Source organism: Triticum urartu, chromosome 7A (assembly GCF_056163025.1).
Source record: "Triticum urartu cultivar PI428250 chromosome 7A, HENAU_Tu73, whole genome shotgun sequence".
In the NCBI taxonomy this organism is placed as follows: Eukaryota; Viridiplantae; Streptophyta; class Magnoliopsida; order Poales; family Poaceae; genus Triticum; species Triticum urartu.
The window spans coordinates 185,577,098-185,649,186 of record NC_141879.1 but is presented as its reverse complement, the minus strand read 5'-3'; the positions used below and the strand labels follow the sequence as shown (position 1 = coordinate 185,649,186).

The following is a 72,089-nucleotide window of genomic DNA, read 5'->3' as shown; positions in this document are numbered from 1 at the left end:
AAGCGGCAGCCTACGATCTCTCGTTCCAGTGCTGAGGCTGAGTATCGTGCGGTCGCCAATGTCGTCGCCGAGTGTTCGTGGCTTCGCCAGCTGCTTTAGGAGCTCTCTTGCCCTGTTGACCGTGCCACAGTGGTCTACTGCGATAACGTCTCGGCGGTCTACCTCTCCGCTAACCCGGTGCATCATCGATGGACCAAGCACATTGAGTAGGATATTCATTTTGTTCGGGAACAGGTGGCCCTTGGTCATATTCGTGTTTTACACGTCCCTACTTCCCAACAATTTGCCGATATCATGACCAAGGGCTTGCCTACAGCGTCATTTGAGGAGTTCCGGACCAGTCTTTGCGTCAGCCGCAGTGCCGCTTCGACTGCGGGGGGGTGTTGAGTATATGTGTTATGTGCATATTGTGTATTGGGCCCGCCCCCTAGTTTCTTGTATAGTGGAGGTCCGTGGCCCACCTTTGTACATCATATATACGTGCCTATGCACGAAGATCAATACGTCGTGCAATTCACATATTCTACACGAAAGAGGCACACCCGTGTCTCTCGCGAAATCAAACCCGTGCCTCTCGTGGAAGCAAAACCGTGACCCTCGTGAAAGGAAAAAAACAGAAAACATGTTTTTTTTCGTTTCCGAGAGGCACGGCCGTGACTCTCGTGAAAGCACAACCGTGCCTCTCACGGAAGCAAAACCGTGACTCTCACGAAAGAAAGGAAAACAGAAAACGTGTATTTTTCCCCTTTCTAAGAGGCACGACCGTGACTCTCGCGAAAGCACAACCGTGCCTCTCGCGGAAGCAAAACCGTGACTCTCGCGAAAGAAAAAAACAGAAAATGCGTTTTGTTTTTCCCTTTCTGAGAGGCACGGCCGTGACTCTCGCGAAAGCACAACTGTGCCTCTCGCGGAAGCAAAACGGTGACTCTCGCAAAAGAAAAAAAAACAGAAAATGTGTTTTTTAGTTTCCGAAAGGCACGGTCGTGACTCTCGCTAAAGCACAAGCGTGCCTCTCGTGGAAATAAACTGTGACTTTCGTGAAAGAAAACGCGTTTTTTTCGCGCAATTTTTTTTTATTTTCAATGTTTTTTATCGAAAAGCTAAGGAAGACAGGAGGAAAACCAAAACGTCAAAAAAACCGGAAAAACCGTTTAAAAAGCCGAAAACGCGTGCGGAAAAATAAAAAAACAAAATCCAGAGGGAGCGTCCAGAGCGCGACACGTGGCGAATGGCTGAGAGCGCGCCAAGTGGCGCTGATCGTTGCGGGGCTCCCGAAGGAGCGCTCATTAACTAGTTGCTCCCCGATAATCCCTATTTGGGAACATTCTCAAGGTTTAAAATAGACTGGGGTTAAAGAGTTCGATGTGCTGATTTTCGGTATTAAGAATTCAGGGTTCGGATGAGCTTCCATCTACAAGTTTAAGGTTTATTTTAGCTTTTTTGCCTTTTTTAGATCTACAGGTAGAGCTGCCTTGCTTCCATTTCCTCCAGCTGCTTTTCTCTACAACGTCTTCACAAGTGGAGTAACTGAAAAAAAAACTACCACATTAAGGTTCACGTCTCACTGAACTATCACTTTCAAAAAAGTGACCAGAAACTATCAAATTTTTAAATTTTGTGACTAAAAACTATCACTTTCAGAAAATGACCAATTTAGATGATTTAAACATGTTTATGACATATGGGACACACTGGTCAGTGCTGATGTAGCGGCAAAGTCAACTCCGTTTATTTTGACTTCTATTACTGATGGGGCCCACGCGTCATTCTTTCGACAAGAGGAGCGATGTCATCGCCGCCTCCATCGTCGAGCTCGAGCTCATCTAGGGGTCCGGGGAAAGGCAGCATCAGCGTGGGGTCGCCGGCAACTGGTGGTGTCGTTCGAGCATGCATGTCAGGTGCGGCCATGGGCGCCGCCACGGGAGCGAGCGCCACCGCGGCCATTGGCGCGGTGCTCCCCTAGACCACGAGCTGGAGTAGCATCCCATGGTCGGTGTAACGCCCACAATGCGGCTATATCTCCCACGTGTCGAAGCACGACCTAGAGGAATAACCGCATTGTAAGCAATGTCGCAAGAGGGGTAATCTTAACACATCCCATGTAATGAAAAAAGAAAAGAGGTACATAGTTGGCTTACAACCGCCACTTCACACAATATCATAAATATAACATTACAATCATCCAGATACAATCACGGTCCAACTATGGAACCAAAATAAAGACAACCCCAAATGCATAATGTCCCCGATTGTCCCAACTGGGCTCCACTACTGATCGTCTGGAAAGGAAACGTAGTATCGTCCTGAGTCCTCATCGAACTCCCATTTGAGCTCAGTCGCATCTCCTGGAACGGTATCATCGGTCCCTGCATCTGGTTTTGGAAGTAATCTGTGAGTCACGGGGACTCAGAAATCTCACACCCTCGCGATCAAGACTATTTAAGCTTATAGGTAGGGTAAAAGGTATGAGGTGGAGCTGCAGCAAGCACTAGCATATATGGTGGCTAACATACGCAAATGAGAGCGAGAAGAGAAAGGCAAGGCACGGTCGAGAATCTATGATCAAGAAGTGATCCTAGAACAACCTACGTTCAAGCATAACACGAGACCGTGTTCTCTTCCCGGACTCCGCCGAAAAGATACCATCACGGCTACACACGCTGTTGATTCATTTTAATTAAGTTAAGTTTCAAGTTTTCTACAACCGGACATTAACAAATTCGCATCTGCGCATAACCGCAGGCACGGCTTTCGAAAGTTCAAATCCCTGCAGGGGTGACCCAACTTAGCCCATCACAAGCTCTCACGGTCAAAGAAGGATATTCCTTCTCTCAGGACGGCCCGATCAGACTCGGAATCCCGGTTTCAAGACATCTTGACAATGGAAAAACTAAACCAGCAAAACCGCCCGAATGTGCCGACAAATCCTGATAGGAGCTGCACATATCTCGTTCTCAAGGCACACTCGGATGAGACATCCTACGAGTAAAACCAACCCTCAAGTTGCCCCGAGGTGGCCCCGCAGTCTACTCGGTTCGGACCAACACTCAGAGGAGCACTGGCCCAGGGGGGTTTAAAATAAAGATGACCCTTGAGTCTGCGGAACCCAAGGGAAAAAGAGGCTAGGTGGCGAATGGTAAAACCAAGGTTGGGCTTTGCTGGAGGAGTTTTATTCAAGGCGAACTGTCAAGGGGTTCTCATTATAACCCAACCGTGTAAGGAACGCAAAAATCAAGGAACATAACACCGGTATGACGGAAACTAGGGCAGCAACAGTGGAACAAAACACCAGGCATAAGGCCGAGCCTTCCACCATTTACCAAGTGTATAGATGCATTAAAGTAGACAAGATATAATAATGATATCCCAAAAATAAACATGTTCCAACAAGGAACAAACTCCAATCTTCACCTGCAACTAGCAACGCTATAAGAGGGGCTGAGCAAAGCGGTAACATAGCCAAACAACGGTTTGCTAGGACAAGGTGGGTTAGAGGTTTGACATGGAAATATGGGAGGCATGATAAGGCATGTGGTAGGTATCATAGCATAGGCATAGTAAAAGAGCGAGCATCTAGCAAGCAAAGATAGAAGTGATTTCGAGGATATGGTCATCTTGCCTGCAAAGTTCTCCGAGTTGACGTTAGCTTGATCCTCGTAAGTGTACTCAACTGGTTCCTCGATCACATACTCGTCTCTCGGATCTACCCAAAGCAAGAACACAAGCAAAGGAAGACACAATCAACCACGGTGCAATGCGCAAGCAACATGATGCAAAACATGGCATGATATGCGGGATGTAATATGCAATGCATATGCATGTTTCGAAAAGGAAAGATTGAACCAGGCCTCAACTTGGAAAACCAAGAGTGCGCTGGAAAGATGAGTTGATTTTGGTCGAAATCGATATAAAGATCACCGGAATCGGATGCACGGTTTGCAAATGACAAGCAAAACGATAATGGCACCAAGCTGCGATTAACAGCACGAGGTAATCTAAATGCATCAAGAACAACAAGCTACTGCACTCTAACATAACAACAAAGCACGTGGCAGTGATCCACTCAAGATGCTTGACAAAAGATGAACACTGAGCTATGGCTAAATCACTCGATAGCAGGTTCAGACAAGCATGGCAAAAGTGCAAAAGATATCAGGTTACAGACTTAGTGAAAATAACATGCCGGGAATTTAACATCAGGAAGCAATGTTTAGAGCAAGATATCAACATGCTACATGAACATATCATGGCAAAGCAAAGCATGACATGAAGCTACTCAAAGCATACAACAAAAGTCCCTTACAGACCATAAGCCAAAAGGGATCAGAAAATACAATGGCAACCATGTGAACATAGCAAGTTTCGTTAACAGATTCAGACTTAGCAGAAAACTGGAACATGGCAAAACAGATTCACGTAGGCATGTTTACGAGCTCGATGCACTCACCACAAGGCATTGCATGACAAACTAAGCATACACCCAGCAAGTAGACATGAAGGATAAGCTAACCATGGCAAGAACATTCTCATAGCATGCATGGATAAACTATAACAACCTCGGCAAAATTGCTTAACATGTAAATAATCTACCAGGAACATTTTATAGCAAAAGTAGAGAATGATTGAGTCATGCTAGGGTGCTCCATAATTGGAAACAAAGACATGGATGGATAGAGCATAATAATATCTCAAAATCATCCTTACTGAACATGGTCAAAAGAGGCATGGATCACTCTGTAGCAACAAGAATACATGGCATAAAAATATTATCAGGGAAAAGACTTGGAAGATTTCAAAGTCCCTGAAATCAGCAACATCACGAGAGCTACTTTGCATGCTTGTGCTAGTCACCACAAAGATCAGAAAAATACATGGCATACACCCCTGTAAAGATGGCATGGCATACTTCAAAACTCATGTAGGGCTCAAGATCATAGGAGGCACACATTAAACATGGCAAAAATGACAAATGTCCAATATCTGATAAGAATCTGAAACTAACATTGCATAGCACTCTTGCAACAGCATTTAGGGCATCAAGATGAACTCGAATGAACACGGTGCAATGGAATGAAATGAAGTACACATCAAGGCGAACAATTTGATTTGCTACACGCCCAAAACGGAGCCATGGATGCAAAGTTATGGTATGATGAAATATGCTAAAAATATGAAAACTTAGGGCAAAAGTCAACCCTAATCTCAGATCCAGATCGGGGCACGCGAACCGAGGACAACTGGAGCTCTCACCGGAGTGGACCTGGGAAGTCGCCGTCGAGGACGGGGAGCGGCGAGGCGGCGCCGGTCGTCGACGGGGTGGCGAGCGGGCGGCGGGGCCGACGCAGGGCGGTGCGGGCGTAGCAAGGCGGCGGCCGAGGAGGCGGCGGTCGCCGGCGAGGGTGGCAGGCGGCGGCTGAAGGCGGCGGGGTCGATGCGCGGGCGAGCAAAGGCGGTGGCGGGCGCACGGGCCAGGGAGGGCCCGACGTGGGCTCGGCGGGCCAGCGATGTGGGGCGCGAGCGGCGGCAAATGGGGAGGTGCCATGTGGCGGCGGCGGTGGCGCGGGTTTGACACGTCCGGCCGGCTGATTTTCGTCCGACGGCACGAGGAGGGGGAGAGGTTAGGGTTTCATCCGGAATTTGGAATGGGGAGGACATATTTATAGGTAGAGGGAGCTAGGAGGCTCCAAATTGAGCACGGTTTTCGGCCACGCGATCGTGATCGAACGACCGAGATGATGGAGGGGGTTTAGGTGGGTTTTGGGCCACTTTGGAGAGGTGTTGGGATGCAACACACACGAGGCCTTCACGGTTCCTCGGTTAACCGTTGGAGTATCAAACGAAGTCCAAATGGCACGAAACTTGACAGGCGATCTACTGGTAGTATACCAAGGCCGCTTGGCAAGTCTCGGTGCAATCCGAGAATGTTTAGCACCCGCACACGAAAAGAGATAAAAGGGGACACATGAGGACATAGGAGCGCCGGAATGCAAAACGGAGAACGGGGAAAATGCTCGGATGCATGAGACGAACACGTATGCAAATGCGATGCACATGATGACATGATATGCGATGCATGACAAAGACAAAAGCAAAACGGAGACAAAACCCAACAACGAGGAATCTCATAACTTAGTGCCGAAAATGGCAAGAGTTGGAATACAAATATGGCAGGTTACATACGGGGCGTTACAACACTCCACCACTACGAAAGGATCTCGTCCCGAGATCTAGGACTGGAAAACCTCCAGGTATTCGGAACGGAGGTGGTCCTCGCGTTCCCTGGTGGCTTCACGGTCGGAATGATGTGACCACTTCACTTTCAGGAATTTGATAGACTTGTTGCGAGTCTTGCGCTCAGTTTGTTCAAGAATAGCAACGGGGTGCTCATGATAAGACAGGTCTTCTTGGAGGTCAAACTCTTCGAAGTTGATAGTGCGGTCAGGAGTCTTGAAACACTTGTGAAGCTGAGACACATGAAACACGTCATGCATGTTTGCACAGTTGGATGGAAGCTCAAGTTGATAGGCGAGATCGCCTCTTTTGCCAATGATCTTGAAAGGACCCACGTATCTAGGGGCAAGCTTCCGTTTGATACTGAAGCGACGAGTACCTTTCATTGGAGAGATGCAGAGGTAGACATGTTCTCCGATCTCGAAAGCCAAGTCACGATGCTTGCTATCATAGTAACTCTTCTAGCGCGATTGCGCGGCTTTGAGATTTTCACGAATGACTTTGCACATTTCTTCAGCCTCTATGATCAAGTCATTGCCAAGAAGTTGGCGTTCACCAGTCTCTGACCAGTTAAGAGGAGTACGGCACTTCCTGCCATAGAGAAACTCGAATGGGGCCTTGCCCGAACTCGCTTGGAAGCTGTTGTTGTAGGAGAACTCGGCATATGGAAGACAATCTTCCCACTTCATACCGAAAGAAATGACACATGCCCTGAGCATATCTTCAAGAATTTGATTGACTCGCTCGACTTGGCCACTAGTTTGAGGATGAAAAGCTGTGCTGAAGCGAATGTTGGTGCCCATGGCCTTCTGAAAAGAATCCCAGAACTTAGAGGTGAAGATGCTTCCACGATCTGAAGATATCAACTGCGGAATGCCGTGCAGAGAGACAATCCAGGAGGTATATAGCTCTCCAACTGAGCTGCTGTGATAGATTCTTTGATAGGAAGAAAATGAGCCACTTTGGTGAGCTTGTCGATGACAACGAAGATAGCATCATTGCCACGCTTGGACTTTGGAAATCCCGTCACGAAGTCCATCTCAATATGGTCAAACTTCCATTCTAGAATGGCAAGAGGTTGGAGGAGACCAGCTGGTCGTTGGTGTTCTGCTTTCACTCTTCTGCAGACATCACATTCATTCACGAACTGAGCAATCTCGCGCTTCATTCGAGTCCACCAATACGACTGCTTGAGGTCATGGTACATCTTTGTACTTCCAGGGTGAATAGAGAGGAGTGAATTGTGAGCCTCGTTCATACTGACTTTACGAAGGTCACCTTTAGGAACAACAATGCGATCCTCGAAGAATAGAGTATCCTTGTCATCAAGGCGATAGCACTTGTACTTGGATTGACTCTTGGCAATCCCAATCTTCGCATTCTTCACCATAGCATCAAGAAGTTGAGCCACGCGAATCTGATCTTCCAAAGTAGGAGAGACTTGGAGGTTGGCAAGGAATCCTTAAGGAACAACTTGGAGATTAAGCTTGCGGAAAGCTTCACAATGCTCTGGTTGGTAGGGCTCGATAATCAAACTGTTGCAGTAAGCCTTCTTGCTCAATGCGTCAGCAATGACATTGGCCTTGCCTGGAGTATATTCAATACTCAGATTATACTCTTGAATCATTTCGACCCAACGAGTCTGCCTGAGGTTGAGGTTGGGCCGAGTGAAGATGTACTTGAGACTCTTATGATCAGTGAAGATGTCCACTTTCCTTCCCAACAAGAGATGTCTCCATGTTAAAAGAGCATGGACAACTGCCGCCAACTCGAGGTCATGAGTGGGATATGTTGGAGATATGCCCTAGAGGCAATCATGTATGATGATATTTCCTATGTGTTTATGAATAAAGATAGTCCTTGGACATTATCAATGATATGTATCAGCAAGTACGTGACTTGTTTGTGGGACTATGCATTGTATGATGACTGTCCTAAAAGGTCCCTAGTCGAAAGGGCTATGTGGACGCGCAGCCAACTAGACTAGCATATGACACGGTCGATGGCTTGGTCTCACTAGCCATGGAGCATCGGATGCTAACCGGATAATATGGACTTGGAAGGATCTGGTCGGATTCGACGTAGTCGGATCCGAGTCGAGATAAGGTCCGAGTCGGACAGGCCCAACTATGAGACGCAACGATATGTCATCTGTGAGTCTCTAGTACAACATATGTTCTATGTCCTAAGACCTGAGCTGACGCATGTACTCGGGATGGTGACAGACTTGCTTTGGGCCGACCAAACGCTACTCCGTAACTGGGTAGTTATAAAGGTAGGTTTCGGGTTTGTCCAGAACCATGCTGCGAGACGTGGTCGAGCAAGATGGGATTTGCCCCTCCGATCAGGAGAGATGTACTCTAGGCCCCTCGTGTGATCCGACTAGGATAAGCATGGCCATGCGACAAGGATTATGAGATAATCTGGTTTGTGGTTGGCATCACTGGAACGAGGAAGAGGTTGGGCTAGCACAAGGATGACAGACTCGCCTTGAGCTCGACAACATATATCGTGTGGCAAAAGGAATGGAAGTATGATGTACAGGTTCGCTAACCAGCTTCATAGTCTGCTTGGTGTTCGGCATGCCTTGCTAGAGGCCGCTACCAACCGTGCAGTTCGGAGGTGATTCGATCTGCGACCAAGCCGACTTGAACCTAAGGGGTCGCGCGCTTAACGGAAGGAACCTACGAGGTCGGATCCGAGGACACTGGTCGGATGTGATCCGAACTGTATTCGGATTGTGGCCGAGTAGACTTATGGGCTTTAGGGTCCGTGCGAAGCCCAAGTGTTGAGCCAGCGACGGACGCCTATATGTAGTGGAGGTGCCGCACACTCACGCAACTAATCGCTTCGGCGTTGTCACTAGGGTTTGCATGTGTTGCGAATAGACACCTCCACTCGTCGCCAGTTGTGTGATCGGACCTAGCAGTCCACCGCACGACGTTCCTCCTGCACGCGCGGATACCGTTAGAGGCGGTGCACTTGCGCCACTCCGGCGAACCTGTACGTGGGAACCAATCACCGGTTGTACGAGGGAGATCGGACGAGGAGGAGACGATCCATGCGGGCGCGCTGCCTCAACTTCCGCTGCACGACACTGCGCGTCTAGTGGTAACGAACTGTGATCCATCTCCCGTAGCATGTTCTTGGTTGTTCTGCGTGTAGGAAATTTTAATTTGCAGTCGACACACCCTACCGTAGATCCCAACAGTGGTATCAGAGCCTCTGCTATAGGATTTCGATTCGGATCGTATGCATATTAGATATGTGGAGGCAATGGATGAGATCTGTTGTCATTGATAACATTGGCTGTGTGCACGGTTGATGAGATCAACTGCACATGGGGATCAATGTGGCTATGTTTTTTGTTGATTGGGATCGATGAGGTCGTGACAAGATCTACCCCTACCGGTCGGTTATCCGCCATCGGGGTTAACAGTGAAACGTAAATCCGAATCGAATTCACGATGATCGATGAGATCGGTCAGATCAGAGAATTCGGCGTGATCGGAGTTCAGATGTGATCTGTAATTTCCGAAAACATCGGGCGCTGCCCGCACCCGCGAGGGGCGCTGCCCCTTCGAACCCCACCTGCTAACCGGCTAGCGGGACCGCCGTGTGCGTAGCGCCTTGTATTTCGTACACGATCACTCAAACCGGTAGAATACGATTCTATGCATAACTTTATTTTGCAGGGTTTGATGTGAATAGTATGGCTCATGTGTATGTGATGCATGTGTGTAAATTATACATGGCCTGCGTGTCATGTTTGGCAGCCGGCAGGAGCCAAAGTGTTGTCATTATAATTGTATAACGACCTGCGTGTCGACTTGTGACTCTATGTAAAATTCATTACTAGATGTAGTAGTTGGATAATAGAGATCAGGTTGGTGGCATGGCGTCCCGGCGTGACAAACAAGATGGAGTTCCTAGATGGTCATCGGAGTCAGAGCCAACCTGGAAGAACATCCATGAAGGAGCCATACTATTTCACAATATGTGTTTATTTGTGATTGTTATGCTTCCTTGTTTTCTATGCATGTTAGAATGGTAGAAATATCCCTCATGGATATCAAGCGAATTGCCATCCCCGATGTTGCACCTTCGCACGTCAAGTATGTCTAGTAGTGGGCTCATAAAATTGGGGTGCTGCTAGGTGTCCTTGAACTGAAGGGTTCATGTCGGACACAGACATGCACTGCATTAGGTTGACTTGACAAGGCTATCAAAACGGTTTTGGGCCTTGTGGCAAAAGCGGTCGGGAGCCGGGGTATGAGATACCTACCCGACCGACAGGAGTCGTATAGAGATACGATTAGCAAGGAGTTGCTTACCGGATAGGCATGTTGTCTAGCAGTGATGCTAAAGCTCACTAGTCGCATGTGCTAGTAGGATCCTGAATCACTGAGAGTTTGCGGAGGGATGCTGACTTCAGTGGGAGTATTTCTGTTTAAGGCTAGAATTACTCTACATAAACACATTGCTTAGTGATTGCATATTTTTCTGTTGTAGATCAATGGCACCACCTGCTCAACCCAATTTTGCATTGAAATCAATTCTGGAAAAGGATAAACTGAATGGAACAAACTTTACTACCTGGTATAGAAATTTGAGAATTGTTCTCAAGCATGATAAAAAGGAACAAGTTCTAGAGGATCCGCTTCTAGAGGAACCTACCGATAATGCTAGTACCACAACCAAGAATGCCTACCAGAAACTCGTTGATGAATCAAACGAGATTAGCTGCCTCATGCTGGCTTGTATGGAGCCCGATTTGCAGCAGCATTTCAAAGACGTTGGGGCTTTCGATATGATCGAGAGTCTCAAGAGCATGTTTCAGGTGCAGGCTAGGACCGAAAGGTTCAACGTCTGGCGATCCTTGATGGATTGTAAGCTGAAGGAAGGTGATCCACTGAGCCCGCATGTGATCAAGATGATCAGATAAGTGCAAGCTTTGGATCGGTTAGGCTTCCCACTCTTGGATGAGCTGGCTACTGATGCAGTTCTGGGTTCTCTTCCGCCCAGCTATGGGATGTTCATCTCGAACTATCATATGCATGGCATGGATAAGAAGCTCACTGAATTGCCTGGGATGCTCAAAGTGGCAGAGCAGGATATTAAGAATGGCACGCATCAAGTGTTGATGGTGCAGAAATCGGCTAAGTTCAAGAAGAGTTGGTCTAAGAAGAAGGCTAAGGCAAAGGGCACGGAGATGGTAACCTCCGCCGCTGCGCCGAAGTCTGGACCGGACTCAAAGACCATTTGCTATCATTGCAAGGAAACTGGTCACTGGAAGAGGAACTGTAGCAAGTGGCTTGCAGAGCATGGCAAGAAGGCCGGGAATGCTGCTTCAGGCAAAGGTACACTTGTTGCATATGTTATAGACATTTACCTTGCTGACATACCTAGTAGCTCTTGGGTATTTGATACCGGATCGGTTGTTCATATTTGCAACTCGATGCAGGGGCTGGTAAGAACTAGGCGTGTGGCACAAGGGGAGATTGACATCAGGGTCGGCAACAAAGCAAGAGTTGATGCGTTAGAGGTCGGCACGATGCAGCTCCAGCTTCCTTCTGGATTTATTTTGGAATTGAATAATTTTCATTACATTCCTGCACTTAGTCGGAACATTATTTCTGCCTCATGCTTGATGAGTCAGGGTTATGAATTCAATTTAAAGGACAATGTTTGTTCGATTTATTTGAATGGTATGTTCCACGGCTATGCACCCATTGTTGATGGGTTATTTATATTGAATCTAGAACAGGAACCGGTCTATAACGTGAATGTCAAGAGGCATAAGCCCAATGAGATAAATCCGACATACTTCTGGCATTGCCGGCTTGGACACATTAGTCTGAAACGCATGAAGAAGCTCCATGATGACGGACTCCTAACTTCGACCGACTTTGGGTCGTTCGAGACATGCGAATCATGCTTGCTCGGCAAGATGACTAAGTCTCCTTTCACAAAGAGTTGCGAGAGGGCATCCGAGCTGTTGGAACTGATACAAAGTGATGTGTGTGGACCAATGAGCACAACTGCCAGAGGTGGCTATCAGTACTTCATGACTTTTACCGACGACTTGAGTAGATATGGATATATCTATTTGATGAGGCACAAGTCAGAGACTTTTGAAAAGTTCAAAGAGTTTCAAAACAAGGTGGAGAATCATCTTGGCACGACTATAAAACTTCTACGATCTGATCGTGGAGGTGAGTACATGAGCCAGGAGTTTGATGATCATCTGAAAAGCAGAGGTATAGTACCTCAGCTCACACCTCCGGGCACGCCACAGAGAAATGGTGTATCAGAACGGAGGAATCGCACCTTGTTGGACATGGTTCCATCTATGATGAGCAAGTCGGATTTACCCTTGTCATTCTGGGGATACGCTCTAGAAACTGCAGCTTTCACACTTAACGGGGTACCATCAAAATCTGTAGACAAGACACCACATGAGATGTGGACCGAGAAGAGTCCCAGTTTGTCTTTTCTAAAGATTTGGGGTTGTGAAGCATTTGTCAAGAAACTTATGTCAGAAAAGCTTACACCCAAGTCAGATAAATGCATATTCATGGGATATCCGAGGGAAACCTTGGGATATAACTTCTACAACCGGGAAGAGAACAAAGTGTTTGTTGCTCGGAACGGGGTTTTCCTTGAAAAAGAGTTTCTCAGTCGGAAGGCCAGTGGGAGGACGGTCCGACTCGAAGAAATTCGAGGACCACTCGGGGACGGCTCGGCTAGTGATGAGATCATACCGGAGTCAGTCAGGGAACCCGTAGTGGAAGCGGCACCAGAACCACGGAGGTCGGAAAGATTGCGCAGAGTGTGCGATGTATTGTTGCTAGAAAGCGACGAGTCGGCTACATATGCGGAAGCGATGGTGAGCCCAGATTCCGAGGCATGGCTGGAGGCCATGAGATCCGAGTTGAAGTCCATGGATAAGAATCAAGTTTGGGACTTGGTTGATCCGCCGCCTGGCGTAACGGCCATTGGTTGCAAATGGGTCTTTAAGAAGAAAACCGATGTGGATGGAAATGTTCAGATCCACAAAGCTCGGCTTGTCGCTAAGGGTTATGGACAAGTTCAAGGAATTGACTACGACGAGACTTACTCGCCGGTAGCGATGCTGAAGTCGGTGAGGATCATACTAGCTATAGATGCATATTTCGATTACAAGATATGGCAGATGGATGTCAAGACGGCTTTCCTTCATGGAAATTTAACCGAGGACGTGTATATGATACAGCCCGAGGGTTTTGTCAATCCGACTAGCACTAGTAAGGTATGGAAGCTCAAGAGATCCATTTATGGGTTGAGGCAAGCATCTCAGAGCTGGAACATTCGTTTTGATGAGGTCGTCACTGGTTTCGGCTTCATCAAAAGCGAAGAGGACTCTTGTTTATACAAGAAGTTAAGTGGGAGCTCGATAGTGTTCTTGATCTTGTATGTGGATGACATACTACTGATCGGAAATGATATTTCGATGCTGAACTCGGTCAAGGAGTCATTGAATGGCAAGTTTTCGATGAAGGACCTTGGTGAGGCAATGTACATTTTAGGCATTAAGATCTATAGATATAGATCAAGGAGGCTGCTCGGCTTAAGCCAGAGCACGTACATAGATAAAGTGTTGAAGCGGTTCAACATGAGTGAGGCAAAGAAAGGGTTCTTGCCACTCTCACATGGTATAAGGCTAAGCGAGACTCAGAGTCCTTCGACATCTGATGAGCGAAGCAGGATGAGTAGGATTCCATATGCCTCGGCAATCGGATCCATCATGTATGCCATGATATGTACGCGGCCCGATGTTGCTTTTGCAATAAGCCTAACAAGTAGATGCCAGGCCAACCCAGGTGAGAGTCACTGGGCAGTGGTAAAGACTATTTTGAAGTACCTGAAAAGGACTAAAGAGATGTTCCTAGTTTATGGATGTGAGGAAGAGCTCGTCGTAAGGGGTTACGCCGATGCTAGTTTCCAAACCAACAGAGATGATTGTCGATCACAGTCCGGATTCGTGTACGTCATGAATGGAGGAGCAGTGAGCTGGATGAGTTCCAAGCAAGATACGGTGGCCGATTCTACTACAGAAGCCGAATACATTGCGGCTTGTGAAGCTCCAAAGGAAGGTGTTTGGATATGGAACTTTCTGGATGGTCTTGGTATTTTCACAGCCTCGGTAAAACCGTTGGACCTTTATTGTGATAATTCTGGTGCCATCGCACAAGCCAAGGAGCCGAGGAATCACCACAAGGTCAGACACATAGATCGGAAATATCACCTGATACGAACGATCGTAAAGAGTGGTGATGTAGAGTTATGCAAAATTCACACAGATGCAAATGTTGCGGATCCGTTGACTAAGCCGCTTCCACAACCCAAGCATGAGGGGCACGTTAGAGCTATGGGCATTCGATGTCTATTTGATTGACTCTAGTGCAAGTGGGAGACTGTTGGAGCTATGCCCTAGAGGCAATCATGTATGATGATATTTCCTATGTGTTTATGAATAAAGATAGTCCTTGGACATTATCAATGATGTGTATCAGCAAGTACGTAACTTGTTTGTGGGACTATGCATTGTATGATGACTGTCCTAAAAGGTTCCTAATCGAAAGGGCTGTGTGGACGCGCAGCCAACTAGACTAGCATATGACACGGTCGATGGCTTGGTCTCACTAGCCATGGAGCATTGGATGCTAACTGGATAATATGGACTTGGAAGGATCTGGTCGGATTCGACGTAGTCGGATCCGAGTCGAGATAAGGTCTGAGTCAGACAGACCCAACTATGAGATGCATCGATATGTCATATGTGAGTCTCTAGTACAACATATATTCTATGTCCTAAGACCTGAGCTGGCGCATGTACTCGGGATGGTGACAGACTTGCTTTGGGCTGACCAAACGCTACTCCGTAACTGGGTAGTTATAAAGGTAGGTTTCGGGTTTGTCCAGAACCATGCTGCGAGACGTGGTCGAGCAAGATGGGATTTGCCCCTCCGATCAGGAGAGATATACTCTGGGCCCCTCATGTGATCCGACCAGGGTAAGCATGGCCATGCGACAAGGATTATGAGATAATCCGGTTTGTGGTCGGCATCACTGGAACTAGAAAGAGGTTGGGCTAGCACAAGGATGACAGACTCGCCTTGAGATCGACAACATATATCGTGTGGCAAAAGGAATGGAAGTATGATGTACAGGTTCGCTAACCAGCTTCATAGTCTGCTTGGTGTTCGGCATGCCTTGCTAGAGGCCGCTACCAACCGTGCAGTTCAGAGGTGATCCGATCTGCGACCAAGCCGACTTGAACCTAAGGGGTCGCGCGCTTAAGGGAAGGAACCTACGAGGTCGGATCCGAGGACACTGGTCGGATGTGATCTGAACTGTATTCGGATTGTGGCCGAGTAGACTTATGGGCTTTAGGGTCCGTGCGAAGCCCAAGTGTTGATCCCACGACGGACGCCTATATGTAGTGGAGGTGTCGCACACTCACGCAACTGATCGCTTCGGCGTTGTCACTAGGGTTTGCATGTGTTGCGAATAGACACCTCCACTCGTCGCCAGTTGTGTGATCGGACCTAGTAGTCCACCGCACGACGTTCCTCCTGCACACGCGGATACCGTTAGAGGCGGTGCACTTGCGCTGCTCCGGTGAACCTGTACGTGGGAACCAATCACCGGTTGTACGAGGGAGATCGAACGAGGAGGAGACGGTCCACGCGGGAGCGCTGCCTCAACTTCTGCTGCACGGCACTGCGCGTCTAGTGGTAACGAACTATGATCCATCTCCCGTAGCATGTTCTTGGTTGTTCTGCGCGTAGGAAATTTTAATTTGCAGTCGCCGCACCCTACCGTAGATCCCAACAGGGTAGTTCTTTTCGTTGGGCTTCAACTGGCGAGAGGTATAGGCCACAACTTTCTTCTCTTGCATCAACACTGCACCGAGACCTTGAAGGGAAGCATCACAGAAAACCTCAAATGGTTTGGATTCATCAGGAGGAGTCAGCACTGGAGCAGTGACTAACTTCTCTTTGAGGGTGTTGAAAGCGATGTCACATTCAGGCGACCAGACATACTTCACATGCTTCTAGAGAAGGTTGGAAAGAGGCTTCGCGATCTTAGAGAAGTTCTCAACGAACCTTCGACAATAGCTTGTGAGCCCAAGGAAGCTGCGGAGTTGCTTCACATTCTGAGGCGGTTCCCAATTCACAATTGCAGACACCTTCTTAGGATTAACAACTATGCCCTTGGCGGAGATGATATGCCCAAGGTAGAGAACCTCATCAAGCCAAAACTCGCACTTTGAAAACTTCGCATAGAACTGATGTTCTCTGAGTTTATCCAGCACCAATCTCAAGTGCTTGGCATGATCCTCTTTGTTCTTGGAAAAGACCAAAATGTCATCGAGATAGACCAAAACGAAGTCATTTGTGTATGGGTTGAAGATGAAGTTCATCATGCGGGAGAATGTTGGAGGAGCATTGACAAGGCTGAAAGGCATGACAGTGTATTCATATGAACCATAGCTTGTTCTGAATGCTATCTTGGGGATATCTTCTTCACGAATGCGAATCTGATGATAGCCCATACGGCGGTCCAGCTTGGAGAATACTTGAGCACCTTTGAGTTGTTCGAAAAGCTCATTGATGTTGGGAAGTGGGTACTTGTTCTTTATGGTCTTCTTGTTCAATGGACGGTAGTCGACACAAAGTCGGTCCGTTCCATCCTTCTTCTTGACAAAAAGAACACCACAACCCCATGGAGAAGAACTTGGTCGGATGAGACCCATACGCTCTTGAATATCGAGTTGTTTCTTCAGCTCCTTCAACTCTTCCGGTCCAAGCCTGTAAGGACGTTTGCAAACAGGTTCCGTGCCAGCCTCAAGGTCGATGACGAATTCAACTGGCCGGTGAGGAGGCATTCCTAGAAGCTCTTCTAGAAAGACGTATTGATATTCACAAATGACTGGAATATGAGAGATGGCATCCAGCTCGCCCTTCTCATTGAGAGAAAACAGTCGAATGGTATCATCACGAGCGGCAAAGACGATTACATCCTCAGATGAATGTGTTAATTGAATCTGGCTGGCAGCACAATCGAGCTGAGCCTTGTGCTTAGAAAGCCAGTCCATTCCGAGAATAAGATCAATATCCGAGTTACCAAGGACCACTGGAGAGGACAGAAACTTATAGTCGCCCAACGTGATAGAGACATCGGGAGCAACCAAACTAGAAGTCATAAGCTTTCCGGGAGAAACAACTTGCATGACTTTGGGCAAAACCTCTGTGTCAACATTGTGCTTCGATGCAAAAAGGAATGACAAGAAAGAATGCGATGCACCAGTATCAAAAAGAATTCTTGCAGGAATATCGTTAACAGGAAGGTTACCCATGATCACATCTGACGAGTCCTCTGCCTGAGTTGCGTTCATCATGTTGACCTTTGCAAACTTGGGATTATGCTTGACCACTGCGGTGCTAGTAGATCTCACAGGAGGAGGAGGAAGACACATCTGATTGAAGCATTTGTTTGCATAGTGACCCTTTTGCTGACACTTGTTGCACGTGACCTCTGAAAGCAGCCGGTGATACGGAGCACTTGATCTTGGAGCATGAGACGAAGTCTTGTTCTGAAAACCTAGGTTGGGTGGGTGGGAAGATCCATTGCCACCTTTGCTCTTCTGCTGATAAGGCTGACGGAACGGAGGAGGAGGAGGCAACCAATACTTTTGCTGCTTAGTTACCACTTGAGTTGAGGAAGAAGGAGTTGCATCCCTGACTCATTTCTTGGAAGCATCGCACTTGAGCTGAGCAGTCTCTTGTTTCAGTGCCATATTGTAAAACTCACCGTATTTCTTCAGCTCAAAAAGCACGAGAGCTAGTTGGAGATCTTCTCTGAGGCCTCCTCTGAACTGATAAATCATGCTCTTCTCGTCAGGGACGTCTTGCTTAGCGAAACGAGTGAGCTTCTGGAACATGATGTTATACTGGTAAACAGACAAGCTGCCTTGCTTCAAGTTGCGGAACTCCTCACGCTTGCTCTAAAAAACACTCTGAGGAATGTGGTGAGCTTTGAAGTCTTGGCGGAATTCATCCCATGTAATCACACGACCTCCTCTAGAATCTTTGTATTGCTGATACCACTCTGCAGCTTGGTCTTTGAGTTGGAACGAAGCAAACTTGGCAAAGTCCTCAGGCCTGACGTTGCTGCACTCGAAATGTTTGCAGATATCCACGAGCCAATCATCAGCGTCTGTTGCCTCGACACAGTTACTGAAGGTCTTTGGCTGGTTTGCGAGGAACTGGTTGAGTGTAGCAAACTGATTCTGATTGTTGCCATGGCCTTGATTTCCTTGGTTTCGCTCTTGCAAGAGTTGCATAAGCATCTGCGTGTTGGCATTGGTAGCGGCCATCACAGCTTGCCATGTCTCCGGAGGTGGAGGTGGTGGTGGCGGTTTAGGATTCTGACGCGTTGGAGGAGCCATCCTGAAGAGGGTGACATCCGTTAGCATCTTGACAGACATATATTCAAGCTGAATCAAATGGATCGAAATTGCAACATATAGTCTCAACGTTCGAACAAAAATGAACGAATGCAATCCAAATTAAATGGTCACACTTCCATAAATTGAGAAGCCACTTAGATAGAGGTAGATGAATAAAACAACAAGGTACGGACATGAACAAATACTTGGTGAGGATTACCCAATCACAAACCAAATATCTGCGGAAGAAATACTAGAGCTACATGAATTCCCACCTATGAAACTCCCGAAATTTTCCTACTTATGCAATCAGGTGTTGGGGATACAGGGGAAGCAAAATATCTCACCCAAAGCTAGCAAATCCTACATCCAGTTGTATCCATCCTTCAACACATAACCAAGAAACCATCGGAAATCATTTACCTCAACCTTCGAAAAGCATCTGTTATACAAGTTATGGCAATACTCCCGAACTCCCGCCCCAGTACTGGGTGGCGTCGAGGTTATCTCACCAACAACTGCATAAAAGAGATTTTCGATGTCGGCGAAACTCAGGTATTCTAGAACTGCAACGATAAAATTGTGATGACAACACCTCGGAGCTCAACTCCCCGGGACATTGCCTCAACCCTAAATGTCAGGAGGCACCAAGAACAATGTTCTCGTCACAAAACCATCGGAACGATTCCAAGATACCCGCGTGATCCTAAAAAGAAATTTAGTGAAATTTGAGAAGAGAAGAGTCAAAACTCTATGTCAGGATGCCTCACCAGAGTGACAAAGGTACTGAGGAGTAAAAAGAATCCTACTCTCCGATATATATAAATCCTAAAAGACTCAAAACATTTTTCTAGACTCAACAACGCCAACGATTCGATCAAGCAGGGGGCTCCTAAGTCGGGGAAGGCTCTGATTACCAACTTGTAATGCCCACGATGCGGCTATATCTCCCACGTGTCGAAGCACGACTTAGAGGCATAACCGCATTGTAAGCAATGTCGCAAGAGGGGTAATCTTAACACATCCCATGTAATGAAAAAGAAAAGAGGTACATAGTTGGCTTACAATCGCCACTTCACACAATAGCATAAATATAACATTACAATCATCCAGATACAATCAAGGTCCGACTACGGAACCAAAATAAAGACAACCCCAAATGCATAATGTCCCCGATCGCCCCAACTGGGCTCCACTACTGATCGTCTGGAAAGGAAACGTAGTATCGTCCTGAGTCCTCATTGAACTCCCACTTGAGCTCAGTCGCATCTCCTGGAACGGTACAATCGGTCCCTGCATCTAGTTTTGGAAGTAATTTGTGAGTCACGTGGACTCAGAAATCTCACACCCTCGCGATCAAAACTATTTAAGCTTATAGGTAGGGTAAAAGGTATGAGGTGGAGCTGCAGCAAGCACTAGCATATATGGTGGCTAACATACGCAAATGAGAGCGAGAAGAGAAAGGCAAGGCACGGTCGAGAATCTATGATCAAGAAGTGATCCTAGAACAACCTACGTTCAAGCATAACACGAGACCGTGTTCTCTTCCCGGACTCCGCCGAAAAGAGACCATCACGGCTACACACGCTGTTGATTCATTTTAATTAAGTTGAGTTTCAGGTTTTCTACAACCGGACATTAACAAATTCGCATCTGCCCATAACCGCGGGCACGGCTTTCTAAAGTTCAAATCCCTGCAGGGGTGACCCAACTTAGCCCATCACAAGCTCTCATGGTCAAAGAAGGATATTCCTTCTCCCAGGACGGCCTGATCAGACTCGGAATCCCGGTTTCAAGACATCTTGACAATGGTAAAATTAAACCAGCAAAACCGCCCGAATGTGACGACAAATCCCGATAGGAGCTGCACATATCTCGTTCTCAGGGCACACTCGGATGAGACATTCTACGAGTAAAACCAACCCTCAAGTTGCCCCGAGGTGGCCCCGCAGTCTACTCGGTTCGGACCAACACTCAGAGGAGCACTGGCCCAGGGGGGTTTAAAATAAAGATGACCCTTGAGTCCGCGGAACCCAAGGGAAAAAGAGGCTAGGTGGCGAATGGTAAAACCAAGGTTGGGCTTTGCTGGAGGAGTTTTATGGAAGGCGAACTGTCAAGGGGTTCCCATTATAACCCAACCGTGTAAGGAACGCAAAAATCAAGGAACATAACACCGGTATGACGGAAACTAGGGCAGCAACAGTGGAACAAAACACCAGGCATAAGGCCGAGCCTTCCACCCTTTACCAAGTGTATAGATGCATTAAAGTGGACAAGATATAATAATGATATCCCAAAAATAAACATGTTCCAACAAGGAACAAACTCCAATCTTCACCTGCAACTAGCAAAGCTATAAGAGGGGTTGAGCAAAGCGGTAACATAGCGAAACAACGGTTTGCTAGGACAAGGTGGGTTAGAGGTTTGACATGGAAATATGGGAGGCATGATAAGGCATGTGGTAGGTATCGTAGCATAGGCATAGCAAAAGAGCGAGCATCTAGCAAGCAAAGATAGAAGTGATTTCGAGGGTATGGTCATCTTGCCTGCAAAGTTCTCCGAGTTGACGTTAGCTTGATCCTCGTAAGCGTACTCAACTGGTTCCTCGATCACGTACTCGTCTCCCGGCTCTACCTAAAGCAAGAACACAAGCAAAGGAAGACACAATCAACCACGGTGCAATGCGCAAGCAACATGATGCAAAACATGGCATGATATGCGGGATGTAATATGCCATGCATATGCATGTTTCGAAAAGGAAAGATTGAACCAGGCCTCAACTTGGAAAAACAAGAGTGCCGCTGGAAAGATGAGTTGATTACGGTTGAAATCGATATAAAGATCACCGGAATCGGATGCACGGTTTGCAAATGACAAGCAAAACGATAATGGCACCAAGCTGCGATTAACAGCACAAGGCCATCTAAATGCATCAAGAACAACAAGCTACTTCACTCTAACATAACAACAAAGCACATGACAGTGATCCACTCAAGATGCTTGACAAAAGATGAACACTGAGCTACGGCTAAATCACTCAATAGCAGGTTCAAACAAGCATGGCAAAAGTGCAAAAGATATCAGGTTACAGACTTAGTGAAAATAACAACATGCCAGGAATTTAACATCAGGAAGCAATGTTTAGAGTAAGATATCAACATGCTACATGAACATATCATGGCAAAGCAAAGCATGGCATGAAGCTACTCAAACCATACAACAAAAGTCCCTTACTGACCATAAGCCAAAAGGGATCAGAAAATACAATGGCAACCATGTGAACATAGCAAGTTTCGTTAAAGGATTCAGACTTAGCAGAAAACTGGAACAGGGCAAAACAGATTCACGTAGGCATGTTTACGAGCTCGATGCACTCACCACAAGTCATTGCATGACAAACTAAGCATACACCCAGCAAGTAGACATGAAGGATAAGCTAACCATGGCAAGAACGCTCTCATAGCATGCACGGATAAACTATAACAACCTCGGCAAAATTGCTTAACATGTAAACAATCTGCTAGGAACATTTTATAGCAAAAGTAGAGCATGATTGAGTCATGCTACGGTGCTTCATAATTGCAAACAAAGACATGGATGGATAGAGCATAACAATATCTCAAAATCATTCTTAGTGAACATGGTCAAAAGAGGCATGGATCACTCTGTAGCAACAAGAATACATGGCATAAAAATATTATCAGGGAAAAGACTTAGAAGATTTCAAAGTCGCTAAAATCAGCAACATCACGAGAGCTACTTTGCATGCTCGTGCTAGTCACCACAAAGATCACAAAAATACATGGCATACACCCCTCTAAATATGGCATGGCATACTTCAAAACTCATGTAGGGCTCAAGATCATAGGAGGCACACATTAAACATGGCAAAAATGACAAATGTCCAATATCTGATAAGAATCTGAAACTAACATTGCATAGCACTTTTGCAACAGTATTTAGGGAATCAAGATGAACTCAAATGGACATGGTGCAATGGAATGAAATAAAGTACACATCAAGGCGAACAGTTTGATATGCTACACGCCCAAAACGGAGCCACGGATGCAAAGTTATGGCATGATGAAATATGCTAAAAATATGAAAACTTAGGGCAAAAGTCAACCCTAATCTCAGATCCAGATTGGGGCACGCGAACCGAGGATGACCGGAGCTCTCGCCGGAGTGGAGGGGAGGAGGCAGATCCGGCCGGGGAAGTCGCCGGCGAGGACGGGGAGCGGCGAGGCGGCGCCGGTCGGCGACGGGGTGGCGAGCGGGCGGCGGGGCCGACGCAGGGCGGCGCGGGCGCGGCGAGGCGGCGGTCGCCAGCGAGGGTGGCAGGCGGCGGGGCGGCGGCTTAAGGCGGCGGGGTCGATGCGCGGGCGAGCGAAGGCGGCGGCGGGCGCGCGGGCCAGGGAGGGCCCGACACGGGCTCGGTGGGCCGGCGATGTGGGGTGCGAGCGGCGGTGAATGGGGAGGTGCCACGTGGCGGCGGCGCGGGTCGGACACGTCCGGCCGGCTGATTTTTGTCCGGCGGCGCGAGGAGGGGGAGAGGTTAGGGTTTCATCCGGAATTTGGAATGGGGAGGACATATTTATAGGTAGAGGGAGCTAGGAGGCTCCAAATTGAGCACGGTTTTCGGCCACGCGATCGTGATCGAACGACCGAGATGATGGAGGGGGTTTAGGTGGGTTTTGGGCCACTTTGGAGAGATGTTGGGCTGCAACACACATGAGGCCTTCACGGTTTCTCGGTTAACCGTTGGAGTATCAAACGAAGTCCAAATGACACGAAACTTGACAGGCGGTCTACCGGTAGTATACTAAGGCCGCTTGGCAAGTCTCGGTCCAATCCAAAAACGTTTAGCACCCGCACACGAAAAGAGATAAAAGGGGACACCGGAGGACATAGGAGCGCCGGAATGCAAAACGGACAACGGGGAAAATGCTCGGATGCATGAGACGAACCCGTATGCAAATGCGATGCACATGATGACATGACATGAGATGCATGACAAAGACAAAATCAACACGGAGACAAAACCCAACAACGAGGAATCTCATAACTTAGTGCCGAAAATGGCAAGAGTTGGAATACAAATATGTCAGGTTACATACGGGGCGTTACAGTCGGGCAGGGCGCCGCCGCTCCTCCACCGTCGTATCCACCCAGCCCATCGCCGGAGTGGTCTGGCCACGCCCAAGACCTCCTCCTTCGCACGAAAGGCGTCGACGCCTCCTCGTGCTACTCCGCGCGCGGCACGCCGGAGCTCGCGACGCTCGCGACTAGGCTCATCAGGGGGTTGCACTAGAAGATTCCTTATGGTAGGGACCACTTTGAAGCATGACTAAGCTTGCAGACAAGGCCACCGTGACGCGGTAGGGCTAGCTCCGCATCCTCGACGGCGCGCGCATACTCTATTTCACCACGCGGCCACGAACACTAGGTGTTCGTTGAAATGCCTAACATAGAAAAAGGACCGGGAAGAGATGCTGACATGTGGGACCCACCTATAATAACTGTCAATTTAACTGTAAAAATAAACAGGGTTGACTTTGCTGCAACGTCATCCCTAACACGTGAGTCTCGCATGTCATAAATAGGTTTAAAATTGTAAAAACGATGATCAACACGACCTGGTAGTTTTTTGTCATAAAATTAGTACTAAACTAGAGTTTTCGGTCACTTTTTCAAAAGTGGTAGTTTAGTGGGACACATACCCCAAATTAAGTACTTATTTTCTATACATTCAATTTGGAAGAATAACTAATTAGCAGAATAACTTTTCTTTCCCCCTTACAAAGCGATTAGAGAAAGCCTTGCTCCCCTTGATCTTCACCGGCGAGCCTGTGGATTCGCCCCCCTCCGCCTGCCGCTCCGGCGGCCGGTGGCGGGGAGGAGATTTCTGGTGCCATGTCGTGCGCCCGAAACGGTGATATTTGGTGCCAAATTCTTCAGATCGATTCAAGAATTCAACGGCGACGACTGCGGCTTCGGAACGCTGATCCTTAGGGGCACGGGCACGAAGACTTCCCGGCTGTCATCTACAAGGTCAGGCCGGCTCCGGCATGGAGTGGCGACAGCGACAGCGGCGCATCGGCGACTTGTTCTGGCGACAACAATTGTCGTTCGGTGGTCCATGAACCTTGATATAATTTTTATTATATTTGAGGTGTTTTGTATTTCCGATAAATTTTTATAATAGATTTGATTTCTTTCGATTTTTTTGGAAGAATAACAACCTGTCGTTGTTTGGAAACAACCCGTACACAAGGTAAACCACCACCTGGCCGTACCCAATCAATAACATTTTCTTTAGAAAAAAAAGAAGTGAAATTACTACAGAGTGCTTGCCTGCTTCCATCCGTGCTCCTTTCCATCAATTTTTATCCAACGGTTTTTTCCTTTTCGTATAGTAATATGTGCCTTCTTTATATCATAAAGATAGTACAAATCACATTGACACTAACATGACAAAATAGAAAAAAGACAATATATTGTAGGCTTTACATAAAGGAGCACCAATCAAGAACGAATAATCCCCGGAACTTGACATCATTGCTCGTTACCTGCCTCTGGCATCATCAAATCAGCCACCAAAGAAAAAAGGAACACTAATCAAGAAAAAAATTACAACTAAGAACGAATAATCCTTAAGCTTGACACCATCGCCCGTTACCTGTCTCTGGCATCATCAAATTAGTCACCAAAGAAAAAACTAATAGATCACCACCTCACCCGAGCTCGACACGGCTCCATCGCTGATATGCAGCTTTGTAGACCTTCAAAATGGCTCACCATAGGCAAATCCATTGTCGTTGAATGAATCACACCATGGCAACACCCCGGACACATCATCGAACACCATATCTGGCACCCCTGCACGACTAAAACGCCGGAGGAAGAAATCATACCTGCCAACCACCAACCACAAACCCAACACATGATCCATCTTCCAGATGTTGTTCATGCAGACTAAAATCTACATCCGCCCTCGACTACCTCCCAAACTCCGCGTCGACGCTGAACCAGGCGTCGTCGCAATGGCGGAGACCGAGGACACAAATCCGCCACAAAGATGCCGCCGCCGCGACATCCCCTCTTGGACAGGCTAGTTCCCAAATGCATTACCGACCATAGAGCTAATCGCCATGTCAGGGAGGAATTGGAGCTTCTTTATTCAACATCGCCGCCTCCGCCGAAGCCAAGATGCCGCTAAGCTACTAGGGCCCTGAAATCTAAAGCTACGTGGTCCGCACACGAGTGATCTGGCGACCCCCTTACTTCCGATGAGACCGTTAGTGAAGGGGAGCCGCTGGAGGATGGCGCCGGAAGATTGGCCTCTCTTGATGGCGGCTAGGATTCCACTCGCGTGGCTCCCGAGAGGAAAATAATATATATTTTTTTCATCTAAGGAAAAGTTTGAAGTTTGTTCATCCAAAAAGCTGCAAATTTTTCTTTCCCCGGCGTCTCTTTTCTACCAAAAACAAATCACGGTCTCTTGTATTTCAGTCTCTGTCCATATGCTTTCCCTTCTCCGACAGCCGACCATGGGGAGCGGAGCGGTGGCATCCTGTGTACCAGCCACGGCCATGTCGCCTTGATCTCGGTCTGCACCCGTCGCCGCCCCTTCTCCTTTCCCCTCGCCAGCCACTTGTCCCCGCCGCGAAACCAGGCTGACGTAGCACGAGCTCGGGATTGAATCGGACCAGACCCGGGCCTTGTCCTCGAGCAGGAGGTCGACGTGAGGGACGAGCCGCCCCGTCGCACTGCTGGCCTGCGGAGGTGGTGCCGCCCCCATCCCGGATACCGAGAATGCCGGGTCCTGGAGTTGCCTGCGATGGGGGCGTGGATGGTGGATCTCGGCGGCCGCGGGGACAGTGGAGGTGGGGGCGAGGGAGGCCGTGCCGCCGGCCAAGAGGAGGCAGGTGGTGGCCGTGCCGTCCTTGAAGACCGCGACGGCGGCGGAGGCCATCCAGCGGCTCTTCAAGCTGTGCCGCGCCGTATTCACGGCCCTGGTCCGCGCCATGCTCGGTACCATAGCTCACCCTGCCGGAAATGGGAATGGCCTGCACAAAATTGATGTCGTGTATTTGGTTGAATCGACTGAATTTTAATTAGCTCATGGTGGTGATTTTTGCAGACATGATGAGGCCAGAAGATATCGGCCTAAGCTCAAACATGGCACTCTTCAGGAACATACTAGAGTATTCTGACATTTATCATAGTCACCAGGAATTTGTAAGTTGTACTCCCTCCCTTTTTTATCCATTTTGCTGACAAGTATTTTCGGACGGAGGGAGTATTGTGTAATGACTATGATATGTAAATACTGAACAACACTCAATGTCCATTACTGTTACAGGCCTAGGCACACACAAAAAGGCTCCACAAAAGTGGCTTTACTGTGATGAGCCTTGCAGCTCTGAGCAGCTTGCAAACACCAGTAACAGTAAGCACCTCCAGCTCCAGGACGAGCTATAATTTGTTCCAGTACGAAGGATTCCTTTTGTACAATTTCTGAATGCATGATATACTTATCTACTTTAAATTGCAGGCTGAGGCCAGCACAATGGAAAAGAGCAGGTGAGTGGCTGATATAAAGAGCTCTATTTTGATATGTCTAGTTACTTCATGTACCAGGCGTAAGGCTAGTAGAACTAAATGATTCATAAGCTCTATCATAGTATCGTAAACGAAGCAATCGATTTGACAAGCAATGAAAGGAGATCATGAAGAGTAAGTATACTTTTGGTCCTTGAGATTCATCACAGGCGTCATGGTTCCCAGGACAAATGTTTGGAGAAGCCATGTAGGAAACAAAATGCCCGTCTCCTTCGGCCCCTAGGTCGCTTGATACTTGCTTTTTGCCTCTGCCTGATGTCCGTTTGTGGATTAGCAGAGGTTTTTGTGTTCAGCCAAAACCTGTATTTTCTGTGTTGGCGTCAAAATAGTGAGATTGGCGTCCTTTTTTTCGTCAGGATTTAATGTGGCGCCAATATTGCAGGGCATTTCTTTGGCTGGAAAAGGGATGAAAAGAACTGCTTTAATTTCAGAAATTAGAAAATTAAAGCAAGTTTCAGAAAATTGGCGGGGTATTGGGGACCGAATCGGATTCAGAAAAAGGAAACCGTCCGTGTCTCTATTTGGAAATTTGACGCGTCCTCCGTCGCCTGCAAGTCCATCGCCTATAAATATCAGCACATCCTCGCCTCCACACCACCTTTCTCTATCCCAGATCCCAATCGCCCGCCCTGCCCTCGATCGGCATCAACCCTTCCTAGCTAGAAGCAGCAGCAGATAGGGCAGCCGCCGGCCAGCTGCAGGATGGAAGGGCTCGACGTCTTCCAGCACTACCGTCTGAATCCTACGGATGTGGACGCCGTGACTTACTACCTCCCACGCCTCATCGCCGGCCAGCCGCATGGCGCCGAGAAATTCATCCACCACGTCGACATCTACAGCTGCGAGCCCAAGGATCTCGCCGCCAAGATTGCGCCCGTGCCGCAGGCCGCGAGCAGCGGCGACCGCTTCTTCTTCACCACGCGCAAGAGCAAGAACGGAAGCAAAACCCAGAGCGTGCGCACCGCCGGCGGCGGCACCTGGACCGTCAACGCCACCACGGCCGTCAAGCACGCGGGGGTCGAGGTCGGTGAGAGGAAGAACCTGTCCTTTAGGAAGAAGGGCAAGTCCACCGGCTGGGTCATGGAGGAGTACCGATGCTTGCTGCCAGAGGCCAGTGTCGCCGACGGGGTGAAGGTGTTTTGCAAGATCCACTTGGCTCAGCATCCTCCTGACGCGGCCCGTCAAGAATCGGCCGCGTACATGCTTCAAGAACCGCAACGAGAGCCCGTGACTGTGAGCACGCGCGCACAGAAGAGGCCAGCAACGGCTGCCACCGCCGATCCTCATCCGTCGCGCTCGAACAAGAGGATGCGAGGAGCAGTCCCCGTCCCGGCAGCTGCCACACCGTCGTTCTTGATGTATGATGAGGCAGCCAGAGCAATGTATGGCCCGCTGGCTCGTACCGACTTCCCTGTTCAGGATGCACAAGCACCTGGTGTGGCTGTACCAGCGGCAATCGAAGGTGCTTCAGCATCATGCGAGTTCACCACATCCTACCACTCGGACGTTGCTTCTTCCTCGCATGATATGCAGCGACAAGCTCAAGCTCCTGTGATTTCCTCCCAGTCAGATGTGCTGGAGTCTGTCAAGCAGTACAGCCAACAACAGATGATTGTTCCTGAGGCTGGCTCAAGCATTGCAAGGAGCACATCTGAAGAGGTTGTCTTTGAGCCATTGGAGCCTGTTTCCAATTTGCTGGATGAGGAGGCAGATGGTTTTGACCTTGAAGAACTAATGAGAATGATGGAAGACGACCCAATTGAAGTTGAGCCGGTCACTGGAGCCAGCACTGGCGTGGAGATGGGCCAACAGGAACCTCCGTACCTGGATACCTTGGACCAAGGCAGGCTGGAGGACATGCTGCAGTCCGATTGCCCTTACCCAATGTGGTGGAGATCAGAGGACGGGGCCATGCACAACCCTGCCTCCCATGATGCTGACAAGGAGAAGGGGTACAATGCCGCGTCGGATCTTGACGCTCCATCGCTTCAGGGACACGACCACTTGTTCAAACCGCGGCCGTGCTTCTTCGATCCATTTGAAGCAGCGTTGAAGGCCGAAGAGGCGCTCGAGAAGGAGAAGAGGGACAATCTTCACGCTGGACCGCTTGGAGGGCACAACAACTTCTTCTCGTCTGCAAGTGTCCATTAAGTCCGATGTTGAAATTGTTTTCAAAGTGTATATGAGGATACTCGTTGGCTGATATGTTAGTTCGTCCTTGTACGATCGCCACAGATGTACCTCTGAGCAATTTGCTCCACTTGTTCATGCAAGCTAAAACTAGTGTTCTTCTTCTTCTTGCTCCTGTGATGGATTTTCTGAACCTTGCATTCGCTCCTGCACTAGTACTTCTTCTGCTCTGTTTCCTGTGATGGACCATGTTAAACTGCTCTTATCTTTTTGTATTAGGCTGAGATAAACAAGCATGATGCCGTTATGATCTGTGCAACCGCAGATAAGTAGTAGTAACTGTGTTTGGAAATCAAAACTGTTTCACTGCTCGTGATAAATCTGCAGAACAACTTCAAGTTCATAAGTTGCAGAGCAAATTCAAGTTGTGGGCAAAAAAAAGTTCTGTCTACTTTGCACTGCTGAATTCATGTCTTCTATTATCAAGTATCAACTAACTAAAGCCTGATCCTTCTGGGAGATGCAATGTATTTAAAAAGTTCACTGAATCATCAAAATATTTCTGGTCAAACAATCCTTATTTTGCAGCCTGCCAGTTGAAACATATACAGACCTCAAGGCGGCAACTGACGCATGTCCATGTCTGAAGTCTGAACCGTGTTGCTTTCAGAAATGCTGCAGTGAATGGACTTTGAGTTTAAGCTCCTTATCCCGCTGGTCTAGAGCTCTAGTCCAATTAGCTTGTTTAGACTCCTCAAATGCAGAATTCAGGTCAGGCAAGTGCACATAATTACTATAGTACTGTACAAGTTTAGACCATCTTGTGTACGGTCAGTTCCATTGTGGTCCGTTGTGTTTGTTGTTCGGTTCGGTTTGGTTTGGTTTCGGCTTGGTGATTCCTTGTTAACCCAGGACAAGAACTCGCTTCCGTACTAGTACTTCTTCTGCTCTGTTTCCAGATGGATATATGCATTACCTTTTCCCGAAGAAATCAGGAAAGTTGGTCGAAAATCGAAAATTTCTTGTTGACCCAGGACAAAATCTGTGCAAGGTCCAGTTCTTCAGGCCAAGCGAGAAGCATGCAAGATCACTTTTTAGTGACCTAGTACATCTTAGGTTTGTTTACAAAAGGGGGTAGAAGTTTATAAGAGTACATCATCCCATGGTCTCTAGAAGAGAACATCTTTCATCGACAAATGAATAGCCAGAGTGGATCGCCAAAGCCCAAAGGCAACGCAAACAAATCTAATAATATCCAACTCTCAACCCAGAGACGATATACAATACTTGCATTAACCAACGTACATGACATTTCAGACTCAAGAATACGCAGATGAAATCTACATATGCACAAGCGCTAGGGCATTTGGACTGCTTTTCTCTAAGTCGCCAAAAAAAAAAAGAAATTCCGCGAGGGTAAAAACATGATTTACCACTATACACTCTTGCATAAGGCTGGCGAAAAGAATGAGTAGCCATGGGACCCGTCACTACTCGATAACAACGTCCCTCGCCACCATGTCCCTGTTCACGATAAGCTTCCCATCTTCATCCCTGGTGAAAAGCTTGTCAACCAGCTCATCCCAGCTGGTCCTTCCTGCAGATTTTGGTTCTGATGAAGTCGCCTCGCTGTGAGTATCGGAAGATGAAGCGCCCTCATGGGTTTCCTCTTCAGAGATGTCTATCGCATGAGGAACATCCAAGGTTTTCGCCCTGTGGAGCGCATTCTTGTGTTCTTCCTTGAAACTTTGCAATCTCTCCATCTTTTGTTCAGCAGGTGGAGTTGTTGCCTTCTCTTTTTCCTTCATTAGCTGCACAAAGACATAGCTATAATCATAAATAAAGAAATAAATATCGCCTCTGAAATGGAAGAAATCGATGCTCCAACCAACAATTGCAAGTTCTAACGAATCGTATTACTATGTTTCAGCCAATGGAAACAAGCTACAAATACCAAGAAATAACGGTTAATTTGGCACGCCAATATGCATCAACAGTGTTGCACATAAAGAGCTTGTTTACCATGTATGTCTAAACAGTTCGGTCAATTGTTCCATTCTATTCCATGGATGATGTGCATTATGTCCTACAGAAAACCATGACGCTAACTCGAATTTAATTTATCTCTCACTGAAACCAAGTGTGCAGAAGAAAAGGTAATATAAGAAAAATAGAAAGGAAAAGGATAAGGTTAGTTTGGTTTGTACCCATACCCTACCAACTTTCTGGTCTGGTTTTTGGCAACTCCCATGCCCCTTTGGCCACTTCCAATGCAATCTGCTCACATAGTTGACCAAAACATGGGCAGCCAAAACCTTTGCTAGCCAAAATTTTGGAGGGATTGGCCTGGGCACCACCAAAACACACCCTAAATTTAGAAGGCTCTGAACATGTACAGTCAACTTCCAGTTACCCATTCAAAACCTAAATGTGGAAGGCTCTCAAACATGTACGCCCAACTACAAGTTAACAATTCCAAACTTAAGTGCAGAAGGCGTCAGAAATCCATAGATCATTATTTATTTGTGTACCGTCACTTGGAGAAGCAAGGAAAATCACTTGGTGCCCGGCCATTGTTTTTGTGTATGGAAAACCTATTAGTTGAAGCCTAAAACATAGCACTTAGGTTAACCCTTTTGTGCTTAAGCTAAGACGAAAGCCCAATGTGAGGGTGGCGGGCAGGGGGAACACATGTTAGGACGCATACCCACGCATGTAATCCATAATATCACTAAAAAGGCCCAAGCATAATACATATTGCATAATATCACATTGACATGCAAGACTGGATTTAGAAACCAAATAATTATGCCATCACTCTGAAGCTCATGGTTCACAAGCTGTGACAAGTGCACGTACCTCTAAAGCCAAGGCTGATTCTCGCTCAATCCAAATAATGCCATGATCAGCAGTGGTACTGCACGATAACACAATATGCTCAAACCGTCCTTCCACTGGAATAGCAGTTCTCACCTCAGGTGGGTATCTTGCACAGCTACAAATTAGTAATAGTTATGTTATCATATTCTCCAAGTGTGACAGTTATTAGAAATCTCTTAAACTTTCACTATTTTATAATCTTCGTATGTAAAGAGTACAGAAACAAAAAAAAAATCGCTCACAAAGAAATTTATCGGTCATGCAAATATTACAGACTGTAACGGGATCATCTCTTTGATTTGCATGATACCTCAAAACACAATTTATTTTTAAATGTAGGATTGACATGAATCCTATAGGATTGAATACCACATGACTTTGCACACGAATGGTATCTTTTCAAGAGGTATTAGTCAGTATAATTTTTCATATGAATATGGTGCAAAGAAACTCTTAGGAAAAAAATCATAGGGTACAATCTTTTAAGTTACAAATGAAACTACCACGTAGGAGAAGTTCTTGAGGATGAGAATCCTCCGAAAGTCCTCAAAGAGGCCTGGCATGATTACTTTTCCATATAAAACTGATTTTCTAACTAATGTGATGAAAAAGATAGTCACCTTTGTCATATGAATTTTGAAATGTTTGTCGTGGACCATGCTTCAGCATTCTATACTTCTTTTTTCAACTGTTATACCTTTATTTTATTATGTTCATAGTTTACGAAATTCATTTCACTGACCTGGAAAGCTACACAAAATGAATCTGAGGAAATCTTGCTTTGCTTAGTCTAAACAATCAACGTAAAAGCATACACCGATATATATATATATATTTTTTTTTTCATCATTTTAAAAATGTGTGGAATAAAACAGCAGTGGGCGAAACCATTAACGGCTAGAACTTCCTAGCTCTGGAAGAACAAAGTGCTGAAACTTTGTTGCTTGCTTTTCCAAAAACCATGATGACTGAATCCTTTTTCTATAGTATAAAAAGGCTTAATGATGAGCAAACCAGCACACACAGCCTGAAACTTCCTTGTGCTAGACAAACAGTGAATAACAGGTTCATCGTTTACAGCATACCAACATGACTTAACTAATAACTAGCAGCAACTATCCAAGCGCATCAATTACCTGCAAAATTTCCTCTCGACGATATGATACATCCGACCAGGAGCATACAATCTTCTTGGATCTTTAAACTTTTTCTTGTCTTGTTTAAATGTATCTCTCAAGCAAAATAGGAATAACAAGCAGGGCAAGCTGTCCAAAGCAATTATGAAAAATTCCATTATTCCATACTATTTTACTGGCGGAAAATTGAACTACATGGAGAAAGTTAACAGGGGACTTACCAGAATATAGAGCCGAAAATATATTCCAATGGTGTTGGTGTTCTTGGCAAAAAATCATCCTGGCAAAAGACATTGTATGGTGATAAAATGAGTATCCGATGGTACTACTATGTGATTAGTGCCACAGATGGTAACTTCTGAGGTTACAACAACTAGATAGGATCGGTTTTTGAAAGTCAGCATTTTATTGATTAAGCAATAAAGTCATACAAGGTCTCCCGGATACAATCTGGAACAGAATGAAAAACACACAACAAAACCAGAATTCAGTTAAGTTCACGAGCTATTCACCTGTTCGGAATCAATGAATTTCACAAAGGAAATAGTACCACATCCAATAAATCAATTTCAACATATAGCAGTGGGACAAGTTCAAGCACCACAAATACCACATTATGTGGTCAGGCGTGCGATCCAAATTTCCATTTCCAGACATACACCTTGTACCAATTACAGATTATCATGTTGAATTAATTGATTTTTCAAAAAATAATGTAGAATGAGTCGGATTCACCCAACAACATGTCAAACAGTTAACTTAGTTGATCTCCATATCAGTCATAAGCCGATATCAGTTAACCTCATATGAGCTACCTTTCTTAAGTACAGCGGTTAAAGGATATTTTACTGTAAACTGTCAGCTAGCTTTTAGAAGAACAACAGTAGGAAAGGGTACTCTGCTGTATAATCTTATTCTATCAGCGGGAGTACCTTTCTTCACAACACAATTCCCGCTGCCTAATTCCTAACGTTCGGCACAATCAAACTAGTTAAGCTTTCACAGACATTCCAAGCACGCCACAAGCAAAGCACATTTGACCAAATCGTTCCCCCTCCTCTCACCCCAACAATTCTAATTTCCAATTGTCCGGCTCGAAATTTTCCAATAGTCAAAATATTCAGAGGCAGCAAAATTGAACAGGTAGGTAATGGTTGACCACGGGGCAGCTGGTACCTGCAACACGATAGAGTAGATCACGTCGGCGTACTTGACGGCGAGGTTGAGCGACATGCACCGGGCCGGCGCGAGCGCGTAGCAGCGTATGTGGCTCCTGGGAATATTGCCGAACGCCTTGCGGTTGTTGACCACCAGCACCGTCATGAGCGCGGCGATGCCGGAGCCGAGCGAGTGCCCGGCGAAGATGAGCTTGCAGTCGGGCCCCTGCTGGCGCAGCAGCTCCCGCAGCGTCTCCGTCTCCCTCTCCAGTATGAACTGGGCCGCCTTGAGCAGGCCGTGGTGCACGTAGCCGCCGTCGAACATCTGCATCCCGAGCTTGTTGTCCATCAAGACCTGCAACGAACGGGCGAATCGAACGGGTTCACATTCCGTTCCCGCGGAGATGAAATTCACCCTGGGCTGCTGGAATCGGGGATGCGAAGCGGGACCTTGTAGTCGGCGTTGCGGACGAGGTTGAGGCCGCGGACGGCGAGGACGACCTCGTTGCGGCGGCGGTCGACGTAGACGAGGTAGGGCGGGCAGGCGGTGCCGACCTCGTCGTAGGTGGTGCGCTTGTGGACGCCGGCGCCGTCGATCTGGGTGTAGCCGCGGGTGGCCGGCATGAGCTTGGGGTTGTCGAGGTCGTCGGAGATGGCCATGATGATCTGGCAGATGCGCGGGACGGGCTCGAAGTCGTCGGGCGAGGCGGGCGGCCAGGTCTCGCTGTCGTAGGCGCCGATGTAGGTGAGGCGCTTCCACGCCCAGCGCACGCACCCCACGCACAGCACGCACTCCAGCCCGCACGACACCGACATGGCTGGCCGCCTCCCCGCGGCGCGCCGGCGCTAGGCCTCGGAGGAAGGCGCGCTCGGGCTGCTGGCTCTGCTTGGCGGGGCGCCTCCACGGCGCGGCGCGGTCTATGTGGTGGTCGCCTCGTCTCCCTCCGCCAGCCGAGCCGCCGCTGTTTTTCTATTGGATTGCTTGCCTTGGTTGTTCCGGAAGCGACGAGGTTGAGCTGGAGCGGTGGCGGTGGGCCGGTGGCGATGGTGGTGGGGTGGGGTGGGGGAGGAGTGATGTGAGATGCCGCTGCGCTGTGCGCGCACTTGGGGCGGGGGGTCGGGTTTTGGTCGCCTTTTCAACGCGGCTGCGCCAGCGCTCCGCGGGCGAGGCCGAGGACCGCCGAGGATTGGTCATTAGTCTAAAACGGCAGGAGGAGACGACCAGCTGGCGTTGCTTCTCCGAAACTTCTGGCTCACCTTCTCACCCGTGTCCATTCGCATTTACACAGGAGGCTGGATTTCTCCGATGGGAGGATGTCGTAATTTCGTGGTAGTGTATGGGATATAGGGCCAGTTCTTTTCGCTCTATAATTCTAGAGAATTACGATTCTCAAAACTGCCCATAGAATTGTCTGTTCAGTTCTTTTCTGTAATTCCAACTTGTAATTGTTGTATGAAGTCGCTCGGTCGAGCTGGCCGAGTGACATATTGGCTGTAATTTGAGTCCCCAATAGGGGTAGTAGTTCAAACCGAACAGTTTTCTTTTGAGGGCCCGGCTAGAATTGCCAGAATTGCCGAGTTTTCACGATTCTCAAATACACTAGCGATTCTGATAATTCTTGGATGATTCCTGGGGAAGAAACGAGTTCTTTTGCGATTGTGATTCTCCGGGCAGTAATTCTTCAGAATTGAGCCGAAAGAACTGGGCCATAAGAGGGAAGTGGACTAGGAGCACTCGGCGACGCAGCCCTCCGAAATCTGTATGTCCATTACTATCTCGAAATGGATGTACTTAATGCAATTTACTTTTGATTCTAACCAATACGAGAAGTATACAACGTAGGAACAATGAATCACATTTATTTCGGCCCCACAACTCTGCCATGGGCTCATGACACATGCGAGGAAGCTCGGGCTAAGATGGAATAGAGTAAGTTTGTGACAATTAAGTGGGAACAGGTTGACGAACGTCAACCATGCACAAAGCACATGTCAAGGACGAAGGAGAAAAGCATGAAGCTCACGACCTCAACAAGGAGGACGACGCAGGAAGCGGCCAGCTTCATGCTTGGATGCAGTCCCGCTGGCTGTAGGATTGAAGGCCATGGTGCCGACGGCCTGGGAAGACGTGGTGTCACTGACCCGATAAGCTAGACCAGCGACTGCATCAATTTTCTCATCATCAACGGCATAATCTTACACTGGCTTTTTTCTCACACATTTCTCGCTGGTCGCGGGACACAAGACTCAGCGGCTAGGGCAGACATCGTGTCATTGGTCGTGTCCACATGGTGCGCGGCAAGCTCGAGTGACTACCTAGTTCGTCCTCAACGTTGTTCCTCGCCGGAGGCATGGTGTTCCTTGTTCCTCCTGGCTTTTTCCCACATCCACATTGTTGAAGGAGGAGACTAGGAGCAAAAAGAGAAGAGGGAAAAGTAGAAACAGGAAGAAGGACATGTGCAGTGTCACTTATGGTGGAGAAGAAAGGGCCTCCGGGGGAAGATGGCTTCATGAAAAGAGGAAGGGACGTGGGCGCATTGATTAGATTGTTGGGCGTTGGTGGTTGAGGTATGTGCTCACTGACAACGTCAGTCTGAAAAGAACATCCAATACAAGCCTGTACTATATGAGATACATAGTTCAAAATCTCCTAATACAGACTATCTAACATAGCAGTGTGAGTCCCGAGGCAAATGAATGGGGCAGATTCCAGTGGGTGTAGTCGTCGTGTGCTCCAATGCAATTTCGATATAAGAGCATCTATAGCTGGACCTCTTAAACACGTTACGTTGGGGCGGGCCATTCGGTCACTATTCACTAACCAATCAGAAAAACCTGACTCAATCGAAACTCTCAAAATATAGACAAACGTCCGGACTGACCGGCATCCCTCATATCCAGCCCAAATATAGAGCAGATATGAGGCGACCCGGACGCGTCCGTCACGTCAGCCTGGCCCACCGCTGGCCCACCCTGACACCACAAAATCCCCCTCCAAAGCAAACCCTAGCTCACTTCACTCCGCTCCGCTCCCTGATGCTCCCCTTTCCTCAATCCGCCCAATCCTTAGCGTCGACGAGCATGTCAAGCACCGGCAGCCACTCCGACAGCAACTCCGGAGACGGGTACGAGCTAGCGCTCCGTATCGCGCTCGAGCGGTCGCGGGTCGATACAGGCGGCAGCTCCTGGTCCGGTGTGACGCCTCCTGCCGCCCGTCGCCGCCACGCCGACCCTTCCCGCCCCATGCGCGGATCTGCCCGGACTGCCCAATCTTCTCTGCCCGCTCGACGGCCTCCTCTACCTACAGTAGTTGCTCCGCGCGGGCAGCGGTGGGTTCTAGTGCCCGCTCCGCCGGTGCTGCGGATGAGGACTCTAGAGTCGGAGGCATGCGTCGCCCGCCGCGAGAGGCAGAGGGCAAGGGAGATGGGGGCGGGTCCAACGTGGCTGTGCAGTCCTTCTGCCGCCGTCGTGGCATGCCAGTGCCCAACGAGGAGGAGCGTCTCCTCCAGTGGGTGTACCGTCAGTCACTTATAACGGCGGATACGGACGCCTGGCAGCTCCGGAGGATCAACCAAGTAGCTCCGGCTCGGCATTGAGCAATCTGAGCGGGAGGCGGCGATGGCAGCGGCAGAGGCGGTGAGGGTGGCCAAGCTCAAGCGCAAGCAAGACCGCATCGTCCGGCGCTTGCAAGGTTACATCCTCATCTCCGATTCCTCCTCCTCCGACGGGTCCGACTCCGACGGCTCCACGTCGACCCACCTCTTGCTGCGGACGCCTATAGCAGCACCGGCGACCGGAAAGGCAAAGGGCCAGCAAGGAAGTGGTGAAGCTCGCCCTCTCCTTTTATATAATCGGGTTCTAGTATGTAGTTAGAATATGTCGGATCATTGAACTGTGTGAACTATGCCCGTTCGGTGATCTTTTGGTGATGTTTATGTGAATTATGCCCGTTTGGTATTGGTTTATATGTTCGTTTCCTGTCGATTTTGATCGTTTGGTGATCTACGTACTACGTTGCATGAATTTGTATGGATATAGGGTGTCGGGTATGAGATACGCTGGTGTGGAGGCACGGATTTAGAGAGTGCCCAGTCAGTGTCTGTGGACGCGCCCGGCGTGTGGGCGTTTAAGGGGTCGGATTCGCAAAGTCCGGCTGTAGATACTTTAAGTTTAGCATTTTTTGATAGCTCAAATGCTGTTGTGATCCGTGAGATTTTCCAAGATATCAAGAAATTATTGCAGATTTAAGTGGTCGACTAGCACATATACCCGTGTATTGCAACGGGAGAAATAATTAACGTGTCCTCCACAACAACGCGGGATAATTATAGCTGAATGGTGCCACCCAACGGGGGGCAGCGAGACGAATGCTACCAAAAATGTCTATAGGTCGTACATTAAAAACCATTACGTATGATATTTTTGGTATGATATTTGTACAACTATTCTTGTTATTTAAAAGGCCTAATTTTCAAATCCTACACACCAAGGCATTATTTGAAAGTTGGAGCAATTTTTTTGGAATTCGCATGGAGTCGTAAAGAAATCTTGCTAAATGCGTTTTAGCCCATCTCACCTCCCAAATCCACTATCATGTTGTGCCCTCCTACCTCGTATGATTCCATTGCGTTATTACTCCACACGCTTGTGTCATTTTTATTTGTTCTGTAGGAATCTATGCTGTGCCCCCTTACATCTTTGGATATTTAATTCCTAGGTATTAATTTATCTTTCCTTTTATGCCCACTGGATGAATGAGACACACACATCATCCTTTTTGTGTTCTTATTCTCGAGGCACGTATATAAATCTGTAAAATTTGGTATAAAAAGCGAGGTGGTACTATTTAATCGGGCAGTGAACCCAACTATTTAATCGAGGTGGTATAAAAGGCCCACTCAGCCCACGTTTTTTAGGCAGGCTCTGCCATCGATTATTACCGTGGATTGGGTAAAAAGGGCATCATTGTCTCAAAAAAGGTAAAAAGGTCATCATATCAAGTTTCTTCACCTGACAATTCAAAATAGCAAGTTTCTACACATACATGTTTTTGTAAGGGCATATTTATCCCTAAGTGTTTTGGTGATTGATGCCAACGCATTTGCGGACTAATCGTGTGCCTTGAGTATTCCAGACACTTCATTGCTAGGCACAAGACGATTGGGTGCCCCTCGAAGACTGATGAAGATGGCGTCTTTTCTACGTTTCTTTTTGGTGGATTTGAGTCGTAGGAAAGCCGTACTATTAAGAGGGGGTCCGTGTTGGAAAGGTTTGGATGAAATCATCACGTACACGTCTCTTTCTTGTCCCCTCCTTTTTCCTTGGAGCTTCCTTCATTTTCTTGCCTCCCTTGTCTGGCTGCTGTGGTTGGTCGCGGTAGTACTGCTTCTAGGAAAATGGTAGTACCGTAGGCATCCGCGGTAGTACCGCGCGGTGGCGCGGTAGTACCGCAGGTGCCCACGGTAGTACCGCTCCCCTGGAGCCGCACTACCGCTGCCCACCAGGCTAGTGCCGCCCCTTTGCGGTAGTAGGGGCGGATGTAATTTTTTACATCCGCACCTACCGCGGTAGTACCGTTTTCGCCGAGCGGTAGTACCGTGCTATGCAGTCAGGCAGTAGTACCGCCCCTCGGCAGTACTACTGTGTCGAGTTTTTGCTACTTCCGTTTCTTTGCGGAAGTAGGCACGGAAGTTCCTTTCCCCCTGGCTAGGGGTTTTTGCCTTGCGGTAGTACCGCATGGGGGGCGCGGTAGTACCGCGCGTGCGGAAGTACCGCCCCCAGCTCCTGCGCGTCTGTTTTTCTTTTCTGTCGCTGGGGTTGCGGCAGTCCCGTGGGTCGGTACGGTAGTACCGCACAGCCGTGCGGTAGTACTGCTTGGTGGCAAGCAGTAGTACCGCGCGGCCTTGTGGTAGTACCGCTGGCCAGGCGCGGTAGTACCGCTGACCGCGGGCTGGTTGGTGGGTAACGGTTGGATCCTTTTCCCATACTATATAAGGGGTCCACTTCTTCCCCGTTGACTCACCTCTTCCACCCCTAAGCTCCATTATTGCTCTAAGCTCCATTTTCGCCCGATCTCACTCCCTAGCCGACCAAACTTGTTGATTTGCTCGGGAGTGGTTGAGAAGGCCTCGATCTACACTTCCACCAAGAGATATTTGATTCCCCCCACTAATCCCTTGCGGATCTTGTTACTCTTGGGTGTTTGAGCATCCTAGACGGTTGAGGTCACCGCGAAGCCATAGTCCATTGTGGTGAAGCTTTGTGGTATCGTTGGGAGCCTCCAATTGAGTTGTGGAGATTGCCCCAACCTAGTTTGTAAAGGTTCGGTCACTGATGAAGCTATGTACCTAGGATAGGGTCATGGACCTGTCCTAACTGCCCTACCCAAGGACATCTCTAGAAGAAATCACCTTTCAATCGACTTGGAGGCGTTCCACTCGATAGACTCGAAGACACTCGACCAAGAAGCAATCACTCGACCAAGACCCAACCACTCGACGGCCAGGAGACCTAAAGTCACTCCGCATGCTAACGGTCGGTCATTAAGTAGCTTTTATGGTCATCATAGCACTTTATTAGGGGCGTTACCAGTAACGCCCGACCTTAATGTATTTGAAACCCTGCATAACTGAGGGTCGGAGGGGTCTGGCGAACTCTATATAAGCCACCCCCTCCTCGGTGTAAAGGGTTCGCACCCCTGTAATTCATACACACATAATCCAGTCGACCGCCTCCGGGCTCCGAGACGTAGGGCTATTACTTCCTCCGAGAAGGGCCTGAACTCGTAAACCTCGTGTGCTTACAACTACTCCATAGCTAAGATCTTGCCTCTCCATACCTACCCCCCTACATTACTGTCAGACTTAGAACCACGACAGTTGGCGCCCACCTTGGGGTGGTGTCTTAGCGATTTGTTGGAGGAGTTGCAATCTTTTCCGATCCAAATCATCATGGTTTCTGACGGAGTTTTGGTGGAGGGCCGCGAGATCCGTCTCAGCGCGCTCACGTTCATCGCCGACGACTCCGCTTGGCTTCAGGAGGCTCCGCTCGACGTCGACGCACTCCCTGTCCGCGGGGCAACACACTTTCGCGCGTGCGTTCGCGGCGTCCTCTTGCGGCAACCGTCGACCCATTATCGGTCGGCCCCTGTGTTGTCCTCCCTCCCTGTTTCCCGCCGGCGCAAGCGCTCCGGTCCGTCGAGACTTCAGCGGTGGGTGAGACACGCAGTGGCACGCCAGTCGGCCACCCCTCAAGTCACGGCGATCGAGCCCGGCGAATCCCCCTACGGCCTGTCGACTGGCTCCGCAGAGACCGCATCCGAGTGCGACAGCAGTGATCCGGCGGCGGAGGTTCTGATGGTCGATGGACCGCGCAGTCCTCCCGGTTTTCCCCGCATCGACGGAGGTGCAGGTGGAGGCGACCCGGCGCATCCCCATGAGGAATATCTCGCCGAGCCTCTCACGTCGCTGTAGAGAGAAGAACTTCGTCGCCGGAGCATGGATGCACTGCACACTCCTATCGTTGGAGAAACCCCCGAGGCTTGTGCCTTGGAGGACGCGCGCCTGGCAAACTTGGCTGAGCGCACTCGACTGGAGAACCTCCAGCGAGCACTCGACGATTGTGCGCGACAACGGGTTCCAGAATCTAGTCGACGTCAGTTCTTTCCGCCCCCGCAGGTATATCGAACTCCGATTCAGAATTTAGCAGCTACAGCCCGTATAGCAGAGTCGATTCAGCCTTCCCAGTCAGAGGCTGGCAGAGACTTGCTGCAGATCAGAGCATTACTCCGGGCAGCAGGAGACCAGAATTCCGCTGTTTCTCAGTCGCGGAACAGGATTCATAGCAGATCCATTGCTGCAGACACAGTCCAGTCGGCTCATAGCCCAAGATCGCCCCCGAGGCGTGAGGGACATAGGGACCGGCATGATCAGTACGAAAACCGTGAGCAGTATGATCACCGATTCGATCATGACGATCGACGTCGAGTGCCCACCCCTCCCCTGAGGAGTGGATCGTATGTGCCTCGACAGCAGGATGACAGGCGCCCTCATAGTGTTGGGCGAAGGATTCCAGTCGACCCCAGGGAACCAGGCTTTGATGCGAGATCCATTCTCGTTCAAGGTTTGGTCGATAGGAACAGAGCTCACCGAGAAGGTCACGACAGAGATGCACCTACCAGCAGCAGAGTACATGTTTCAGGGCCAGAGTGCTTTAGTAGAGCCATCAGGGCCGCTGTGATTCCTCCCAACTTCAGGTTGGCGACTGGAGTCAGTAAGTTCACTGGTGAGTCCAAGCCCGATACTTGGCTTGAAGACTACCGAGTGGCTGTCCAGATTGGCGGTGGCAATGATGAAGTGGCCATGAAGCACCTGCCTCTCATGTTGGAGGGCTCGGCCAGAGCATGGCTGAATCAGTTAGCACCCAGCAGCATTTACACTTGGGAAGATCTCGCCCGAGTGTTTGTCACCACATTTGAAGGAACATGCAAGCGACCGGTAGGGCTGACGGAGCTGCGGTCTTGCGTGCAGAAGCCGAATGAAACTTTGAGGGATTACATCCAGAGATGAATCACGTTACATCACATGGTAGAGAATGTGCCTGATCACCAAGCAGTTTGTGCCTTCAAAGAAGGCGTCAAGTACAAAGAACTGAATCTGAAATTCGGTCGAACCGGAGACATGTCTCTGAATCAGATGATCAAGATTGCCACCAAGTATGCTAATGGTGAAGATGAGGATCGACTTCGGAGTGGCAAGCACAAGTCAGTCGCCCAAGAAACCGGAGGAGGAAATTCCAATCGGAAACAGAAGCGGAAAGCCGAGCTAGCTGCTCCTGGAGAAGCCTTGGTTGTAACTCAAGGAAAGTTTAAGGGGAAACCCAAAGGGCCTTGGAACCCCAAGAAAGTTAAAGACCAAGACGGAAATGATGTGTTGGATTTGCCATGTCACATCCACACCAAGAAAGATGAAGAGGGTAAGCTCATTTACCCGAAACATACCACTCGACAGTGTTGGCTCTTGATCCAGCAGTTCCAGGGCAAACAGCCCAAAGATAAGGAAAAGGAGTCGGGCAAAGTTGAGGACAAGGAAGACAGTGATGATGGATACCCCCAGGTCAATTTCACCTTGATGATTTTTGCTGATGTTGAAAGCAAAAGTCGACTGAAAGTTATCAACCATGAGGTGAATATGGTTGCTCCGGCAACACCCAGTTATCTGAAGTGGTCTCAGACCGCCATCACATTCGACCAGTCCGATCACCCAACGCACATTGCCATCCCTGGGAGGCAAGCTTTGGTGGTCGACCCAGTTGTTGAAGGCACTCGACTGACCAAAGTCTTGATGGATGGTGGCAGTGGTTTGAACATACTGTATGCTGAGACGTTGAAAGGGATGGGCATTCCGATGTCCAGATTCAATACGAGCAACATGAGTTTCCATGGAGTCATTCCTGGGAAGAAGGCTGAGTCACTCGTCCAAATTGCTCTTGATGTGGTTTTCGGTGATTCCAAGAATTACCGCAAAGAAAAGTTGACGTTTGAAGTCGTGGATTTCCAGAGTGCTTATCACGCTATTTTGGGCAGGCCAGCTTACGCACGCTTCATGGCTCAACCATGTTATGTGTATCTCAAATTGAAGATGCCTGGTCCCAAAGGTGTGATCACTGTTACGGGCAATCGGAAGAAAGCAGAAGAGTGTTTTCAGAAAGGCTCAAAGATCGCTGATGCTCAGATGGCAGTGGTGGAGTTGCAGGAGTACCAGAAGACTGCAGACCCGAGTGATTTGTTGCGAGCCAAGAAGCCCGCTACAGAATCAGCTTTTCAGTCGTCTGGTGAAACAAAGCCGGCTCACGTTCACCCGACTGATCCCAGTGTTGCTCCGACTCATATCTCAACAACACTCGACTCCAAATAGGAAGAAGCGCTCATCCAGTTCCTCCGTGAGAACTGGGACATCTTCGCATGGAAGCCTTCTGACATGCCGGGTGTTCCTAGGGGGCTGGCTGAGCACCGCCTACGAGTCGACTCAAAAGTGAAACCCGTCAAAGAACACCTCCGACGGTCCGCCGTCCAGAAGAGAAAGGCTATTGGTGAGGAGGTGGCTCGGCTCTTAGCAGCGGAGTTCATCCAAGAGATTTACCACTCCGAGTGGCTCGCCAATGTTGTCATGGTCCCCAAGAAGGACAAGTCACTTCGCTGTGCATTGACTTTAAACATATCAATCGGAGTGCACATTCGGAGTTCCTGGCGGAAAGTTACTCGGTTTTCTCGTTTCCGAACGGGGAATCGACGCCAATCCAGAAAAAGTCGGTACTATACTCCAGATGAAACGTCCTGTGCGAGTGCACGACGTCCAGAAGCTTACTGGTTGCTTGGCCGCTTTAAGTCGATTCATCTCTCGTCTCGGTGAAAAGGCATTGCCTCTTTACCGATTGATGAAGAAGTTAGACAAGTTCGAGTGGACTCCTGAAACTGATGCAGCGTTTGCAGAGCTCAAAGCTCTGCTCTCCACCTAGCCGGTGCTTGCTGCTCCAATCAGCAAAGAGCCTTTGCTGCTTTACATCGCAGCCACGGGACAAGTCATCAGTACGGTACTTACGGTCGAGCGGGAAGAAGAAGGAAAAGCCTTCAAAGTTCAGCGCCCAGTATATTATGTTTCTGAAGTTTTGACCCCGTCGAAGCAAAGATATCCTCATTATCAGAAGCTTGTATATGGGATTTATATGACCACAAAGAAGGTTGCTCACTACTTCTCTGATCATTCCATTACGGTCGTCAGCGATGCTCCATTGTCAGAGATCCTGCACAACAGAGATGCAACTGGTCGAGTGGCAAAATGGGCGATTGAACCCCTTCCTCTAGATATCAAGTTTGAGGCAAAGAAAGCTATCAAGTCCCAAGCAATAGCAGATTTCATCGCCGAGTGGATTGAACAACAACTGCCGACTCAGGTTCACTCGGAGCATTGGACCATGTTCTTCGACGGTTCCAAAATGCTGAATGGTTCCGGTGCCGGAGTAGTATTGGTCTCCCCCCGAGGAGATAAGCTCCGATATGTTCTTCAAATCCACTTTGATTCCTCCAATAATGAAGCAGAATACGAAGCACTTTTATATGGGTTGCGCATGGCCATTTCACTCGGCGTCCGTCGCCTCATGGTCTATGGCGACTCAGATTTGGTGGTTAATCAAGTGATGAAAGAGTGGGACGTCAGAAGTCCGGCCATGACTGGTTATTGCAATGCGGTGAGAAAGCTGGAGAAGAAATTCGAGGGGTTAGAACTTCATCACATACCCCGACTGAAAAATCAAGCAGCTGGTGATTTGGCGAAAATAGGTTCCAAAAGAGAAGCCATTCCCAGCAATGTGTTTTTGGAACACATCCACACACCATCAGTTCAGGAGGATCCCTTCACTGAAGAAGCCCCGCAGCCAAAAAGTGCCACGGATCCGATTGAAGTTGAAGTTCCAACTGTGGTTGACCTGATCATGAAAGTTTTGGTCATCACTCCCGACTGGACGGTACCATACATCGCATACATCCTAAGGAAAGAACTCCCAGAGGACGAAGAAGAGGCTCGACAGATCGTCCGTCGATCCAAGGCCTTTACAGTCATAAAGGGACAGTTGTATAGAGAAAGCGCGACTGGAGTCAGTCAAAAGTGTATAACACCAGAAGAAGGTCAGATAATCCTTGATGATATCCACTCGGGGACCTGTGGTCATCATGCGTCCTCTCGGACCATTGTGGCTAAAGCATACCGAGCGGGATTCTACTGGCCAAGAGCGAATGAAATGGCGAAAGAGATAGTCGACAAATGTGAAGGATGTCAGTTTTACTCCAATATGTCACACAAACCCACGTCAGCCCTAAAAACCATTCCACTCGTCTGGCCCTTCGCTGTTTGGGGACTGGACATGGTTGGACCACTGAGAACGGGCAGGAGCGGCTTCACTCATGTGCTAGTAGCAGTCGACAAGTTCACCAAATGGATTGAAGCTAAGCCTATCAAGAATCTTGATGCTTGCACTGCTATTAGTTTCATCAGAGAGTTGATATTCAGATATGGAGTTCCGCACGGCATCATCACTGACAATGGGTCAAACTTCGATTCCGACAAATTCAGAGCCTTTTGCGCCTCTCAAGGCACACGACTCGACTACGCTTCAGTCGCTCACCCCCAGTGGAATGGACAAGCGGAAAGAGCAAACGGCTTAATTCTCAAAGGACTGAAACCCCGACTGATGCGCGATCTCAAGCACGCAACAGGTGCATGGGTCGACGAGCTTCCATCAGTTCTTTGGGGATTGAGGACAACCCCGTACCGATCGACTGGAAGAACCCCATTATTTCTGGTCTACGGAGCCGAAGCAGTTTTGCCGAGTGACCTGCTTCACAACGCACCCCGAGTCGAGCTCTACTCTGAAGATGAAGCAGAACAAGCCTGGCAGGACGCAGTCGACCTCCTGGAAGAAGAGAGAGAAATGGCCATGATCCGATCGACCATCTATCAGCAAGACTTGCGTCGATTCCATGCCAGAAATGTGAAGAGTCGAGCCTTCCAAGAAGGAGACTTGGTCCTCCGAGTGGATCAACAGAAACCACACAAACTCGCTCCTACTTGGGAAGGTCCCTTCATAGTCACCAGAGTCCTCCACAATGGAGCGTACCACCTTTATAATGTCGATCGCCAGATTGATGAGCCACGAGCCTGGAATGCGGAGCTGCTCCGCCCCTTTTATACTTGAATTCTCACTCGGATGAGATGTAATAAGAAAAACTTCTGTAGTTTATTTATCAAAGACAAGAGCGTTACAATTTTCCCAGTGATTGTTATTGTTTTTGTTTGCGTGAGAAATCCCCCAGTGGGTGGCTTAGCTGCGAATCCGTTTCGGCTAAGTTTGTAAAAATAATTTCCTACCGAGTGGTGAGCCAGCCTCCCACTCGGGGGCTTAGCTGCGAACCCGTTTCGCCTAAGTGTTTGAAAATCCTACCGAGTGGAGAGCCAGCCTCCCACTCGGGGGCTTAGCTGCAGTCCAGTACTCGCCTAAGTATTTGAAAATCCTACCGAGTGGAGAGCCAGCCTCCCACTCAGGGGCTTAGCTGCAGTCCAGTACTCGCCTAAGTATTTGAAAATCCTACCGAGTGGTGAGCCAGCCTCCCACTCAGGGGCTTAGCTGCAGTCCAGTACTCGTCTAAGTATTTGAAAATCCTACCGAGTGGTGAGCCAGCCTCCCACTCGGGGGCTTAGCTGCAGTCCAGTACTCGCCTAAGTATTTGATAATCCTACCGAGTGGTGAGCCAGCCTCCCACTCGGGGGCTTAGCTGCAGTCCAGTACTCGCCTAAGTATTTGAAAATCCTACCGAGTGGAGAGCGACCCTCCCACTCGGGGGCTTAGCTGCAGTCCAATACTCGCCTAAGTTTGAAAAATCCTACCGAGTGGAGAGCGACCCTCCCACTCGGGGGCTTAGCTACAGTCCAGTACTCGCCTAAGTTTGAAAAATCCTACCGAGTGGAGAGCGACCCTCCCACTCGGGGGCTTAGCTGCAGTCCAGTACTCGCCTAAGTTTGAAAAATCCTATCGAGTGGAGAGTGACCCTCTCACTCGGGGGCTTAGCTGCAGTCCAGTACTCGCCTAAGTTTGAAAAATCCTACCGAGTGGAGAGCGACCCTCTCACTCGGGGGCTTAGCTGCAGTGCAATACTCGCCTAAGTTTGAAAAATCCTACCGAGTGGAGAGCGACCCTCCCACTCGGGGGCTTAGCTGCAGTCCAGTACTCGCCTAAGTTTGAAAAATCCTACCGAGTGGAGAGCGACCCTCCCACTCGAGGGCTTAGCTGCAGTCCAGTACTCGCCTAAGTTTAAAAAATCCTACCGAGTGGAGAGCAACCCTCCCACTCGGGGGGCTTAGCTGTAGTCCAGTACTCGCCTAACTTCGAAAAATCCTACCGAGTGGAGAGCGACCCTCCCACTCGGAGGCTTAGCTGCAGTCCAGTACTCACCTAAGTACAAAACACATCCCGATCCGCAAGGACGACAAGGTGCAGGTCGACTGCCACCTTCTCCTTGGGAGCTTCGCCACAAATACAACGTGCGCTCCATCCCAATCCGCAAGGACGACGAGGTGCAGGTCGACTGCCACCTTCTCCTTGGGAGCTTCGCCACAAATACAACATGCGCTCCATCCCGACCCGCAAGGACAACGAGGTGCAGGTCGACTGCTACCTTCTCCTTCGGAGCTACGCCACAAATACAAAAGTTGTCTCGAGTGAAGAACGAGTTCCACTCGACGGAGAATTCATGAAGATATTCAACGATAAACCAAGTTTAGATAAATCCTAAAGGTTCCAGACCGCAGATCGAAGTGCTCGGGCATTCAGCCCGAAAGAGTTCAACGGTTACAAAAACCACTCGGCATTCCGAGGCAAATTTAAGGTGGGGCATAAAAGTTTGTTCACTCCGCAGGAGGAGGACTGGCAGGCTCGACGAACTCGTCCAGGTCGACACCGTCGGCGATCCGAGTGGCTGCAGCAATAAAAGTCTCCATAAAAGATCGGAAGTCATGCCTCTGGGTGGTGGCGACCTGATTGCTGCCAGCTTATCTTGTCGCACCTCCTTGCAGTGGACACGAACCAAAGACAGAGCCACATCAGCACCACACCGGGCAGAAGATTTCTTCCACTCCTGCACTCGACCAGGGATCTCGTTAAGTCGAGTCATCAGAGACTCGAGATCATTCTGGAGCGTGGCCCCTGGCCAAAGTGTCGTGTCGATCCGTGATGTGGCGACCTTCAGTCGAGCCAAGTAGTCCACAACACCGTCGATGCGGGATTCCAGTCGGAGCAGATTCATGGCAGTTTCATCTTTCACGGGAGAGTTGATGGGGTCCAAACCTGGCTCAATCCGCCCAGTCTCCTCCTCGAAGTTCTGGCATAACTCTGCATTCGTGATCCAAGGATAAGTCAATTTTCGTATGCTGAGTCAAAAAAAACATCAGTCGGAACAAAGTGTATACCTTCAAGCTTGATGAACAACTTCTTGGCAAGGCTCCTCAGATAGCTCTCCAGGTCGTCCCTCCTGCGAGCGATGCCTTCCATCTTCTCGTACAGGTTGAGATTGTCCTTCTTCAAGTGCGTGCACTCCTTGTTGGCTTCTTTCAGGGCAGATTTCATCTTGGCGTTCTCTTCTTCCAATTGGCCGACTGAAGCCAGTTTCTGTTCAGCCAGCGCGGTTCTGTCGTCAGCTTTCTTTTGAGCAGTAGCCAAATCCTGATCCTTCTTCGCCAGAGTTTCGTTCAGTTTTTCTGCAAAGAAATGGTGCTTGATTCAGAAAGAGCAGAAGGGTACTCAAGCCTAAGAAAACCAGTCGACAAGATCGTCTTACCATTGGCGTCGTCCTTGGCCTTTTGCAGCTCTGTCTTGGCCAATTCCAAGTCAAGGTTTAACTGGATCTGCTGTTTCTCCAAGTCAACAAAGCGAGCTCCAAGATCGCAAGATTTCTACAAACAGGGAGGGGAAGTTATTTTACAGCAAAAAATGACAAAGACAATCAATACTAAGACTACGGTCGACTGCTCGCAGTCCACCATAGTCTCGGGGACTACACCCAGTGGGTGCACTTTGTGTGCCCCCACCGGTTCGGTTTACACTCGACACGACCAGACCAGATCGAGCGAAAGAATCAAAATACACAGACTACAGTAGACTGCCAGCAGTCCACCATAGTCTCGGGGACTACACCCAGTGGGTGCACTTTGCGTGCCCCCACCGGTTCGGTTTACACTCGACACGGCCAGACCAGATCGAGCGAAAGAATCAAAATACAAAGACTACAGTCGACTGCCAGCAGTCCACCGTAGTCTCGGGGACTACACCCAGTGGGTGCACTTTGCGTGCCCCCATCAGTTCGGTTTACACTCGACACGGCCAGACCAGATCGAGCGAAAGAATCAAAATACACAGACTACAGTCGACTGCCAGCAGTCCACCGTAGTCTCGGGGACTGCACCCAGTGGGTGCACTCAGCGTGCCCCCACTAGTCCAAAAATTCAATCGACGCGCCCAGTGGGTGTACAGATGCAAAGATTTTCGGAAAGAGAGTCTCCAGATAGCATATCCTAACAGAACAAGCGGGGTGACCAGCTAACCTGAACATTGCTTTGGAGAGCCGAGCTGGCGTCATAGGCGGCCTGACTGGCGTCCCACACCATCTTCACCTTCTCCATCATAATGCCCGCCTGGCGTATGGCTTCCTTGGCAGCATTCACTTCGTCCTCTGGGACATGATGGACCGCAAAAACTGAAGGTGGGTCGGCAGGAGCTTGAGCAGTCGACGAAGAAGGTAGGGCACTCGACAATGGTACGGCGAAGGTAATAGAACCCCGATTGGCATCACCAGCGTCCTGAACGACTGGTTCCGCCATCGGCGTCGACTATGGCACCTTGCTTGTAGGAGCTTTCCTATTTTTCCTCGTCAAAGGCCTCTCAGGCTCTTCATCATCATCATCGGGGAGGTCAATAATGTTAGGAGCTATTCAAAGATCAATCGCCAAAATCACATCACCCAATGGTACACATTGCAGTTGAGTCGACCAAATAAAGACAGAATGACAAAAATCATACCCAGATTGGAAGTGACTGCATCCCCCATTACCTCATCCTCATCTCTGTAAGCTGAGGTCCCGGAAGTAGCAGCGCTTCCAGTTCCATAGTCGTCTGGTTAAATCAAGAAAAAATAAACAGCACGGAGCGTCGAGTGAATACAAAGGGAGACACTCATGCAGAAGCGACGGGGATGTCGATCTTAATCTTCGGCAACGCCTTCCGAGGCTTTTGCTCTGCAACTTTGAGATGCTTCAACACTTTTTCAGTTGGGGTTGGTGAAGATGTCCGAGGACGCTTTGAAGACTGACTAGTCTGAGCAATCGCGTTTTCACGGGCGCTCGGTCGTTCTTGGTCAAGCTTGGATCGCCTCTCCCCGCGAGGAGGCGACTCGACTTCTTCTTCGTCACTTGAGTCATCGCTTTCTTCGTCCTCTTCTCCGTCAGAATGCCATTCGCCACTGCCGCCGCCGCTCGCCTCTCCTTCCAGATCTTGCTCTTCGTTGGGCACTGAGTACATTTCGATAAGGGCCTAAAAGAAAGCAGGAAGAATAAAGTCAGTCGACGCAGTATAGACAGCTGCGCGAGTGAATTCAGATTATAATCAAAAGCTCAGAATCAGACCTTTTCTGGTTCGTGGGACTGGTCGAATGGAGGAACTCTCCTGGCTCCCCTGGGGTTGTCCTTGTTTCCGGTGATGCCCGACAGCCACCCCTCTAGTGTGTCGTCATCGGCCTCCTCCGGGTGAATCCGAGTGGTGTCGTCAAGACCCGAATACATCCACATCGGATGGTCTCGAGCTTGAAGAGGCTGGATGCGCCGCCGAAGGAAAACCTCCAAGAGATCCATACCAGTGACCCCGTCACGGATAAGCTGGACCACTCGTTCGACCAACACCCTAACTTGCGCCTTCTCCTCCGGGAGAACCTTCAAAGAGGAGGGTTTCCTCACTCAATCCATGGTAAAAGGAGGGAGGCCAGTCGACTGCCCTGGCGTCGGCTGGTCTTTGCAGTAAAACCAGGTCGACTGCCATCCGTGGACCGAGTCGGGAAGAATCATGGCTGGAAAGGAACTTTTCCCTCTCATCTGGACACCAAGACCCCCACACATCTGAATCACTTGTGTTCTCTCATCACTCGGATTGGCCTTTTTCACCGTCTGAGAACGACAGGTGAAAATGTGCTTGATAAGAACCCAGTGAGGCGGACAACCCAAGAAATTCTCGCACAAAGACATGAAAGCAGCGAGATACACGATTGTGTTGGGAGTGAAGTGGTGGAGTTGTGCCCCAAAGAAATTCAGAAATCCCCGGAAGAAAGGGTGAGGAGGCAAGGAAAATCCACGGTCGACGTGGGTGGCAAGGAGAACGCGCTCACACTCCCGAGGTTGCGGCTCAGATTCCTTCCCCGGAAGCCGTGACGATCCATGGGGGATCAGTCCTCCGTCGGCTAGGTCGTCGAGGTCTTCTTGGCGGATCGCCGAGCGGATCCAGTCGCCCTGGATCCAACCCTTTGGCAGGCTGGCTCGTGAGGAAGATCCACCCCGACTGGTCGCCTTCCCCTTTGCCTTTGCCGTCGCCTTCTTCGCCCGCTCCAGAGCCGCCGTCTTCTCCTTCCCCATCGTCGCCGGTGAGACGCGTACGGAGCGGCGGCGCTGGGGCGAGGGTGAGCGCGACGAAGAAGCCTGAAGAGGAGAAGAGGAAATGAGAACACACTGTTCAAGAAACCCCGGTCCGACGCCTTATATGAGGTCGCTTCCGAGTGTCTGACTGGTAGGCCCGGACGATCCTGTCAAATCCCATAACAATCACGCGCGCGATACGTGGCAAAAAAGGTGGCGCGGAGATCGAGGCGGCTCCACCCTATCCCATCCGATTACTGCGGCCTCCCCCGTCCTGCGCGCTTCCCAAAATTCGAATCCCACGAAATCTGCGGGCAGCAGAACAACTTGTCAGACGGAAGATCTCCTCCACACTGTCACTCGGAGCTTTTCAAGTAAAGAAACTCACTCGACAAAAAACTAAGAATGGATCAAGGCGACTGAAAAGGAAGTTGCGGTCATCACTCAGGTTCATTGATCTGAAATAAGATATGCTCATGGCATGAAAAATGAGTCGGAGAAGTTCTCAACTCCTTCCCCACTCAAACCTCGATCCATTCGAGGGCTAATGATGAAGCTACGTGCCTAGGGTAGGGTCATGGACCTGTCCTAACTGCCCTACCCAAGGACATCTCTAGAAGAAATCACCTTTCAATCGACTTGGAGGTGTTCCACTCGACAGACTCGAAGACACTCGACCAAGAAGCAATCACTCGACCAAGATCCAACCACTCGACGGCCAGGAGATCTAAAGTCACTCCGCATGCTAACGGTCGGTCATTAAGTAGCTTTTATGGTCATCATAGCACTTTATTAGGGGCGTTACCAGTAACGCCCGACCTTAATGTATTTGAAACCCTACATAACTGAGGGCCGGAGGGGTCTGGCGAACTCTATATAAGCCACCCCCTCCTCAGTGTAAAGGGTTCGCACCTCTATAATTCATACACACATAATCCAGTCGACTGCCTCCGGGCTCGAAGACGTAGGGCTATTACTTCCCCCGAGAAGGGCCTGAACTCGTAAACCTCGTGTGCTTACAACTACTCCATAGCTAAGATCTTGCCTCTCCATACCTACCCCCCTACATTACTGTCAGACTTAGAACCACGACAGTCGCTGCCTCCAAGGGCACCAATAGTGGAATCACGGCATCTCGCATTGTGTGAGGGCGTGAGGAGAATAGGGTGGCCCTAGTGGCTTCTTAGGGAGCATTGTGCCTCCACACCGCTCCAACGGAGACGTACTTCCTCTCAAAGGGAAGGAACTTCGGCAACACATCCTCGTCTCCACCGTCTCCACTCTTGGTTATCTCGTGCCTTTACTTGTGCAAGCTTATTTGTTTCATATATCTTGCTTGCTTGTGTTCCTATCCTTATTGTATCATATAGGTTGCTCACCTAGTTGCATATCTAGACAACCTACTTTGATGCAAAGTTTAAATTGTTAAAGAAAAGCTAAAAATTGTTAGTTGCCTATTCACCCCCCCAGTCAACCATATCGATCCTTTCAGTTTTCTTTTCGAGAATCTACCCTTAGACGTTATTTTACGGATCCAGACATTGTTTTTTCTCAACATGCACTGAGAATCTGGCCTACATAACTTGGTCAAAAGTAATGTATAAAAGAGAAGAACCAGTGAAAATTTAGAAGAGACGACTGGATAAGTTGCTTGAGAAGGTTGTTGTGTTTGTTTGTGGTTTCGAGTTCGACTCCAGCGCGAGCACCAATTCTTTTTTGGCTCGCTCCAGCGAGCGTGAGCGAACAGCAGTTCAGCCAGCCGACGCGGGCCAGACTCGGCCCAGCACCGCTGGGACATATAGAAAATAGAGATATGGGCTGGCCGTTTCACTTTGTTTTTCGTTTCTTTTACACGTACGTCTCAGTTTCCAACTAAAACATAGCATATGTAAAATTATTCAAAACAAGATGAAACAAAGCAAAACCAAACCAAGAATACCTATTCCCTTCAATATTAGGTATAGATTTACCGGAATTGATAGCTGGTAGAGAATAATTCCAGCCGTGGACCGATTCATGTTCTGAAGGTTCTTTTCACTCAAATAAAAAAATACTCTGAAGGTTCTTTCTTATGGATACGACCAAGTTAAACCTGGGCATGGGTAGCCCGGCCCGACCACCCGGCCTGAGCCCGGCACGAAAAACCCGGGCCGGGCCGAGCTTGACATTCGGGCTGGGTCGGGCTTTGTTTTCCAGCCCGAAAAATAGTTTGGGCCGGGCTCGGGCTTCAATTTTTTTGTATTTCGGGCCGGGCTTTCGGGCTTCGAGCCAGCACATGCGCGTACTAAAAAACAGCATTCGGGCCGGGCTCGGGCTTAAAAATAGAGAGTATTTCGGGCTTTGGGCCGGGCTCGGGCTTGAGAAATGAAGGTCAGGCTTTTACAAGCCCGGCCCGACGTTTGCCCGGGTTTACGACCAACCTCGTGGCTGAATTTTAATTTTCATGTGTCCTTAAAGAAACATCGAATAACCATTCGGCATGGGCGGTAAAAAGAGACACGTCAAGTACTTTCGTCATTCTTAATATAATTTTATATTAAAGTTAGTATAAAGAAAGTATAACAATACCGATACATACATACTAATATATGCACACATTATATAGTGTTTACTCAAAATTGAAGCCGTAGAGCTTCGACATTGACAATGGCATTGTAGATGTCTCGCTAACGGCAAAGATATTACTCCTGCACTAAGAAAAATAGCCTCGCGACACGTGCATGATGCAAAACCGTGGGTTGCGGAATAGCAATATATATGACTTAGGGAGGAGAAGAAAAAGATATGCATAATTATCTTAGGATGAACGTGGCAAAAATATAAGGTTCTATTCAACAAATAAGGTCGACTAAAGACATCTCCAAGCATACATTTTAACTTAGGCGCTAGAGTCAAAAGTCTTAGCGGTTTAGCTTGTACATGATTTATTCCTAACTCTATTGCTTACTTTTGATATGGCATCCGAACTTTCCCTCTTTATCTCAGGGCACATTCGGAAATGTCAAACCTCCCAAGAGGCCGCCTTGGTAGGCACTAGATTATGGACACAGGAGGTGCCATAAGACCTATGATGATGTGGCAATACATCTGGGTACGAAGATCGGCCCATATGGTGCAATTCTCGGCATCGCTAGACATCAAGACTTGGATATGGATGCCCGACGGCCCGTTCACTTCTAAGACTTGCAACAACATCCTATTTTAGGGGGGCAATGTGTGAAAGTCTTGAAGCTTAAATGAAAGTCATCCCTCCCCCCTATTTGGATCACCTCGCAAGACTGATGTTAGACCATTTACTGACTCCTAAGGCATGAACTGTAGCATGCAACAACAAGTTGTGTGTTCTCTATTTTGGCATGAAGTATTCTCATGGACCAGACCTGTTGGTCACTGCCAACCCTATATATTATTTCCTTTTGAAAATAGTTTTTATAAAAACTTGTATACTTCTGAGGGTGTCTCAGCATGCGCGTGGTTCTTAACACGGTACCTACAAAGATGACTATTAACATGAATGAGATGGTGACAACTTCCTACTCCGAGGATGAAGTTAAACAAGCATAATTCCAAATGTGCCCGAACAAATGAGCCAGGGCCTGACGATTTTCCATCCCAGTTTTTTCAGTGTCATTGGAACATCCGTAGTGCTGAGGTAACTAAAGTTGTCCTCATAATTTTGAAGGGATGGAGAATGCCAAAAAAATTTAACAATTCTCTATTGGTTATAATCCCTAAGGTAAAGAATCCCACTTTAGTCTCTTAGTTTTGCCCAGTTAGCATGTACAATGTGCTTTATGAAATTGCCTCCAAAGTTTTCCCAATCGGTTGAAATTGGTGTTTCTTGAGAGTATTTTGGAAGAATAGTCTATTTTTGTTTCTGGTCGTCTATATATATATATAAAATTATCTCGGCATATAAGTGTTTACATTTTATGAATAAATCTCAAGTGCATAGGGGTGATGTGGAAAATTGGACATGACGAAGGCATGTTATCGCGTGGAATGGAGCTATTTGTCAACTATTATGTTAAAAACTGGTTTTGCTGGTCATTGTTATGGGGTTGGTTAGTTCTATCTCTTTCTCAATATTATTTAATGAATATAAGCTTGAGGAGTTTATAAGAGGAATACATCAGGGAGATCATACTTCACCTTGCTTGTTTTTGTTGCGGCAGAGGGCCTTTCGTGTCTTTTAAAATCCAGAGTTCAATCATTTTTTCTAAGTGACATCATCACCACCACCGATAAACATTTTTTAGCCGATGACAACCTGTTGTTTTTCAAAGCAATGCGGAGGAGGGCGGAAGAAGTAATTTTTGTTGTTGGATTCTTGTGCTAAAGCTTCTGGTGAACGTATATATCGAGATACGTCATGTATTTTCTTTAGCAGGGGATGCCCAAATAACATTAAAGAGGAGGCAGAGATAATTCTCCATGTACCAAATGAACAAATCGGTGACAAGTACCTTGGCCTTATGTTTGATGTGGGTAACTCTAAGAATGAGACATTCAAATATATGAAAGATCGGTTGTTTAGAAAGGTGCAAGGATGGGTGGAAAAAACAAATATCATCGAAAGAAAAGGTTATTTTGATTAGAACAGTTGCACAAGTCATTCCGGTATATTCAATGTGATGCTTTTAATTTCCAAGGGGGCCATGTGAGCATCTAACATATATGATTCGGTCCTTCTGGTGGGGAAGTAAACAAGGTCAAAAGAAACCGAGTTAGGTTTCTTGGGAGAAAATGACCATGCCAAAGTTCATGGGTGGCCTCGGTTTTAGAGATTTTGAAATGTTCAACTTAGCACTTCTTACAAGGAAAGCATGGAGGATTTTTGGAGAATCCAAAATCATGAAGTGTGAGAATCTTCAAGGCGTTCTATTTTACGGAATCATCTATAACTGATGCTCAAGTAGGGAACTGATACGTCTCCAACGTATCTATAATTTTTGATTGTTTCATGATATTATATTGTCTGTTTTGGATGTCTTATATGCATTAATATGCTATTTTATATTATTTTTGGGACTAACCTATTAACCTAGAGCCCAGTGCCAGTTCCTATTTTTCCCTTGTTTTAGAGTTTCGTAGAAAAGGAATACCAAACGGAGTCCAAACGGAATGAAACTTTCGCGATGATTTTTCTTGGACCAAAAGACATCCAGAGGACTTGGAGTACACGTGAGGGAAGCCACTAGGCACCCACAAGGACGGAGGGCACGCCCCCACCCTTGTGGGCCCCTCGTGACTCCATCGACCTATTTCTTCCGCCTATATATTGTCAAATACCCCAAAACCTTCCGGGGGAGCCACGAAACCACTTTTCCACCACCGCAACCTTCTGTACCCGGGAGATCCCATCTAGGGGACTTTTTCGGCGTCCTGTCGGAGGGGAATTCGATCACGGAGGGCTTCTACATCAACACCATTGCCTCTCTGATGAAGCGTGAGTAGTTTACCACAGACCTACGGGTCCATAGCTAGTAGCTAGATGGCTTCTTATCTCTCTTTGATTCTCAATACCATCTTCTCCTCGATGCTCTTGGAGATCTATTCGATGTAATACTCGTTTGCGGTGTGTTTGCCGAGATCCGATGAATTGTGGATTTATGATCAGCTTACCTATGAATATTATTTGAATCATATATGAATTCTTTTATGCATGATTTGATATCTTTGCAAGTCTCTTCGAACTATAGGTTTGGTTTGGCCAACTAGATTGGTTTTTCTTGCAATGGGAGAAGTGCTTAGCTTTGGGTTCAATCTTGCGGTGCTCGATCCTAGTGATAGAAGGGGAACTGACACATATTGTATTGTTGCCATCAAGGATAACAAGATGGGGTTTTCATCATATTGCTCGAGTTTATCCTGCTACATCATGTCATATTACTTAATGTGTTACTCTGTTCTTATGAACTTAATACTCTAGATGCAGGCAGGAGTCGGTCGATGTGTGGAGTAATAGTAGTAGATGCACGCAGGAATCGGTCGATGTGTGGAGTAATAGTGGTAGATGCAGGCAGGAGTCGGTCTACTTGATATGGAAGTGATGCATATATTCATGATCATTGCCTTAGATATCGTCATAACTTTGCGCTTTTTTTATCAATTGCTCGGCAGTAATTTGTTCACCCACCGTAATATTTTCTATCTTGAGAGATGCCTCTAGTGAAACCTATGGCCCCCGAGTCTATTTTCCATCATATAATCTTCTATTTTCCATCATATAAGTTTCCGATCTACAATTTTAGTTTCCTATTTTCTTTCTTTGCAATCTTTTACTTTCCGATCTATAAACCAAAAATATTACTTTACCGATTATCCATCTATATCAGATCTCACTTTGCAAATAACCGTGAAGGGATTGACAACCTCTTTGTCGCGTTGGGTGCAAGTTGGTGTTTGTTTGTGCAGGTGTTCGGTGGCTTGTGCGTTGTCTCCTACTGGATTGATACCTTGGTTCTCAAAAGCTGAGGGACTCTACTTTGTTGCATCACCGTTTCCTCTTCGGGAGGAAAACCAACGCAAGCTCAAGAGGTAGCAGGAACCATCCCTCGCAATTTGGAGAGTCGTTATAGAAGGAAAAGAGATGTGATGGTTTAGAGGGCTTATTTGGTGTATTGGGGGTGGGAAAAATGACTTATATTTGAACCAGAATTGGATACCTCTCAGGATGAGAATTGTAGTTTCTTTAGCCGAGAATCCCCCCCCCCCCCGGTGATGGTGTCTGAACTAATAGATCATATGATCGTGAGGCGAATAGGGAGTTGTTCGAGCAATTTTTTCTGCCAATGGATGCATCTCTGACAATGCAACTGTCAATTTGCACAAGAAGTAGAAAGTATTTCCTGTCGTTGGGTTTTGAAAAACCATGGAGATCTAGCGAGTGATCAGCTTAACACATGCACACTCCTACTAAAAGGTGTCGCGAGGACTAGCTGGATGGGAGGGCCTGGTCACTGAGCAACACAGTGGTAGAAGAGCAATCTTGGATGAGACTATGGAAGCCAACCGTTCCTAAGAAACTAAAGAATTTTCTTTGCCACCTCGCGTAACAGTCTCTTCCCACAAAGGATATTTCCATGCATCGGAAGATGTCATCATCTAGTTGTTGCCGGTTTATGGGATGGAGGACTCGTGTTGCCATTCACTAATTGAGTGCTCACTATCTTGTTGGGTATGAGCATTCATGGATAAAGATTTGTTAGAGCACATGATGGCGACAAAGCCAAATGCAAAAGAGGCTCTTCTACATGCCAGAAGTATTAACGCATGCATTTTTCACTTTCTTTGTGTGGTTATCCTTTAGGCCATCTAGTCATTGCGGCGGACATTACTTCTGTTGGGGAACGTAGTAATTTCAAAATTTTCCTACGCACACGCAAGATCATGGTGATGCATAGCAACGAGAGGGGAGAGTGTTGTCCACGTACCCTCGTAGACCGAAAGCGGAAGCGTTAGCACAACGCGGTTGATGTAGTCGTACGTCTTCACGATCCGACCGATCAAGTACCGAACGTACGGCACCTCCGAGTTCAGCACAAGTTCAGCCCGATGACGTCCCTCGAACTCCGATCTAGCCGAGTGTTGAGGGAGAGTTTCGTCAGCACGATGGCGTGGTGACGATGTTGATGTTCTACCGACGCAGGACTTCGCCTAAGCACCGCTACAGTATTATCGAGGTGGACTGTGGTGGAGGGGGGCACCGCACACGGCTAAAAGATCAAACAGATCAATTGTTGTGGCTATGGGGTGCCCCCCAGCTCCCATATATAAAGGATCAAGGGGGGTGCGTCCGGCCAGGGAGAGGGCGCGCCAAGAGGAGTCCTACTCCCACTAGGAGTAGGACTCCCCCCTTTCCTAGTTGGAATAGGATTCGGGAGAAGGAAAGAGAGAGGAGAAGAAGGAAAGAGGGGGCCGACCCCTCTTGCCCTAAACCAATTCGGTTTGGGCCTTGGGGGGGGGGCGCCCCACACTCCCCTTGCTTCCCTCTATTTCCACAAAGGCCCATATAGGCCCATTAAGCTCCCGGGGGTTCCGGTAACCTCCTGGTACTCCGGTAAAATCCCGATTTCACCCAGAACACTTCTGACATCCAAACACAGGCTTCCAATATATCAATCTTCATGTCTCGACCATTTGGAGACTCCTCGTCATGTCCTTGATCACATCCGGGACTCCGAACAACCTTCGGTACATCAAAACATATAAACTCATAATATAACCGTCATCGTAACGTTAAGCGTGCGGACCCTACGGGTTCGAGAACTATGTAGACATGACCGAGACACGTCTCTGGTCAATAACCAATAGCGGAACCTGGATGCTCATATTGGCTCCCACATATTCTACGAAGATCTTTATCGGTCAAACCGCATAACAACATACGTTGTTCCCTTTGTCATCGGTATGTTACTTGCCCGAGATTCGATCGTCGGTATCTCAATACCTAGTTCAATCTCGTTACCGGCAAGTCTCTTTACTCGTTCCGTAATACATCATCCCGCAACTAACTCATTAGTTGCAATGCTTGCAAGGCTTAAGTGATGTGCATTACCAAGAGGGCCCAGAGATACCTCTCCGACAATCGGAGTGACAAATCCTAATCTCGAAATACGCCAACCCAACAAGTACCTTTGGAGACACCTGTAGAGCACCATTATAATCACCCAGTTATGTTGTGACGTTTGATAGCACACAAAGTGTTCCTCCGGTAAATGGGACTTGCATAATCTCATAGTCATAGGAACATGTATAAGTCATGAAGAAAGCAATAGCAGAATACTAAACGATCATGTGCTAAGCTAACGGAATGGGTCATGTCAATCACATCATTCTCCTAATGATGTGACCCCATTAATCGAATGATAACTCATGTCTATGGTTAGGAAACATAACCATCTTTGATTAACGAGCTAGTCAAGTTGAGGCATACTAGTGACAATATGTTTGTCTATGTATTCACACATGTATTATGTTTCCGGTTAATACAATTCTAGCATGAATAATAAACATTTATCATGATATAAGGAAATAAATAATAACTTTATTATTGCCTCTAGGGAATATTTCCTTCAGTCTCCCACTTGCACTAGAGTCAATAATCTAGATTACACAGTAATGATTCTAACACCCATGGAGCCTTGGTGCTGATCATGTTTTGCTCATGGAAGAGGCTTAGTCAACGGGTCTGCAACATTCAGATCCGTATGTATCTTGCAAATTTCTATGTTTCCCACGTGGACTAAATCCCGGATGGAATTGAAGCGTCTCTTGATGTGTTTGGTTCTCTTGTGAAATCTGGATTCCTTCGCGAAGGCAATTGCACCAGTATTGTCACAAAAGATTTTCATTAGACCCGATGCACTAGGTATGACAGCTAGATCAGATATGAACTCCTTCATCCAGACTCCTTCATTTGCTGCTTCCGAAGCGGCTATGTACTCCACTTCACATGTAGATCCCGCCACAATGCTTTGTTTAGAACTGCACCAACTGACAGCTCCACCGTTTAATGTAAACACATATCCGGTTTGCGATTTATAGTCGTCCGGATCAGTGTCAAAGCTTGCATCAACGTAATCGTTTACGATGAGCTCTTTGTCACCTCCATAAACAAGAAACATATCCTTAGTCCTTTTCAGGTATTTCAGGATGTTCTTGACTGCTGTCCAGTGATCCACTCCTGGATTACTTTGGTACCTCCCTGCTAGACTTATAGCAAGGCACACATCAGGTCTGGTACACAGCATTGCATACATGATAGAGCCTATGGCTGAAGCATAGGGAACATCTTTCATTTTCTCTCTATCTTCTGCAGTAGTCGGGCATTGAGTCTTACTCAACTTCACACCTTGTAACATGGGCAAGAACCCTTTCTTTGCTTGATCCATTTTGAACTTCTTCAAAACTTTGTCAAGGTATGTGCTTTGTGAAAGTCCAATTAAGCGTCTTGATCTATCTCTATAGATCTTGATGCCCAATATGTAAGCAGCTTCACCGAGATCTTTCATTGAAAAACTCTTATTCAAGTATCCCTTTATGCTATCCAGAAATTCTATATCATTTCCAATTAGCAATATGTCATCCGCATATAATATCAGAAATGCTACAGAGCTCCCACTCACTTTCTTGTAAATATAGGCTTCTCCAAAAGTCTGTATAAAACCAAATGCTTTGATCACACTATCAAAGCGTTTATTCCAACTCCGAGAGGCTTGCACCAGTCCATAAATGGATCGCTGGAGCTTGCACACTTTGTTAGCTCCCTTTGGATCGACAAAACCTTCTGGTTGCATCATATACAACTCTTCTTCTAGAAATCCATTCAGGAATGCAGTTTTTACATCCATTTGCCAAATTTCATAATCATAAAATGCGGCAATTGCTAACATGATTCGGACAGACTTAAGCATTGCTACGGGTGAGAAGGTCTCATCGTAGTCAATCCCTTGAACTTGTCGAAAACCTTTTGCAACATGTCGGGCTTTATAGACAGTAACATTACCGTCAGCGTTAGTCTTCTTCTTGAAGATCCATTTATTCTCAATTGCTTGCCGATCATCGGGCAAGTCAACCAAAGTCCATACTTTGTTCTCATACATGGATCCCATCTCAGATTTCATGGCCTCAAGCCATTTTGCGGAATCTGGGCTCGCCATCGCTTCTTCATAGTTCGTAGGTTCATCATGATCTAGTCGCATGACTTCCAGAACAGGATTACCGTACCACTCTGGTGCGGATCTTACTCTGGTTGATCTACGAGGTTCAGTAGTAACTTGATCTGAAGTTCCATGATCATCATTATTAACTTCCTCACTAATTGGTGTAGGAGTCACAGAAACCGGTTTTTGTGATGAACTACTTTCCAATAGTGGAGCAAGTATAGTTACCTCATCAAGTTCCACTTTCCTCCCACTCACTTCTTTCGAGAGAAACTCCTTATCTAGAAAGGATTCATTCTTAGCAACGAATGTCTTGCCTTCGGATCTGTGATAGAAGGTATACCCAACAATCTCCTTTGGGTATCCTATGAAGACACATTTCTCCGATTTGGGTTCGAGCTTATCAGGTTGAAGCTTTTTCACATAAGCATCGCAGCCCCAAACTTTCAGAAACGACAACTTTGGTTTCTTGCCAAACCACAGTTCATAAGGCGTCGTCTCAACGGATTTCAATGGTGCCCTATTTAACGTGAATGTGGCCGTCTCTAAAGCATAACCCCAAAATGATAGCGGTAAATCTGTAAGAGACATCATAGATCACACCATATCTAGTAAAGTACGATTACGACGTTCGGACACACCATTACGCTGTGGTGTTCCGGGTGGCGTGAGTTGCGAAACTATTCCGCATTGTTTCAAATGTAGACCAAACTCATAACTCAAATATTCTCCTCCACGATCAGATCGTAGAAACTTTATTTTCTTGTTATGATGATTTTCAATTTCACTCTGAAATTTTTGAACTTTTCAAATGTTTCAGACTTATGCTTCATTAAGTAGATATACCCATATCTGCTTAAATCATCTGTGAAGGTGAGAAAATAACGATATCCGCCACGAGCCTCAACATTCATCGGACCACATACATCTGTATGTATGATTTCCAACAAATCTGTTGCTCTCTCCATAGTACCGGAGAACGGCGTTTTAGTCATCTTGCCCATGAGGCACGGTACGCAAGTACCAAGTGGTTCCAAAAGTCCATCAGTATGGAGTTCCTTCATGCGCTTTATACCGATATGACCTAAATGACAGTGCCACAAATAAGTTGCACTATCATTATCAACTCTGCATCTTTTGGCTTCAACATTATGAATATGTGTATCACTACTATCGAGATTCATCAAAAATAGACCACTCTTCAAGGGTGCATGACCATAAAAGATATTACTCATATAGATAGAACAACCATTATTCTCTGATTTAAATGAATAACCGTCTCGCATCAAACAAGATCCAGATATAATGTTCATGCTCAATGCTGTTCATGAATAACCGTCTCGCATCAAACAAGATCGTAGAAACTTTATTTTCTTGTTATGATGATTTTCAATTTCACTCTGAAATTTTTGAACTTTTCAAATGTTTCAGACTTATGCTTCATTAAGTAGATATACCCATATCTGCTTAAATCATCTGTGAAGGTGAGAAAATAACGATATCCGCCACGAGCCTCAACATTCATCGGACCACATACATCTGTATGTATGATTTCCAACAAATCTGTTGCTCTCTCCATAGTACCGGAGAACGGCGTTTTAGTCATCTTGCCCATGAGGCACGGTTCGCAAGTACCAAGTGGTTCCAAAAGTCCATCAGTATGGAGTTTCTTCATGCGCTTTATACCGATATGACCTAAATGACAGTGCCACAAATAAGTTGCACTATCATTATCAACTCTGCATCTTTTGGCTTCAACATTATGAATATGTGTATCACTACTATCGAGATACATCAAAAATAGACCACTCTTCAAGGGTGCATGACCATAAAAGATATTACTCATATAGATAGAACAACCATTATTCTCTGATTTAAATGAATAACCGTCTCGCATCAAACAAGATCCAGATATAATGTTCATGCTCAATGCTGGCACCAAATAACAATTATATAGGTCTAATACTAATCCCGAAGGTAGATGTAGAGGTAGCGTGCCGACTGCGATCACATCGACTTTGGAACCATTTCCCGCGCGCATCGTCACCCCGTCCTTTGCCAGTGTTCGCTTAATCTGTAGTCCCTGTTTCGAGTTGCAAATATTAGCAACAGAACCAGTATCAAATACCCAGGTGCTACTGCGAGCTCTAGTAAGGTACACATCAATAACATGTATATCACATATACCTTTGTTCACCCTGCCATCCTTCTTATCCGCCAAATACTTGGGGCAGTTCCACTTCCAGTGACCAGTCTGCTCGCAGTAGAAGCACTCAGTCTCAGGCTTAGGTCCAGAGTTGGGTTTCTTCTCCTGAGCAGCAACTTGCTTGCTATTCTTCTTGAAGTTCCCCTTCTTCTTCCCTTTACCCTTTTTCTTGAAACTGGTGGTCTTATTGACCATCAACACTTGATGCTCCTTCTTGATTTCTACCTCCCCAGCTTTTAGCATTGCGAAGAGCTCGGGAATTGTTTTATTCATCCCTTGCATATTATAGTTCATCACGAAGCTTTTGTAGCTTGGTGGCAGTGATTGAAGAACTCTGTCAATGACACTATCAACCGGAAGATTAACTCCCAACTGAGTCAAGTGATTATGGTACCCTGACATTCTGAGTATATGCTCACTGACAAAACTATTCTCCTCCATCTTGCAGCTGTAGAACTTATTGGAGACTTCATATCTCTCAATCCGGGCATTTGCTTGAAATATTAACTTCAACTCATGGAACATCTCATATGCTCCATGACGTTCAAAACATCGTTGAAGTCCCGGTTCTAAGCCGTAAAGCATGGCACACTGAACTATCGAGTAGTCATCAGCTTTGCTCTGCCAGGCGTTCTTAACGTCTGCAGTTGCATCAGAAGAAGGCCTGGCACTCAGCGGTGCTTCCAGGACATAATTCTTCTGACTAGCAATAAGGATAATCATCAAGTTACGGACCCAGTCCGTGTAATTGCTACCATCATCTTTCAACTTTGCTTTCTCAAGGAACGCATTAAAATTCAACGGAACAATAGCACGGGCCATGGGCCATCTATCTACAATCAAACATAGACAAGCAAGATACTATCAGGTACTAAGTTCATGATAAATTTAAGTTCAATTAATCATATTACTTAAGAACTCCCACTTAGAAAGACATCCCTCTAATCTTCTAAGTGATCACGTGATCCAAATCAACTGAACCATAACCGATCATCACGTGAAATGGAGTAGTTTTCAATGGTGAACATCAGTATGTTGATCATATCTACTATATGATTCACGCTCGACCTTTCGATCTCAGTGTTCCGAGGCCATATCTGTATATGCTAGGCTCGTCAAGTTTAACCTGAGTATTCTGCGTGTGCAAAACTGGGTTGCACCCATTGTAGATGGACGTAGAGCTTATCACACCCGATCATCACATGGTGTCTGGGCACGACGAACTTTGGCAATGGTGCATACTCAGGGAGAACACTTTTATCTTGAAAGTTAGTGAGAGATCATCTTATAATGCTGTTGTCAATCAAAGCAAGATAAGATGCATAAAAGATATACATCACATGCAATCAATATAAGTGATATGATATGGCCATCATCATCTTGTGCTTGTGATCTCCATCTCCAAAGCACCGTCATGATCACCATCGTCACCGGGGCGACACCTTGATCTCCATCGTAGCATCGTTGTCATCTCGCCAATCTTATGCTTCCATGACTATCGCTACCGCTTAGTGATAAAGTAAAGCATCACAGGGCGATTGCATTGCATACAATAAAGCGACAACCATATGGCTCCTGCCAGTTGCCGATAACTCGGTTACAAAACATGATCATCTCATACAATAAAATTTAGCATCATGTCTTGACCATATCACATCAGAACATGCCCTGCAAAAACAAGTTAGACGTCCTCTACTTTGTTGTTGCAAGTTTTGCGTGGCTGCTACGGGCTTAGCAAGAACCGTTCTTACCTACGCATAAAAACCACAACGATAGTTTGTCAAGTTGGTGTTGTTTTAACCTTCGCAACAACAGGGCGTAGCCACACTCGGTTCAACTAAAGTTGGAGAAACTGACACCCGCCAGCCACCTGTGTGCAAAGCACATTGGTAGAACCAGTCTCGTGTAAGCGTACGCGTAATGTCGGTCCGCGCCGCTTCATCCAACAATACCGCCGAACCAAAGTATGACATGCTGCTAAGCAGTATGACTTATATCGCCACAACTCACTTGTGTTCTACTCGTGCATATGACATCTACGCATAAAACCAGGCTCGGATGCCACTGTTGGGGAACGTAGTAATTTCAAAATTTTCCTACACACACGCAAGATCATGGTGATGCATAGCAACGAGACGGGAGAGTGTTGTCCACGTACCCTCGTAGACCGAAAGCGGAAGCGTTAGCACAACGCGGTTGATGTAGTCGTACGTCTTCACGATCCGACCGATCAAGTACCGAACGTACGGCACCTCCGAGTTCAACACACGTTCAGCCCGATGACGTCCCTCGAACTCCGATCCAGCCGAGTGTTGAGGGAGAGTTTCATCAGCACGACGGCGTGGTGATGATGTTGATCTTCTACCGACGCAGGACTTCGCCTAAGCACCTCTACAGTATTATCGAGGTGGACTGTGGTGGAGGGGGGCACCGCACACGGCTAAAAGATCAAACAGATCAATTGTTGTGTCTATGGGGTGCCCCCTGCCCCCGTATATAAAGGAGCAAGGGGGGAGGGGTGCGGCCGGCCAGGGAGAGGGCGCGCCAGGAGGAGTCCTACTCCCACCGGGAGTAGGACTCCCCCCTTTCCTAGTTGGAATAGGATTCGGGAGAAGGAAAGAGAGAGGAGAAGAAGGAAAGAGGGGGCCGACCCCTCTTGCCCTAAACCAATTCGGTTTGGGCCTTGGGGGGCGTGCCCCCCCACTCCCCTTGCTTCCCTCTATTTCCACTAAGGCCCATATAGGCCCATTAAGCTCCCGGGGGGTTCTGGTAACCTCCCGGTACTCCGGTAAAATCCCGATTTCACCCGGAACACTTCCGACATCCAAACATAGGCTTCCAATATATCAATCTTCATGTCTCGATCCATTTCGAGACTCCTCATCATGTCCTTGATCACATCCGGGACTCTGAACAACCTTCGATACATCAAAACATATAAACTCATAATATAACCGTCATCGTAACGTTAAGCGTGCGGACCCTACGGGTTAGAGAACTATGTAGACATGACCGAGACACGTCTCCGGTCAATAACCAATAGCGGAACCTGGATGCTCATATTGGCTCCCACATATTCTACGAAGATCTTTATCGGTCAAACCGCATAACAACATACGTTGTTCCCTTTGTCATCGGTATGTTACTTGCCCGAGATTCGATCGTCGGTATCTCAATACCTAGTTCAATCTCGTTACCGGCAAGTCTCTTTACTCGTTCCGTAATACATCATCCCGCAACTAACTCATTAGTTGCAATGCTTGCAAGGCTTAAGTGATGTGCATTACCAAGAGGGCCCAGAGATACCTCTCCGACAATCAGAGTGACAAATCCTAATCTCAAAATACGCCAACCCAACAAGTACCTTTGGAGACACCTGTAGAGCACCTTTATAATCACCCAGTTATGTTGTGACGTTTGATAGCACACAAAGTGTTCCTCCGGTAAATGGGACTTGCATAATCTCATAGTCATAGGAACATGTATAAGTCATGAAGAAAGCAATAGTAGAATACTAAACGATCATGTGCTAAGCTAACGGAATGGGTCATGTCAATCACATCATTCTCCTAATGATGTGACCCCATTAATTGAATGACAACTCATGTCTATGGTTAGGAAACATAACCATCTTTGATTAACGAGCTAGTCAAGTTGAGGCATACTAGTGACAATATGTTTGTCTATGTATTCACACATGTATTATGTTTCCGGTTAATACAATTCTAGCATGAATAATAAACATTTATCATGATATAAGGAAATAAATAATAACTTTATTATTGCCTCTAGGGCATATTTCCTTCAACTTCATGAAGGAATCCATCATAGCCCTCTGTCGACCCACCTGTTTGTCACTCGATATATGCGCGAGCTTGGTCACATTAAATCACAGCATGCGCCATGAGATAGCCTTCCCTCTAGGTCTAGTGGTCAGCCAATCAGGAAGTGGATTCTACCTCCAACTGATTATGTTGAACTGACACTCGAGTTTCTAGAGCTAGAGATGGGGCTACTATGCTTGTTGTGTGTCGTGACGAGTATGGTGTGTACCTGCGATCTTCCGTGGTTGTATACCCAAACATCTCGGGCCCGCTGACTCTTGAGGCGCTTGCCAGTCAGGAAGCATGATCTTGATATTCATCATCCCTATAATGCTTTGGATTACCTGATGGTAATCAAGAATATAAAGGAGGGAGTAGGTGGCTAGTATGGTGCGGTCATTATGGAAATTAGAAGCCAGAAATTGTCTATTGCTAATTGCACTGTTGTTCATGAAAGTAGGAGCTCAATTTTGATGCTCAAATCCTGTTATGCAAGGTTTTTCTCTAGACCAGGGACTTTATATCTCGTTGGATCAACCTCATGGTCTAAAATCCTTATATCTATTGTTATTAATCAATAAAGCCAAGTAGGTTGTTATTTTTTCCTTTTCAATTGTGTACCCACATGCAAGTTCTTAGAGCATCTACAACTGGGCACCTCATACCCTCCCCCTCCCAAACTTTCGAGCAGCCTGCCCGGTCAGTGCCTAGATAGAAAAAAACACCCACCCAGATTGGGCAAATCCAACCCAAATGCCTGGGCTAACTGATATGTCTCCGACGTATCTATATTTTTTGATTGTTTCATGCTATTATATTATCAATTTTGGATGTTTTGTATGCATTATTATGCTATTTTATATCTTTTTTGGACTACCTATTAACCTAGTGCCCGGTGCCAGTTGCTGTTTTTTTCTTCTTGTTTTTGTCTTTACAAAAAATCAATACCAAACATAGTTCAAACGGAACAAAACTTGTTGATGATTTTTCTTGGACCACAAGACACCCTGGAAGCTTCGCGAGGAGGCCAGAAGGGCCACAAGCTCAGGGGGCGCGCCCCCCAGGCTTATGGGCCCTCGTGGCTCCTCTAACCCTAATTCTTCTTCTATAAATACCCAAATATTCCCCGAAGACTAGGGGGCACACCAAAAAAACTTTTTCGTCGCCACAAGTTTCTGTCTTCATGAGATCCCATCTGGGGACATTTTTCGGTACTCTGTCGGAGGCGGATTCAATCACGGAGGGCTTCTACATCAACCTTGCTGCCCTTCCGATGATGTGTGAGTAGTTTACCACAGACCTACGGGTCCATAGCTAGTAGCTAGATGGCTTCTTCTCTCTCTTTGATCTTCAATACAATGGTCTCCTCGATGTTCTTGGAGATCTATTCGATGTAATCTTATTTTGCGGTGTGTTTGTTGAGATCCGATGAATTGTGGGTTTATGATCAGATTATCTATGAATATTATTTGAGTCTTCTCCGAATGCATGATTTATATAGCTTTGTATTTCTCTCTGATCTATTGATTTGGTTTGCCCAACTAGATTGATTTTTCTTGCAATGGGAGAGGTGCTTTGTAATGGGTTCAATCTTGTGGTGCTCAATCCCAGTGATAGAAAGGGACATGGCACATATTTATATTGTTGACATTAAAGATAAAAAGATGTGGTTTCTCATATTGATTGTATCTATCCCTCTACATCATGTCATCTTACTTAAGGTGTTACCCCGTTCTTGTTAACTTAATACACTAGATGTGTACTGGATAGCGGTCGATGTGTGGAGTAACAGTAGTAGATGCAGGCATGAGTCAGTCTACTTGTCTCGGATGTGATGTCTATATACATGATCATTACCTTGGATATCGTCATAACTATGCGCTTTTCTATCAATTGCTCAATAGTAATTTGTTTACCCACCGTAGAGAAGCCTTTAGTGAAAACTATGGCCCCGAGGTCTATCTTTTATCATATTATTTTCAGATCTACAAAATCAAAAACACAAAAATACCTTGCTGTAATTTATTTACTTTTATTTTATTTCACACTTTTACTTATCTTTTATATCTACCACTATCAGATCTCATCCTTGCAAGTAACCGTGAAGGGATTGACAACCCCTTTATCGCGTTGGGCGAAGTATTTGTTTGTTTGTGCATGTGCAATTATTGGAGACTTGTGTGTTCCTCCTACTGGATTGATACCTTGGTTCTTAACTAAGGGAAATACTTATCTCTACTTTGGTGCATCACCCTTTTCTCTTCAAAGGAAAAACCAACGCAAGCACAAGAAGTAGCACTAACCGACAACTCCCATACCCGACCCATATGTAGGGAGGATATGGGGATGCTCGAATGCGTCCGCCACATAGGACTGACCGCAAGGGCCCGCACCTGTCGGTGTACAAAAAGAGGGGTACACTTTTTGTACCCCTATAACTGTGCACGGCAGTCTGAGCCACGGGCACCACCACACCAAGCAAGGCAAGGGAGGTGAGCCAGGGTAAGACCAAAGCTCAA

The 72,089-nt window shown here is 47.4% G+C and overlaps 3 protein-coding genes and 1 long non-coding RNA gene across 4 annotated transcripts; 1 reads left to right on the top strand and 3 right to left on the bottom strand.

Annotated features, from left to right (window-relative positions):
- Positions 1-26,195: 26,195 nt before the first annotated feature.
- LOC125523423 (uncharacterized) lies at positions 26,196-29,643 on the top strand. Its single transcript, XM_048688461.2, has 5 exons — positions 26,196-26,761; positions 26,871-26,968; positions 27,093-27,179; positions 27,285-27,313; positions 27,735-29,643. The coding sequence occupies exon 5, from the start codon at positions 28,055-28,057 to the stop codon at positions 29,501-29,503; it is 1,449 nt and encodes a 482-aa protein (XP_048544418.2). The 5' UTR covers positions 26,196-26,761; positions 26,871-26,968; positions 27,093-27,179; positions 27,285-27,313; positions 27,735-28,054; the 3' UTR covers positions 29,504-29,643.
- Positions 29,644-30,726: 1,083 nt separating this feature from the next.
- Positions 30,727-35,772, bottom strand: LOC125523422 (alpha/beta-Hydrolases superfamily protein). The gene is made up of 6 exons (XM_048688457.2): positions 35,106-35,772; positions 34,675-35,010; positions 33,720-33,778; positions 33,499-33,627; positions 32,342-32,477; positions 30,727-31,293 (listed from the first exon to the last, which is right to left on the bottom strand). Exons 1-6 carry the CDS (start codon positions 35,469-35,471, stop codon positions 30,973-30,975), a joined length of 1,347 nt encoding a protein of 448 aa, XP_048544414.1. The 5' UTR covers positions 35,472-35,772; the 3' UTR covers positions 30,727-30,972.
- LOC147958907 (uncharacterized) lies at positions 31,413-32,335 on the bottom strand. The gene is made up of 2 exons (XR_015611816.1): positions 31,696-32,335; positions 31,413-31,568 (listed from the first exon to the last, which is right to left on the bottom strand). It is a non-coding gene; the product is annotated as an uncharacterized LOC147958907 (long non-coding RNA).
- Positions 35,773-54,721: 18,949 nt separating the features above from the next.
- On the bottom strand, positions 54,722-66,568 carry LOC147958906 (uncharacterized). The gene is made up of 2 exons (XM_087532359.1): positions 65,669-66,568; positions 54,722-54,745 (listed from the first exon to the last, which is right to left on the bottom strand). The coding sequence occupies exons 1-2, from the start codon at positions 66,566-66,568 to the stop codon at positions 54,722-54,724; spliced, it is 924 nt and encodes a 307-aa protein (XP_087388485.1).
- Positions 66,569-72,089: the final 5,521 nt, after the last annotated feature.

Coding starts and splice junctions, on each gene's coding strand:
- LOC125523423 (XM_048688461.2), top strand. CDS start 28,055: ATGGAAGGGCTCGACGTCTTCCAGCACTACCGTCTGAATCCTACGGAT.
- LOC147958906 (XM_087532359.1), bottom strand. CDS start 66,568: ATGGCCCGTGCTATTGTTCCGTTGAATTTTAATGCGTTCCTTGAGAAA. Junction 54,746..65,668: donor GAGCTCGCAGTAGCACCTGG/GTATTTGATACT, acceptor GCTATGTTTTAG/TTGGAAACTGAGACGTACGT.
- LOC125523422 (XM_048688457.2), bottom strand. CDS start 35,471: ATGTCGGTGTCGTGCGGGCTGGAGTGCGTGCTGTGCGTGGGGTGCGTG. Junction 32,478..33,498: donor GTCGAGAGGAAATTTTGCAG/GTAATTGATGCG, acceptor ACTAATTTGTAG/CTGTGCAAGATACCCACCTG. Junction 31,294..32,341: donor AATCAGCCTTGGCTTTAGAG/GTACGTGCACTT, acceptor GTCTTTGTGCAG/CTAATGAAGGAAAAAGAGAA.